Below are 72089 nucleotides of genomic sequence, written 5' to 3'. Positions count from 1 at the left end.
AACATGCATTTAATATGCTTTCATCAGTGAAAAGAGGTATTGGGATTGAGGGCATATGTATTCCTTCAACGACCAGTCTGTGCTGATCTATTTCACTGTCTGTTGTTTACTGATTTTCCAACAGAAATCTAGAGGAGGTTCTTAGATCAATAAGATGCTGAAAATCAGGTGAACAAGGTAGGCAGTGTGACCTCCTATTGTTTCCTATCTCTCTGTGCTGCTCTGACTGAGGTTTTGGACACATGCACCTGTAGTGTGAAACTGAGGGCCTGATCAAGAAGTCCCTGGGAGATCGTGCTCTGATTGCATTTTAATGACAGGAGGCCCAATGCCCAAGGGAGGTGGATAAGGACTACAATATGAGGATGCGACGCAGGCTGTGATTTATATATTGAACGAGAACCATGATGAGAACTGAATGATAAGAAAATACAAGAGAAGAACAGCTAAGCCAAATAAGTTTTGTATAATATAGACTAGAGAAAATCTCATATATAAAATACTCTATAAAACAGCTACACAAATGTAGCTTCATCACACATTTGATTTTCCAAAAAACAATAACCTATGAAAGATGACGGCTGGGCTTAGATCACAAGTTTGACCCAACTGCTAATCATAAAATTAGAAAGGACTGTGTTTAATGTGGTGGAAATGATCCATCGTTGGCTTTAATTTTTTTTTTTTTTTTTTAACTCGGTTGGAACACTTGGAATATTTTGGAGAAATTTGAACTTTGATAAATTGTTGAAGGGATACAGGTGTTGCTAAGGCAACAATAGCAGGCAGCAACAAGTAATTAAACATGTGTAGTCAATATCTTATTCAATATCACATAGACATACATACTATGCAGGCAGAATAACATGTATAAAAAAGGGTAATTTCAACACTAACCAACTATACATGAAAATATGTCTGATCATACACACAGTCACATATGGTATTTGAACAATCATTGCATTTTTTTACAATCATTATGGTATGTCCAGGACTTCAGTTCATTATTAAATTAATATTTTAAGTGTATATATATATATATATATATATATATATATATATATATATATATATATTATGAATTAATGTCATTAAACTAGAACATATTCATTAACTCTCAATTAGTTAATCTCTCTTCGGTTTAGGCTCTGCCTCTCCAAGGTACCAGGATCTCTTTCAAGACAGTTCTGTCAACATTGCTTCTCTGCTGAGATATAAATATGAGTTGCTTATTTGCAAGATATATAATCTAAAATATCCCAAAGCCTTGTTATCAGCCACAATGTTTATTTCACTTTTTTTCCAGGAGAGTACATTAAAGCATTATAAATAATTATATTGAACATTAATGTATGTGTGTATGTATAGACACATACACTCACCTAAAGGATTATTAGGTACACCTGTTCAATTTCTCATTAATGCAATTATCTAACCAACCAATCACATGGCAGTTGCTTCAATGCATTTAGGGGTGTGGTCCTGGTCAAGACAATCTCCTGAACTCCAAACTGAATGTCTGAATGGGAAAGAAAGGTGATTTAAGCAATTTTGAGCGTGGCATGGTTGTTGGTGCCAGACGGGCCGGTCTGAGTATTTCACAATCTGCTCAGTTACTGGGATTTTCATGCACAACCATTTCTAGGGTTTACAAAGAATGGTGTGAAAAGGGAAAAACATCCAGTATGCGGCAGTCCTGTGGGCGAAAATGCCTTGTTGATGCTAGAGGTCAGAGGAGAATGGGCCGACTGATTCAAGCTGATAGAAGAGCAACTTTGACTGAAATAACCACTCGTTACAACCCAGGTATGCAGCAAAGCATTTGTGAAGCCACAACACGTACAACCTTGAGGCGGATGGGCTACAACAGCAGAAGACCCCACCGGGTACCACTCATCTCCACTACAAATAGGAAAAAGAGGCTACAATTTGCACAAGCTCACCAAAATTGGACAGTTGAAGACTGGAAAAATTTTGCCTGGTCTGATGAGTCTGGATTTCTGTTGAGACATTCAGATGGTAGAGTCAGAATTTGGCGTAAACAGAATGAGAACATGGATCCATCAAGCCTTGTTACCACTGTGCAGGCTGGTGGTGGTGGTGTAATGGTGTGGGGGATGTTTTCTTGGCACACTTTAGGCCCCTTAGTGCCAATTGGGCATCGTTTAAATGCCACGGCCTACCTGAGCATTGTTTCTGACCATGTCCATCCCATTATGACCACCATGTACCCATCCTCTGATGGCTATTTCCAGCAGGATAATGCACCATGTCACAAAGGTCAAATCATTTCAAATTGGTTTCTTGAACATGACAATGAGTTCACTGTACTAAACTGGCCCCCACAGTCACCAGATCTCAACCCAATAGAGCATCTTTGGGATGTGGTGGAACGGGAGCTTCGTGCCCTGGATGTGCATCCCACAAATCTCCATCAACTGCAAGATGCTATCCTATCAATATGGGCCAATGTTTCTAAAGAATGCTTTCAGCACCTTGTTGAATCAATGCCACGTAGAATTAAGGCAGTTCTGAAGGCGAAAGGGGGTCAAACACAGTATTAGTATGGTGTTCCTAATAATCCTTTAGGTGAGTGTATACAGAGAGAAAGAGAGAGAGAGGTGAAGGTGGACTGAAGCACAGAAAGAAGCTAAAGAAGCTATATAATGGATGCCAAGAGATGGGTATATAAGAACAGAAGCTTATTGGCATATCCTTACAAATATTAGCAATTACTTCCATGCAATTCATACAATATATAGTCTGTACTAATATAAATGATTAATGTAGCAGTGTCTTATCATTGTTTTTTCTTCCTTTTCATTTTCATGGATTTCATGGATCTTTCAATAAAAAAAAAAAAAAAAAAAAGCATAAGTAGCATTGTCTGCTATTTGACATTCAATATAAGCTCCATAATGAATGCACTTATGGGTTCTAAACACGCATGTCACAATATGTGTAGGAGCATCGTGTTTCACTTACATTTCTTAAAGTCGTTTTCAGGCATATCTGCAAAAACGGGATCAGACTGGTTAAGCAGAGATTACTCGAATATAAGGATTAGAAAAATTAGTAATTGTAGTTTATTTACATCCACCAGAATGCACCTTAAATGCACAGGCTTATCAGACAGAAGTGTTATTTTAAATAAATTAATAGCACCATTTTCAAAATATGAGTTTTCTAATAGCAGAGCAGTAAATTAAAATATGACGGCTAAAATAGAATGCATCAAAAAGGAAGAGAGCGATTGACATTGCCATTCAGAAATAGATTATCAGGCCATTCATTTTCTGAGAGTGTTCATTAGCAGAGCTGCCTTCACTTTGTCTGGTTTGAAATGATAACAGCCAGAATATATTTTCATAAAACCATAAAGCAGACACAGTATTTGCCGTAATTGTTTCAAAAACTTAATCCTTCTTTCATATTTGCTATTATGGGAAGGTTATTTGGTAACTGCTTTATCATATATATTTTTGACTGTTTGTAGATCATATGATGTAATTCTAAAAGTTTGCTTTAGTTATTACTTCTATTGTGTAACTTTTACTTTTGACAAAGACCGTGTAAAAAAGTGGTTTTCTTTTGGCAGTCCTAGGTGGATGCTCAGCTATAAAACAAGGCTTCATATCTGCACATAACATATAGCTGAATTATGTCATTTGCTGTTGTTTATAAAAACAACAACACACTGCTTTATATCAAGGTTCTGCTGTTGCTATCTTTTTATTTTTAAACCAAACTGTAATTACAAAACTAAAAAAGTATATTTCTAAAATATTTCTCCACATTACCTTATACAGTTCTTCTCTACAGTCATTTCTTAATACAGAATTTGACATCTTGTATAGAATGACTCTAGGGAAGTTTTGAGAATTAGGGTTCATACAGCAAAATCACCTGCTCATTTGTGTCCCTCTAGGCATTGCTGACACATTATTAGTTAATGGTCAAGATGCTTACATGTTATGAAAATAATCACATGAGTTTTAATCTTTTAAAGTTATACTTCCTGTCAGGTTTCATGGTCAATTTTAAATAATGTATTTATTTATTTATTTTACCTGGGGCAAAATAGAATACAGCAGATCCACCATTATACCCCCTTGGTACACTTTTCTCACTCAGCAAACATTATGTTATGTTTAGATCCATATTCTTTACACTGTATTTTCATTCCAACTTCGAATTATTGCCTTCATTGTTTTCATGAAAACAATAGAGCACTGGACACATTGCTTTTCTACTCTTATCTTAAGATTATTGTATCGAATAATGTATAGTATTCTCAAGATAGCTTTGTGTAATGTTTTTTTTTTTTTTTTTTTTTTTAAACCTATACCCAATGGGTCATTTGGGTTAGAATGCATATCAAGAGGAAACTGACCTTTTGCCCTGAAAACAATAAATTTAAGTAATAATTTGCTTACATCTGACTTTTTAAAGTAACATAAAAAGTTGGTTCCTTAATAAAATAAGTTCCTTAAACAATTTGATACTGAACTTGAATCCCCCTTCTGTTTAAAATCATGAAAAGGCTTTGATTATTAAATTACTATATATATATATATATATATATATATATATATATATATATATATTAGTCAAAACAGCAGAGTCCTTGACCTCCTTCCAGAGATTAATCAAGACGCATCTTTTCAGATTCTACTTGTAATTTAGTAATTCATTCTCCTGTAAGATTGCACTTATACGATGTTTTATCATACTACTTGCCTATGCTCCCTTTCCCTTGGCACTTGACTGTTACCTAACATCTTGTCTGCACTCTGCTTTTACAATCCAGGATGTAAGACCCCATATAAATATTGTGTAAATTGGAATTTGTCAAATGTATTATGGTTTAAATTGCACTGTAATATGTACATTGGAATTTGTAATGTTTTATGCCTGCACTGTATTTTTGCACATTTTAGAGTTTAGTTGTGCAAAAACCATAGGCACTGGTCTACAGAGATGTGGAAAAAAGTGATAAGGTCAGATGAGTCATCCTTCACCATATTCTCAACAAGTAGGCGAGTGCATGTGTGGCGACACCAAGAGAACGGTACAGGCCTGACTGCTGGACCCCTACAGTGAGGGGGTCTGGAGGCTCTGTTATGCTGTGGGGGGCATTTTCCTGGCATGTTTTGGGTCCACTTGTCCTCTTAGAGGGAAGGGTCACTGCAAATCATTACAATGTTATTCTGTGATCACCTTTATCCTATGGTGAAACATTTCTATCCTGATGGGAGTGGTCTCTTCCAGGATGACAATGCCCCCATCCACTGGGCACAAGGGGTCACTGAATGGTTTGTTTAGAATGAAAATGATGTGAATCATATGCTATGCCCTTCGCAGTCACCAAATTACACAATTGAACACCTATGGGAGATTTTGAACCAACGTGTTAGACAGCGCTCTCCAACCCCATAATCATAACACCAAATGAGGGAATATCTTTTGGAAGAATGGTGTTCATCCCTCCAGTAGAGTCCAGAGACTCATAGAATCTGTGCCAAGAGCATTGAAGCTGTTCTGCCAGCTGGGTGGCCCAACACCTTACTTAGATACTTTATGTTGGTTTTTCCTTTAATTTGTCATCCATCTGTGTGTGTGTGTGTATATATATATATATATATATAATATTCATAATGAAGGTCATCTAACATGACTATCTTCCATAACCTTACATTACTCAAGACATTCAAGTAAGTGTATACGAGTGTATTGCAAAACAAACGTCTAATTAAATAATCCAAGGTTACATAGAAATAATAGGCATTTCACGGGACAGACATACACCCAGAGTTTTGCAAAAGGTGAAGAATCTTGTAATATTCCAGCTTGTGGGAGAAATGTCTTTAAAAAAACACAAAAAAAACTTTGTTCTAATAGTAAAAAAGCCAGATGGATGATGCTAATTGGGACAATTTGAAACAGATTAGGTTGTATAATCCCCATTGAAAGGCATTTGTTCATTTTATCTACCTATGCTGTGATTGTAATTCCAGTAGCATGTTTCAGCCTCTCCCAACAGATATCATTATTTCATGTTATTAAGTAGGTGCTTACACTTACTGCATACCCCAGGGGTAGTCAGAATCCAACCATTCCAATCCATTCCTATGCAGGCTTTTGGTATAACCACCTTTTAGTATTCAATTAATTATATAATTGAATTAATGATCTATTAATCAAAAAGTTAACAAAATGATTTGGTCAAAATCCTACACTGTAATGCATTGAACAGGCCATGTTTAGTAAGTGCTATGGACATGGTCCACTCACCACCATCCAAAAGGCTTGGATTCAGTTTGGATAAAAAGGGAAAATGTGTAAAGGCCATAATCAAATACAAATAGCTAGAAGGCACATCACAAAATAGGAAAAAGTCATGATAAAGAGGCTTTTCTTCATCCAAGGGTATTTCCAGTTCAGCTTCATTGTTCTCTTGACCTGCTGTAAGATTTGATCAGGAGAAAATGCTGCAGTTTTCCACATGGGAATTTACATCATTCACTGGATTATATCTTATATATAAACAGGTCAACAAGAAACCAGAAATCCATGTGACAGAATGCACAGAATATATTGTAGTTTTATGAAATCCAGTCATGCTACCTGGTAGGGGTAGGGAATATAACCAACTGTGATATAATCATACCACTGAGAATCTTATACATATTCCCTTATTTACATTCATATTTTCCATAGCTATACAGCAAATGTCAGTCCTGTTTGGTTTCTATTTAACATTCCAGATGCATTTGTTTGTGTGTGTGTATATGTGTGTGAAAATTAATAGATCCCTGTGATATGCCTTTCTCAACCACACAGAGCTCAATCCATGAAGGTGTCCTGAATTACAACCAATGAAGTACAGTGCAAAGTTTATGGAGATCAAAGGTCATGTATCTAACTGTATTCAAATCCCATACATTTTGCGGTTCCAATAGGTAAGGGGCTTATTAAAAGCATTCTGACACCAAATGCCTTTTCTGACCTGTATGAACTATCATAGTATTCACAGTGCATTGTGAAACTGAAAAATATAGCTGAATTGGTAAGCAAAATTGGCTTCAAAATTAAATTACATGAGGGAATTGGCATGCCTAATGTAATTTAGTATTCTGTTTTGTCAAGAAGAAATGGACTAATGCTGCAATGTTATAGTATTCAATGTACAATACATTACTTTATGTTCAACTGGAAATAATGGACAGAACTTCCAAAGGTTTTAATTAAAAGTTTTAACTCATTAGACACAATGGGCGACCATTCACAAGTTATTTGACTCATTTTCCATTAAGTTCTTCTAAAAGGTTATTTCCCAGCAATATGGTGCTGAAAATCGTCCTTAATTATGTTCATGGTTGTGTGCAATTTTGTTATTAAAAGGCAATTTTTCGCCTCTAGTGTTGATAGCAGCGTGATGCTCAATAAAGAGGGCTCATACTGGAGATGGTAAAATGGGCAAGACTCGTACGCATACTCTAACTATTGTGATATTTTATATGAAGCTTTGGATTTTTCTATCCTTAAGTTTCTAACCATTAACTGAATGTGAAAATAAATGTAATTTTGTTTTCCGCAATATCTCTACATTGATTCTGCTGAATGTAAAACATACAATGTAGTTTATATATTAAAATTGTGTCTGCAGACATTTCAGCAGCTATGTATACCTTTGCAATATTTTCCATAGCCCCACTTGTGTTTGTTACAATAACAATATTTGAAAAACTCAGCATATAAACCAATTCAGTTCCAATTTATTCTGTGTATCAAGTGCAATTATACACTCACCTAAAGGATTATTAGGAACACCATACTAATACTGTGTTTGACCCCCTTTCGCCTTCAGAACTGCCTTAATTCTACGTGGCATTGATTCAACAAGGTGCTGAAAGCATTCTTTTGAAATGTTGGCCCATATTGATAGGATAGCATCTTGCAGTTGATGGAGATTTGTGGGATGCACATCCAGGGCACGAAGCTCCCGTTCCACCACATCCCAAAGATGCTCTATTGGGTTGAGATCTGGTGACTGTGGGGGCCAGTTTAGTACAGTGAACTCATTGTCATGTTCAAGAAACCAATTTGAAATGATTCGACCTTTGTGACATGGTGCATTATCCTGCTGGAAGTAGCCATCAGAGGATGGGTACATGGTGGTCATAAAGGGATGGACATGGTCAGAAACAATGCTCAGGTAGGCCGTGGCATTTAAACGATGCCCAATTGGCACTAAGGGGCCTAAAGTGTGCCAAGAAAACATCCCCCACACCATTACACCACCACCACCAGCCTGCACAGTGGTAACAAGGCATGATGGATCCATGTTCTCATCCTGTTTACGCCAAATTCTGACTCTACCATCTGAATGTCTCAACAGAAATCGAGACTCATCAGACCAGGCAACATTTTTCCAGTCTTCAACTGTCCAATTTTGGTGAGCTTGTGCAAATTGTAGCCTCTTTTTCCTATTTGTAGTGGAGATGAGTGGTACCCGGTGGGGTCTTCTGCTGTTGTAGCCCATCCGCCTCAAGGTTGTACGTGTTGTGGCTTCACAAATGCTTTGCTGCATACCTCGGTTGTAACGAGTGGTTATTTCAGTCAAAGTTGCTCTTCTATCAGCTTGAATCAGTCGGCCCATTCTCCTCTGACCTCTAGCATCAACAAGGCATTTTCGCCCACAGGACTGCCGCATACTGGATGTTTTTCCCTTTTCACACCATTCTTTGTAAACCCTAGAACTGGTTGTGTGTGAAAATCCCAGTAACTGAGCAGATTGTGAAATACTCAGACCGGTCCGTCTGGCACCAACAACCATGCCACGCTCAAAATTGCTTAAATCACCTTTCTTTCCCATTCAGACATTCAGTTTGAGTTCAGGAGATTGTCTTGACCAGGACCACACCCCTAAATGCATTGAAGCAACTGCCATGTGATTGGTTGGTTAGATAATTGCATTAATGAGAAATTGAACAGGTGTTCCTAATAATCCTTTAGGTGAGTGTATATTGTTCATTGTTAATTTAATTTGAGAATGTCTGTTCAATTTAACTTACATTAAAACTGTATGGTCATGTAGCACATGAACTCAGATGCTGAATTTGAAGCATCTCACAGACCAGACATCAGGCACAGGGGTCTTCAAATACTTAGTCCCCTTAACCTCTACTACACCATAATCCTCGTTATAGTCATTCTTCCCCACAACAGGGAGTGCCAACTGATTGGAAAACTGCAAATATCATAACTATCCACAAAAAATCTGAGCCAGGAAATCACAGAACACTCAATCTCACCTGTTTTAGAGGAGCATCTTAATGAAAACCATATTCTTGGTGATAGTCTACATGGGTTTAGACGAGGCAGATCATGTTTTACTAATTTATTAGTTGTTGTTTTTTAACATGCAACTGCAACCGTAGATATAATATACAGTTAGGTCGATAAATATTTGGACAGTGACACAACTGTCATCATTTTGGCTCTGTACGCCAAATCAAGATGTGCTTTGAGTGTAGACTTTCATCTTTAATTTGAGGGTAGTTACATCTAAATTTGGTGAACGGTGTAGGAATTACACGCATTTTTATATGTGGTCCCCGCAATTTTAGGGGCTCAAAAATATTTGGACAAACTAACATAATCCTGAATTAAATTGTGAGTTTCAATACTTGTTTGCAAATCCGTTGCAGTCGATGACTGCCTGAAGTCTGGAACCCACAGACATCACCAGATGCTGGGTTTCTTCCCTGGTGATGCTCTGCCAGGCCTGTACTGCAGCTGTCTTTAGTTTTCAGAAAGCTTTTGACAAGGTTCCACACCAAAGACTGATCTTAAAATTGGAAGCTGTAGGTATTCAGGGTAATGTAAGTAGATGGATTATGAACTGGTTGATGTATAGGAAACAGTGGGTGTCAATAAGAGGAGTTGCTTCTAACTGGAGTGAGGTTGCTAGCGGAGTTTCAAAGACCTATGAGTTTATGTGAACTCATCACTTTCCCCATTCAAACAATGTGGGGAAGCAATAAAAAAGGCAAACAAAATTGCTAGGGTATATTGTCAAAAGTGTAGAAATTAAGACAAGAGAAATAATGTTAAGATTGTACAATGCACTAGTTAGACCTCATCTGGAACTGAATCTTTTCACCCTGGAACAGAGGAGACTACGTGAGGACTTGATTCAAGTCTTCAAAATCATGAAAGGCATCGACCACATCAAACCAGAGGAGCTTTCCAGATCAGCAGGGACACACGCACCCGGGGACACAAATTTAAATTGGGTTTCAATTATTCAAGACAGAAGACAGGAGACACTTCTTCACACAGAGTAGTTACAATCTGGAACAAACTACCCAGCGATGTGGTTGAAGCTGAAAATTTGGGAACATTTAAAGATAGACTGGATAGGATCCTTGGATCACTTAGGTATTAATGGAGACCAAACAAGCATGATGGGTTGAATGGCCTCCTCATTTGTAAACTTTCTTATGTTCTTCTTATGTTCTTCTTACTCTTTCTTGTATTTCAGTAAGATAATACCACATTGGTCCAGCTCAGTATGTCCTTTGTCCAGTGATTATCTGTTCTTCTTGCTACAGTATGGGTCTGTTTCTCTTCCAGATGCATGCCCTATCCATTACTCCGGGAGGGAGTCTCTTTTCATAATATGCGCGCACAGCGCACAAAACTTTGTATAACATTTTCTATCAGAGAGAGATGCTTTGTATTGTCCAAACACTGAAATATGTTAAAATATACGTATTAAAAGAATTCTTGAAACACATGTAACTAAATGTTTTATTGATTTTAAACCGATACCACATTTAATTTTGTTCTTTATTTGTCATCATACTTCAGAAAACATTAAAAGAATACGGCAGGGCAATATTCTGGTTTTGAGCTACAATGAAGGAGATCCCAATAACAGAATGATAATAGTGTGGGTGCTCTAGAGAAATTGCAGAACAATGAATTGCATTTAATCTGACTATTTTGTATTCACAGTTCCCATTGAAAGCTCAGGGGGGTTGAAGACATTGCAAGCATAGTAAAAAGCAACTATATGGATTACACTTTATAAACTCCAAACTTTGCCTAAGGCACAAATTCTGTTTTGTTTTAAAACTAAAGGTCTAGCTGTACCTTTGTGTTTTGATATATTGATTATGAACATTTAAATACATCAGTGTGAATCAAGCCTAAGCAAGAACATGTTACATCTTGCACATTAAAGAAGACAGGGTCTACACAGTAGCTGTTTTGCCCTTTTCATTTACAGACAACCATAATATTTACAAAAAAAAGTTAGAAGGAGAAAACAAACTCTGCTGAAGCATCTTGTTTTTCACTGAGCTCAACTTTTCTTTCTTAATAATATTTTTATTTTATTAATGTATAATTTATATTTTCATTGCATTTAGGATTTCTATTTTAAAAGGCATTCAACTTTGAAATCATATCAAAGAACTTAAGAACATTAACAACGTTCTTAGCCCCTCACTCAAGAACACAATATAAGTAAATAAAACAATATTTAAACAATAAATATGTGAATTATTATTCATTGCCAGAAACTCACTTTGTAACATACGATCAGCTAACCATGTTGGAATGCCAGGAGTGTACATTCCTCAGATGCGGCCATCCATCACTGCAGGACTCTGTGCTTATTCAGTAGATCTACAATTAAAAGTCACTAAAAATACAAGAAGAAAGAACAGTAATCCCCACATCTGTTCTCTTTTACAAAGGAGCCAAACAAACCATCCATCAAACAGCTGGAAACCCAGCAAGTTGTGTTTAGAATTAGTAATGTACACAACCAGAATACAAATTAGAGTAGGAAACATTTATTTATTTATTTATATAACATTAACTTTATTTAGTATTTCTTAACTACCCTTTAATAACAGAATATGCATTATACTGTATACAAGGACCACTTTAATAAACCACTTTGTATGCACTTAAAGCAGTGTACTCTGAAATTAAAGCATAGAACGAATAAACAATTGGAAATAAATCATGGAATCCTTTTGTTTAAAAGGGCACCAAATCCATGTGCTTCTCTTTAATCCCATGTGTATGTCACCAGTGGGACATTGAAATAATGCGTGTTAGCCTATTTTTATTTTTTTGCTTTGTATTTTTTTTTCGCTTATTCACTATAAATCTTTCTTATTATCACTATTATTATTATTATTATTATTATTATTATTATTATTATTATTATTAAAATCACGTTTGTTTACTTTGCTTTTTCTTCTTCAATTCACTGATATGCAGCAGTTTTATTCAATTGATTGGATTTAAATATGCACATGGCTAATCACGCATTCATGAGAGCACCCGTTTATTCGCCAGGTTAGAGGAGCGTCAATAATTGACAATGAGGAACACCTGAAAGTCGAGACGTAAAAAGCTCCCAGGTTTGGAGCTGGGGGAGGGAGATTGAGATTGAGATTGAGATTGAGATTGAGATTGAGATTGAGATTGAGATTGAGATTGAGATTGAGATTGAGATTGAGATGTCTAGAGACTACAGAGCGGGTTCCAGGGAGGGATTGCAGAGCGAAAGAAAGGGCTGAAAGAGACCCAGAGGAGAGCCGATACGACTGCTGTAACACTAACGAGAGTATCCAGAGAAAGGACAGCATTTTTTTTGAACGACTAGTGTTTTACCGGATACGAACCTGTGGACATTGCTGCTTTTACATTTTTATGTTTCCACTTGCATCCCTTGTTTTTGGTATTTTTTCAATTATTTTAGAGATCTTTTATTTTTCAATTTTACTTTTACCTTTTGTGGATCTATTTGGTGGACTTATTAGTATTTTTTTAGCCACAAATGGACTATTTAAAGTACAAGGCATTGGGTTTTTAGTTATGTTTTTAACAAGAGCTTTTTATTTCATTTTAATTTGGCCATTTTATTCTTGGGACTGTATATGGACATTGTGGTTTTGTTGGATCATCAACTCCGGATGAGAGCAGAAGCTGGATTTGTTTGTCCTCACCCCTCTTTTTACTTTGTTGGGAAACGTGGACTATTGCCTGCCCCATTCCAGCTCCTGGTGCTGCCTGAAGAGACCAACAGTCCCTGCAAGAACTTCAATTTTAATTTTTATTTGTGTTTTAGCTTAAAGACGTCTGCCTGATTTTGACACGGATATCTTTTTAATAAATGATTTAATGGTACTGTCCTGTGTGATCTGTGGTGTGTTCCTGGCTTGTGAACCCCCAATTTAAAGAACCCAAATCAAAGGGAGAAGTGCCCCCCCCCCCCATTTACACTCCCCCACATTCTGAAAAGGGGGTGGAGGGATACTTGGTCTAAGTAGGAATACAAAATTACATATTCTGGAACCAAACAGTCTACTAATCAAAACAAGACCATACACGTTTTGGTAGAAGCAACACATACCCATAGAGAGCTCAAAATGTCAAGATGGAAAACGGTTTACAGTTTTACGGTTTACATACCCTCCAAGGATATGCCTCCCCAGACCATCACTGACCCACCGCCAAACCAGTCATGCTGGATGATGTTGCAGCATAACGTTCACCACAGCGTCTCCAGACTCTTTCACGTCTGTCACATGTGCTCAGTGTGAACCTGCTCTCATCTGTGAAGAGAACGGGGCACCAATGGCGGACCTGCCAATTCTGGTGTTCTCTGGCGAATGCCAATCAAGCTGCATGGTGCTGGGCTGTGAGCACAGGTCCCATTAGAGGATGTCGGGCCCTCATGCCACCCTCATGGAGTCTGTTTCTGACAGTTTGGTCAGAAACATGCACACCAGTAGCCCGCTGGAGGTCATTTTGTAGGGCTCTGGCAGTGCTCCTCCTGTTCCTCCACGCACAAAGGAGCTGATACTGGCCCTGCTGCTGGGAGGAGCTGCACTACCTGTGCAACCTGAATGGGCTGCAGGTACCACCTCATGCTACCAGTAGTGAAAAGGACACTAGCAAAACGCAAAACTAGAGAAGAATCAGTCAGGAAGGATAAGGAGAAAGCAATTGTCTATGGCCACCACCTGCAAAACCATTCCCTTTTTTTTTTTTTTTTTTTGCTGTTGCCTCTCCAGTGCACCTGTTGTCACTTTCATTTGCACCAAAACAGGTGACATTGATTCACAATCACTTAGGCTTCCTAACTGGACAGATTGATATCCCTGAAGTTTAATTGACTTGGTGTTATACTGTGATGATTACGTGTTCCCTTAATCTTTTTGAGCAGTGTATATGTTTCAAAATATGCAAATTATTTGATTTGTTAAAACCTGATATTGTTGACATACAAAGCTTCCTAGAAACTTTAAATAAATATAGTATCTGTCTATTTGTAAATCTAGCTATTTATTTTAAGATAAGATTGATTCAGACTATGTCTTTACATACTGTATACTGTATAAATACAGTATAGTTTACAGTACATTGCAGAGTATAGTGTATGGCCCAGGGACAAGAGTTATGCACAGCCTTAAAGAAATGTTCTGCAAGTTTTTGATTGTTTAAAGCTTAAAGCAAGTACATAGATAGATGACCTTGTGTGATAGCTATTAAACCAATTATTTGATTAATAAGATCATTTAAATAGTTTTTCTGTTCTTAAACCATTGTAGATTTAGCTTAAAAAAATCCAATTAATCTAATGAATCTAATGACGAGTTTCAGTATTATTGTGTTTTCAATTAAGTAACTGTGAGCTCAGTTGTAAAATAAATCACCAAACAGATACGAGGGTGGAACAAACCCTTTCTGCCTTGGTGGATTCAACTCAAATGTTTAAAAACCAAAGGAAAATATGACATGTTCATATTTAAAAATCTGAAAATGACTTAAGGTGTACACTGAAATAATGACCTTGCTGAAGCTATGTTTATTGTGTTTTACATGAAGTGAATTCAAATGATTTTGATAGGTAGAACATTTTCATTAATAATCCTTAATTGGACTTTCATAAATTATGAATTCAGAGTTTGAACAACCGTAACTGGCATCATAAATTAAAAGGGATGGAATCTGCTTAGGCTCAAAGCATTTTTGTAGTTTTAATTAATAAGTTATCCTGTACCTGCCTTTCTTATCTGTTCTTCCACCAAGCATGATTCATGATGACAAATTTAATTTTGTATTCTACTGCTTCTATTTTTAAATAATACATTATGGATGGCTTTATTATGACTCAATTTACCAGCAGGTAATCTTATCTCCAATTTATTTGCAATCTGACATAAAATAACCCTTTGGTTAAAGGATTATAGGATTTGGTTAAAAAGCAAAGGAGGACACAATGTCAGAAGTGTTCAAGACTTTGGACTGGGAAGCGAAGCAAATCAAGTTAAACTGAGCTTATTTGAACTTACAATCTGCTGATGATATTGTCATATTTGCAAAAACCTGAAACCTGCAGCTTCAATTTCAAGAACTCTCAAATGCATACAAGAAAACAGGACTTAAAATGAACCTGAGTAAAACCAGTGTCATTTTTCACAGCTTTGTTAAATCTAAGAAAATTGAAGTAGATCAACAAAGATGGACAAAGGAACCTATCGAATGGATCCCAAGGGATGAGAACAGACCTAGAAAATGACCACATATAAAATGGGAAAATTACATTATAGACTTTGCAGGCATGACTAGGCGTTCAAAGCAAGTGGAAACATCTTCATCCAGCAGTGAATCAATATGGGCTGATTCTGATTGTGATGCTGTATATATATATATATATATATATATATATATATATATATTGTGTCCTCGTATGCATGATTGTGGTAGCTCTAAATGAGGATTCAATTGAAATTATTCTGCAATGAAAAGGAGACAGCTGAAACAGACCTGAAATAATTAAACATCTGAATTTAATTTGTTTGGAACTAATCAATTTAATCAATTTTGTCTCCATGTGTTGCATTTATATGAACACAGCATTTCTAGAAAATCTTAACCTCCTTATTGCACAGCTGCACTTGTTCAGTTGTTTCTTTGAAACATACATAAACCTGTTGGTATGTATGGTCTTTGAAAGTTGTAGAATATTTTGTATATATTTTGTATTCATTTAAATTAAAAATATTTACTAAACAAAAATTAATCACCAAATAAATGTGTCAAATTGAGGGTGATTTAACAATAGATCATTTCAAACTTGGAAACCTCTATGATTGCAAATCTTCAGGCTTGTAGCTGAATGTGACTGGGATAAGATTTTTAGCCTTTAAAAACAGAATTCAAATAATTCTTGATTTGTTTCTTTATGTAATTTGTTTGTATAATTATTTTTGTATATTTTTGTATAATTATTGTATAACAAAGATGTTAGTTATGTGCCAACCTTCAGCAGTTAATTAGGAATCAACATAAACAAAGACAGTTAACAATAGGATTCCCTGGTTTCTTGTTTAAGTTATTTCGTTTTGTAAAAGTCAATCTAATAGTTTTGGGACCAGAATTCCTATGAAATTGAACTTGAAGAAACTGCAGTGAACTTTTCAATTTTTCCCCCAAGCAAGTTTAAATGCAAGAAAAAAAAACTAAAATAACTAAAAAAACACTGTGTAAGTGGTCAAAAACATCATATTGTTTAAAACAAAAATTGAATTTGACACCTGAGTAATTTATTTAATTATTTGTTGTATATTATAATTTCAAACCTTATCTGTTCTGCATTCTACTATATATAAACACACATACATATATACGTATATATACACATACATTGATACTTATATTCAGTATGAAGTATGACATTTTACCAGTCGCCTATGTAGAGATGTACTGTGGCACTGAAGCAGCAGTAAGTTTCCTCTCTGGAGGAGATGACATGCTTGATTTGACTCAGTGCTGTCTGTATGCACAAGTCAAGCACATACGCAAACAGCAGTAAATCAAATAAGAGTATTTGCTGTTCTGGAGCAGAACTTTACTGTGTATAGAAAAAAAACTAAAAACTTCAGAGGACATACAGTATGCAGGATATATTTGCCTTAGATTTAAAAACAACATTTTTCATACAGCAGTGAGCAAAATAAATTGTGATTATTTCAAAAGGTGACATTGTTTTTCATGTATTATAGTATCCACCCATCCATTTTAAAAATTGCTAATCCTGGTGAGTGTCACAGGGAAGCCAGAGCTGATCCTGGCAGGCATAGGGCACAAGGCAGGAATACACCCAGGATGGGACACCAGTCCATTGCCAGGCAACACACACTGGGCAATTTTTAGAGAGACCAATCAACCTAACCCACATGTCTTTGGATAGTGGGAGGAAATTGGAGTGCCCAGAGAAAACCCACACAGGCACAGAAAGAACATGCAAACTCCATAGCTGCCCCCCCAAGCTGGGACTCAAACCTGGGACCCTAGAGCTGTGAGGCAGAGGCACTAAACACCATGCCACCATGCTGCCCTGTACTATAGTATCAGTATATATAGTAGTATATAATATCCCAGTGTTTCATGATTCAGCTGCAACATGGGCCATAAACATGCTTGATACTGAATAGCACTTTTATTGAACTTTTTCAACTTTTCATTTGCGACAAATTAAAAGAGAAAACTAATTATAAGCCACTAAGCCACCTCTGACATTCATTTCTGCTTTTTGTTTTTTGTTCTGCTTTACATGGAATTCAAGTTTGTTAATTCTGATAGATATTATTATATTAAAAAAAGGTTAAAAGTCATGAAAATTACTACAACATGATCATTGCTGACCTCATGAACAATTGCAGATGTTTGCAGCGATTGGTTCTATTTTAAACCACTGAGAAAAATGTCCAATGGAAATGTCATACCAATGTCAAATTTCCTGTTGTGAAAAGACTTATTATCTGAAGGGTAACCAAAAATAGAAAGAGCAAAAAAAAAAAGATTATTGCTTGAAAAACATTTCTTTGACACGTTATCTGTTCACACTGAAATAAATGCTCTGTTTTTCCCTCTACTGTGTTCCCTATAGATTCCATTATCACCGTAGATAGGGTGAATTTGCTGAATAAAAACATATGTCAATATACATGGGAAATACAACCATGTTAATGACTGTGTTCGTCCTATTTGACAGCACACACAAACACTCTGCATTGCTGACCAGCAGAAAGCTGCTTGCAGGAGCAGTTTACCAAGGTGATAATTTGCTGAAATCTCAAATTTGCCTTCAGCATGTGTTACTGTAACCCATATAAATATTTATGTTTATTGCATGTTGCAAATAGGTAATTAATTGTAACCCTGTTTGTTCAGATGAGGTGCATCCAAACATAACTCAGATTTGAACTGGCATCACAAGAACACCTTAAATTGGGTGACAGATGCAGGAAGCCAAACGACCATTCCTCTGATGTAAATCTGGGGGACTAATGTCACGGTAACAGGCTCAAGCACACAATGATCCCTTTGACACAGACGCCAGCACAGTGTTTTGTCTGATTAACTAATTAGGCCCAGCGGGGCTCACCTGGAGCTGTAATTGCTTGTGGAACTGGAAGAACAAGGGAAATGTTTACATAGAAAGAAGAGTGCTGTCTTGTTTGGAAGCGAGAATGTTTTTCTTAGTTTTCATTTTTTAAATTTTTTTAAAAATATATATTTAAGATAGATGCATGAAATGAATATGTGGGTTAAAACAACTGTGTAATAATACAAAAGAAACAGGTGTTTTAGAATGTGTGTGTGTTTGTATTTTAGCAAAAATAAATAGTAGAGATATACAGAAGTTTTGAAAGGTCTTACACAACTAAGCTGTTATGAAAATAATTATTGAGTTTGTTTTAAATTATTTTTCTGTTACTGGAATGCAATAATTTTACTTTCTATGATTCTACACACAAATAGACAACCACCTTCCATAGGGTTCTAAGGGAAATCAAGGGGAAATGAGTAAAGCTATGTGCTTGACATTTTTACATTAAATAAGGCACAGCATGAAAGTTATTGATCAACCCAGCGCCTGAGTCTCTGGGGTTTAGTTTCAGAAGGTTCTGTTATTTCATTTTTAAAATGTTCTATATTATTATTAATTAAGGTGTATCTAGAGTATTTATTGTGCTTTTTCAGGTTAATGACACCTACATTTATCATGTCTGATTTCTGCTATGTATCTGAGGATGATTTTCATCTCTGAGTGATGAGCTCATGAATTTTTTCACACTGATGACATCAAGGATCCTACAGATACTAAGCTATATGAAGAGAAAGACAGAGGAAAAATAGCTTCGGGAGAAGAAAGTCCAATGCTTACATGTTAAACAGTACCTTAAACACAAGAGGTACCTGCAAATCACACAAAGACACACAGACACTGATGTAACTAAATTACATTGTGTTTAAGACTTTTGCTACAATCTTAATTGCTTTAAAGAACATTGATACGTGCCTAGATACACAGTCTCTCGCCAAGGGATTCTCTTGTACAAAGGTCAATCTGCTATCCCATCAATAGTCTGTGTAGGCCATGTTAATAATGGAGAATGCTCGGGAATGTAGTTGACCTGTATGTCAATCTGAATGTGTATACTGAGTTCTGTTTCATTACTTTTGTCAAATGATGGGTCATAAATATATCAGTCCAGATATATTTATGTATTTATTTATCATCATTCAGGCTTTGTTGAAAAAGCTGCAAGGAATGGACAAATAACAAATATATATATATTTACACATTGAGCTCATAATTTGCCAGATACATTTGCCTACTTTTATACATTCATATCTCATTAAGGTTTAATTATTTATGAAACATACCCAGCTGAAATCTGAAACAGTTAAATATAATAGCCTGGTTTATATAACAAGACTTTTAATATTACTTTTTTTCAAGAAGGAATTACTATGACACAAAGGGTCTTGTACACAAAAACACAAATATGAATTGTCAAAGAATCTAAAAGTCTGCTTTATGAAAAGTTTAACGTAGCAGCTTGAGAAAGAGGAACCCAGGTGCGGAGTTAAGGGAGTCCGGGGACAGGTGAGGGTCAATACTGGCAAACAACAATGTCCAGGGGGATCCGAAGGCAAGGTCAAGCAAGAGTCAACGATGAGGCGGACAGGCTGGTAGGGGGAATCTGGGAATCGATGGTCGGGGTACACAATGAGGTTGAAAACAGGCAATCAATAATCAAAGGGAATACCTAGAATAGTGACTCAAAAGAAGACTAGACGTGGGAATGGGAGTCACAGAGGGGTTTATATGTGTAGCAGAGGGGAGCAGAGGGCAGTGAAGGAGAGACGATATCCTCCGGTATCCCATCAACACGAAAGACCTGGTTGTAAAGGTCTTGGGAAAGTCGGTAACGAATTCAATGGCAATATGGGACCAGGGTCGCTGTGGTGCTGGAAGAGGCTCCAGTAGACCTGCTGGTAGTGGCCGGGGTGTGTTAGATTGTGCACACGTCTGACACGCTGCCACAAACTGAGCCACCTCCTGTGACAGTGCTGGCCACCAGAACTTCCTCTGAATTAGGGATATGGTCCTATGAACCCCAGGGTGTCCAGAGGCGGGAGAATAATGGAGCCAGTGCATCAGTTGGGACTGCACCGAGGCGGGGACATAGGTCCGACGTGAGGGGCAGTTGGGAAGCGCTGGGTCAGTGGACAGCGCCTGCTGGATTTGGGTCATGATGTCCCATCTAATAGGTGCCATAACACACAAAGGGGAAAGTATCGTGTCTGTGGAAATACGAACAGTGTCAGCATCATACAACCTGGATAACACATTCCGCCTTGGAGTTCTTGGAGCCCGGAGAGTAGGTAAGGGTGAAATCAAAACGTGTGAAGAAGAATGCCTAGCGTGCCTGTTGGGGGTTGAGTCATTTTGCAGAGTGTATGTACTCAAGTTTGCGGTGATCTGCAAGTACCAGAAAAAAATGATGAGTGCCTTCTAGTCAGTGGCGCCACTCCTCAAATGCCAGTTTGACTGCCAACAGTTCCCAGTTCCCGATGTCAGTTTCTTTCTGTGGAGGAGAGTTTCCTAGAAAATAAAGCACAAGGAAAGAGTTTTTGTGGTTGTCTGTGACGTTGCGATAGGACAGCCCCAACCCCAGACTCTGAGGCGTCCACTTCCACAAGAAAGTGAATCGAGGGATCTGGATGCTTCAGGATGGAAGCTGTAGTGAAGAGGGTCTTGAGCTATGCAAAAGCAGTAGAAGCAGTGGTGGTACAAGCCAGACTGCGGGCAGAACCGGAACCCTTGAGAAGAGAGGTTAATGGAGCAGCAACAGAACTGAAGTTCCTTATGAAACGCCAATAGAAGTTGGCAAATCCCAGGAATCTTTGCAGCTCCTTGATAATTCGGGGCTGAGGCCAGTCCGTAACTGCTTTCACCTTGTGGAGGTCCATATGCACTCCCTCGGCATCGATGACATAGCCCAAGAAGCCAACCCGCTCATGGAGGAACTCGTATTTTACAGCCTTCACGTACAGTCTGTTTTCAAGGAGGCTGCGCAGAACCTGGCAAACATGAGAGACATGAGAGGACAAGGTAGATAAGAAGATAAGAATATCATTAATGTAGACAATCACAAAGGGTTCAAGTAACTTCTCAGGACATTATTGACAAATGCTTGGAAATATGATGGGGCATTGGCCAAACCAAAAGGCATGACAAGATATTTGTAATGTCTACTGCTGCTCAGGAAAGCAGTCTTCCACTCATCCCCCTTCCGTAGTCTGATCAGGTTGTAAGCACTGCGCAAGTCCAACTTTGTAAAAAGCAATCTCCATGGACTTGTTCCAGAGCAGCAGCAGGTGATGTAGACGGCCAAATGATCCCAAGTTCCAATGCCTCCTATATATAGCTCCCGGTCGGTTCGGAGGCAGTCAAGATGCTTCGGCTTTATTGAACAACGCTGCCAGGTCGCAGTAGTCAGAGGTGGGAGGCGTGGACAGAAAGGGAATAGTGGGATTGTGGTGAGTTAACCATGGGAGTCCCAAAATGACCTCAGCACCAAGGGAATTGATAATGAGGAGGGACATTGCTTCTTGATGGAGGATGCCCATCTGCATGGTTAGGGTTTTGGTTCGATGAGAAACATGGCTGGAACCTATGGGTTGATTGTTGATTGAGTGGAGGTATACAGAGGATGAGAGGAATACCCAGTTGATTTACAGTCATTTGGTGAATGAAATTGCCGGCAGACCCCGAGTCCAGTAAAGCAGATACCGACACAATGTTAGTGCCCCAAGTGAGCTTGATACGGATCTCACTCTGTGCCATGGTAAAAACTGGACACTGTCCTGTACTCTCTGAGGGTGTGGAAGTTGGGCTGGGATGAACAGGGCAAGTGTCGCGGAAATGTCCCTAATGGCCACAATACAAGCACAGATGTAGGTTAACTCTCCTCTGTCGTTCCGTGGATGTCAGACGAGTGCACCCCAGCTTCATCGACTCGACGTGGTCTGGGCTGGACTGGGACGGTGGCGGGAACCTGGTGGACTAAGGAGGAAAGGTGGTAGTTGGACATCTCCGTCTAGTCCGGATGAGATGAGCCAGACGAACAGCCATTTGTATTATTTCCTTCAAACCAAGGTCTTCATCCCTGCATATCTGCATACAGTTCCCTTCTGAATGCAACCAGCAGGACACTCTCATTCCACCCACTGCCTGCAGCCAGGGTACGAAATTGGAGGGCATAATCAGCCACCGAGGAGGTGCTCTGTCTGAAGGAAAACAGTTGTTCACCCGCACCCCTTCCCTCTGCTGGGTGCTTAAACACCTCCTTGAAATGGGACAGGAAGACCCTCAGGGAGCGCGTAACGTCGCTGTGCTGATTCCACACTGCAGACGTGCATTGTAAGGCTTTCCCGGTCAGGAGGGTGATGGTGAAGGCTATAGCAACATAGCAGCTTGGGAAAGAGGAACCCAGGTGCGGAGTTAAGGGAGTCCAGGGACTGGTGAGGGTCAATACCGGCAAACAACAATGTCCAGGGGGATCCGAAGGCGAGGTTGATAAGGCAAGCAAGGGTCAACGATGAGGCGAACAGGCTGGTATCCGTGAATCGATGGCCGGGGTACACAATGAGGTCGAAAACAGGCAATCAATAATCAAAGGGAATACATAGAATAGCGACTAGACTTAGCATTGAATGGGAGTCACAGAGGGGTTTATATGTGTAGCAGAGGGGAGCAGAGGGCAGTGAAGGAGAGTGCTGGGACAATGGGAGAGCAAGTGCACATGGTGCCAAGTAATGTAAAGTGGTGGATTGCTGGGGAGTGTGAGGGCTTAGTATTCGGGTGATGATAATGGTGGTGAGTGATCTGGTGAGCTTGTGAATTGCGGGATGTGTGGGATGAAACAGTGACAGCAAGTTATTGAAGATTCCTCACTAAAATAGATCTCTAAACGTTGGCAGAGCTGCTACAGGGACTAACAGGAATAATTTTACTGCCTACTTAACCTGCACCACAGCACCACCTGTAGAGTGTCAGCAGCTGGATTCAAACTGCTACTCCTGCCCACCTCCAGAAGCACAGGCAACTCCGCCCAAGTGGGTGTCAGACCCACCAACAGCCCAGCCCCTGAGGGCAAAGGATTTGAATAGCCAGGTAAATTATATTATATAAGCAGTAGTAGTACAATTATCTGCAAAAGAACAATTCAGGAAAACATTACAACCCAAGGACTAGTGAAAATGTCCTTTGTAAAGCATTTCACCCGCTTTTCCAAACTTCAGTCTGCAGCAAGTTCAAGAAGGTGCACTGTCAGTCATATGTTCATATATACTTTATGAAGGAAATCCCTGACATTCCACTCCTCCATTTGACTGGAATGATAAGCCACTTGAACATATTTCGTGTTGGAGAATGTAATGCCCCTTTGACTTAGCTAGGAATATAAATTGCACTTTAGGAGATTGAAGTTTCTGAGCTGTTGCCTCAGATCATGAGGTGTTAATGCTTTACTGGTAATGTCACTGAAGACGCTCAAAAAAAGCCACATTCCCATATTTTTCTTCATTTTGAAAGTTTTGCTAGAACAACTTATCTTAAAAGGAGATGAGAAACTTCAAAAAGCACGCTGTGTCCCTACTAATAAAATATTGTGAGCTTCACTGCCAAGCTTGTTTTCCAAAAATGTCAAACTGCCGTGAAACAATAGCGCACTCTGCTTAAAAAAGGGACGGACATATCTTTCCCAAAAAGTTAAAAAAAAAAAAAGAATCGCTCTAACACTACAGTACCAAATATATAATTACAATGTTTTTTCTGGAACATGGATATTAAGGGCATAATATTGTTCAGAAAACTTTTTTTAAAGTATACATACATTACTTTATTTTCAGGTAGTGCTACAAATTTTATTTGCTTAAAAGCTTTAATACTCACAATGACACTTGCAAAGAAAAAGGTACCTATGCATGTAAATGAGAAGGTTCACAGCCACCTTGAATACCCTTACCCACTTAAAAAAACAACCCAGTTCAGCTACAAACTATGAGCCATCCGGTTCACAGTCACAGTCTGCTATGGCATAGGACAGATATTTGTCTTTTTACTCATGATGATTTGCAGTGAAGAGTAGAATTCATTTGAATGGCAGTATCATGTTGTTTATTCAACAAGTTTGCTTTTTGCTCAATAACACCTTATGTGCTGCCATCTTTTACGAAGCACAGGATTCACACAAGGCCATCATTGGACAAAATGGTTGGCAGGGGGAGTTCTCCCCTTCACTAATAACTGGTATTGATTAATTTAGCACCCTTTCTGTCTTATCCATTCCCTACACCTATGCTTATACACTCACCTAAAGGATTATTAGGAACACCTGTTCAATTTCTCATTAATGCAATTTTCTAATCAACCAATCACATGGCAGTTGCTTCAATGCATTTAGGGGTGTGGTCCTGGTCAAGACAATCTCCTGAACTCCAAACTGAATGTCTGAATGGGAAAGAAAGGTGATTTAAGCAATTTTGAGCGTGGCATGGTTGTTGGTGCCAGACGGGCCGGTCTGAGTATTTCACAATCTGCTCAGTTACTGGGATTTTCACGCACAACCAGTTCTAGGGTTTACAAAGAATGGTGTGAAAAGGGAAAAACATCCAGTATGTGGCAGTCCTGTGGGCAAAAATGCCTTGTTGATGCTAGAGGTCAGAGGAGAATGGGCCGACTGATTCAAGCTGATAGAAGAGCAACTTTGACTGAAATAACCACTCGTTACAACCGAGGTATGCAGCAAAGCATTTGTGAAGCCACAACACGTACAACCTTGAGGCGGATGGGCTACAACAGCAGAAGACCCCACCGGGTACCTCTCATCTCCACTACAAATAGGAAAAAGAGGCTACAATTTGCACAAGCTCACCAACATTGGACAGTTGAAGACTGGAAAAATGTTGCCTGGTCTGATGAGTCTCGATTTCTGTTGAGACATTCAGATGGTAGAGTCAGAATTTGGCGTAAACAGAATGAGAACATGGATCCATCATGCCTTGTTACCACTGTGCAGGCTGGTGGTGGTGGTGTAATGGTGTGGGGGATGTTTTCTTGGCACACTTTAGGCCCCTTAGTGCCAATTGGGCATCGTTTAAATGCCACGGCCTACCTGAGCATTGTTTCTGACCATGTCCATCCCTTTATGACCACCATGTACCCATCCTCTGATCGCTACTTCCAGCAGGATAATGCACCATGTCACAAAGGTCGAATCATTTCAAATTGGTTTCTTGAACATGACAATGAGTTCACTGTACTAAACTGGCCCCCACAGTCACCAGATCTCAACCCAATAGAGCATTTTTGGGATGTGGTGGAACGGGAGCTTCGTGCCCTGGATGTGCATCCCACAAATCTCCATCAAATGCAAGATGCTATCCTATCAATATGGGCCAACATTTCTAAAGAATGCTTTCAGCACCTTGTTGAATCAATGCCACATAGAATTAAGGCAGTTCTGAAGGCGAAAGGGGGTCAAACACAGTATTAGTATGGTGTTCCTAATAATCCTTTAGGTGAGTGTATATCCCATTAATGTATTTTTAATTGAGGAATCTATTTTTCTTTCTGTGTAATCTGTATCCCTTCATCTTGGCCCAATTTGACTGACTTTGTGAAGCACTTTGCAATGCTGCTCACTGTCGTAATATAGGCTACTCAATAAAATCTAAATTGATTGAATTGATTGATTGATTTAGTACCATGGAAGACTTTCCTTGCACAATACGGATTGTGAAGTTCCATATGTTTCTCAAGCATTGCACACACATTCAGCTTCAAAGATACATTTTCTTCATTTTCTTATAAATGTCACCTGTTGACCTTCCAACGTTAAAAGAATAAATTATCTATTATTATTTCAATGGTGGACCCCAAGACTGACATGTTTATAATTGAATGAATGAGCCCATTTAAGAAGAAAAGAAACAGAATTATCCACAACAATCCAAACGTCAACTCAACCCTGTGACAGCAAACATTGATTTTAAATAAAGACTATTAATGTAGCTTTGAATATGAAAACCTCTATGCAATGAGCAACAGATTAAGGTATTGATTTATTTACCCTAATATAAATATTTTTATAAAGAGAGATATAGGTATAGCTATAGATATAGGTTTTTCAAAATCTCTATTAAATGGAATAAAAGGTCCTAGCTTTCTTATTTACTATATTGATTATTTTAGGACCCATTTGCTGAAATACTGGAGTCATTAGTAAACATAGGATATTGTTATGAATAATGGGTTTCTGCCATTAAAGCAGCTATTCTCTCAATTATTTTCTATATTCAATTTTGGGGAAGTATTAAGCATGCTTATAAAACCCCTGGCAACAATGCACAACTAACATAAAAGCACAATAGGCATGCAAAATTGCACAGACACATATGGCATTTACTGTGCTTAATGGCTCATGCAAGGTGCCTATTTTCTAAAATGAAACTTGGCTGTTTCATTACCATGCACTGCTATTAAACTCATCAAATATGACCACAGAAACAGCTTCCACAAAGATGTTTTATGAGGTTGAAAAAAGAAAGGAAAAATAAAGCAGTTCTATGTTGTTTTTCCCCCCTTAAACTTCTTTCACATGTTGTGGTATCAGTTCAAGCATTTAAATTAGGATTTATTCCCCATTTATCTACACACCATACTTCACACTGTTAAGTGGGAGGAAATTTTGATTGTAAAAAAACACCTTCCACTTCTTAATAATCATCTTGACCGTGCTCCAAGTGATTTTCAAGGGTCTCTGATATTTGTTCATACCAATCCCCTGATCTGTGCCCTTCAACAGCCCTGTCCCAGAGATGGTTTGAAAGCTCCTTGGTGCTCATAGTCGAGTCTTTACTTTGAAATACACTACCCAGCAGAGGGAACCTACAGGGACTGCTGAATTTATCCTGAAATCGTGTAAATCACTACAATTGCACACAGGTGGAGGCTACTTAACTTGGTGTGTAAAATTGAAAGTGATTGCTTATACCTGAGATCATTTAGGATTGCTATTACAAGGGGGATCCAACTTCAGTTTTTCTACTTCATCTTTTATTTTTAATACATTTTCTACACATTTCTAGAATATTTTTTTTTACTTGGACGTTTTGGGGTAGGTTGGGTAGATGGGAAAACATACATTTTTACTGTAATTTATTTCCAGGCTAAAAGGCAAAAGCTGAAGATGTTGGAAGTGGGTGTAGACATTCTATTGGCACTGTATATTCCTGTATTATATTTAATTACAAATAGGATATATAGCATGATACATAAGTAAGAGTGTTTGACATTAACAGTTGGGAAACCATGATAATGTATGGGCTACTCTTACTGACTTGCTTCAGTCTAAACTTTTTTAGCCAGAAGCTATGATCCTAGATTATATCAAAGGAAAAGCTAGCTTAAAAAGTATGTTCAAATGAGCTTTGTGCTACAATTGGAAAAAAATATCTTTGCTTCAGATCCTGTGCTTAATGTGTTTCATTCTACAGCGGTAGGTAAGAAGTTGACGAGCAGTACTAATCCAAGAGATGTGTGCACCAGCCATGGCCTGACTGTGCTCCCAATCCTATAAAACTCTAATGGTAGCTAAGCTTTATCTCTAGAAAACCAGATGTGTTCTTTAAGGTTCTATAATATATATTTTCTAGGTCTAGTCATGCTCCAAAATTTATGTTTACAAATCTTTCCACAAAATTGTGCATTATATGTGCCTCGACTGGTTGAAGCAAATTTATTGGTGAATGATACAGCTCTAAACCAAATCAAAACTTTAACCTACCCATGTATCAAAAACAACAAACTTATACCCATTTGAAGTTTATTTTCAGTGTCTGAAGCCACTTTCCTCTGCTTAAAAATGAAAACGTAATTAGGTACACCTTTGTCATTTATAATCCACAGGAATGTCTGAGGTTTGATTTGGTCCAGGCCACAGTTTGTCTTGTTTTACCTTAGGGTGCAACTTGTGTAGCAGTTGTTACTTATTTTCGAAGGTCATTTCCCCCTATGATTTTAATTTTCTCTGAAGATTGTTCATCCTATTGTTAGACTGCCAAATCTGGGATGTTCTTTATTTTATAATATATCCTGCATATCTTATTTCTCATCTAATTTTTTGATGTGTTATTCATTTTGAGCCCTGCAGATTTACTAGTCTTCACTATTAAATTTTTCTAAAGGGTCACGAAAAGGATAAATAAATTCAATTGTACATTGTATTTCTTCACTTCCTTGTGCATTCTTTTATTGATTTAATCTCATTCCACAAAGAAGCCAAGCAGAGAAAAATCAATGGAAAAACCTTAGACAATATGACCCCATGTTATGGTTAACTTTTCCTTTATAAAATTGTAATTATTCTCATTGAATGAACACTTGCTAGCCAGTGTTGGTCTTTATCATCTTATTATCATTTTATTCACCATAAGCAGTTCACCCATAAGCAGGAAAAGAAAAACAAAACAGAAGACAAAATGGTATGATCAGTCAAAACTACAGAACAGATATTGTCTTTTTCTCACCTTGATTTCATGATTTCATTGAGGCTGTTATTTTTGACATTTACCTTGATGGTCTGTGATATATCCACACAATATTGTAAACAGAAGTGTTTACATAAATAATAAATAAAAAAAAAATAAAAAAAAACAATAATAGTATTTTTAAGCTGAACAAATTAAATACTGAATTGTGGACCCTAAGGGTTTATTGACCCTTCTGCTCCTAGAGATCCAATTGGTTCCAATGTCTGAAACAATATACAAATATGAATATGATTTAAGTTTACAACAGTTTCTAGAAGTTAAATCCTAAATTGAGTATCCAGTTCAATATGTATTTAAAGCTTTTAACATATACAAATAAAAACGTATTAAACTACAATCACATTTTAAAAGATGTATTACATGTATAGTTTATCTTGTCATTAACATACATATACCAATGAAGCCTAATTCTGTTGTTACAATTTTGTCCATATTGAGAAATAAGACTGTTTTGGATATGTTTTGCCTTTACTAACTTATATTCAAAAAGCCAAACAAGAAGTTACAGATGGCATTAAATAAAACCGTTGATAATAACAACACAGTGCCACATCACAGCAAGATTGTTGACAGAAGCTGCTACAAAGTACACATAAATGTTCCACAGACTTGATGTGTGCACTTGCCAAGGGTTAACTGCAATCCATTATTTAGTATCTGTAAACGATCATGGATCAAACACCTCTTTAATACTGAAAGTATTCTTATGTACTTAATTTATTTGAACCGGGGGCTCCATTACCATTACAAAAAATACACTTCAGAGAAATGATATCCATAACTAATATTCTCTTTGAAAATGCAATAATGCTCAAGAGACTAAACAGGCTGCAGCCGTTTATCTTACTAATGTTGAAATCAATATGCCCTTGACAGGTCTGTATTGTTATGCAGATCTATATATAGACATAAGATGGCATATATAGCTGAATGCACAAGGTTACTTAAAGAAGAGTTTAGCTAAAGAAAATCAAGAGAAGTATACAGTACTGTGCGAAGGTTTTAGGCAGGTGTGAAAAAATGCTGTAAAGTAAGAATGCTTTCAAAAATAGACGTTAATAGATTATATTTATCAATTAACTAAATGCAAAGTGAGTGAACAGAAGAAAAATCTACATTAAATCCATATTTGGTGTGTCCATCCTTTGCCTTCAAAACAGCATCAATTCTTCTAAGTACACTTGCAAAAGTCAGGGATTTTGTAGGCATATAGTCAGGTGTATGATTAAACAATTATACCAAACAGGTGCTAATGATCATCAATTCAATATGTAGGTTGAAACACAATCATTAACTGAAACAGAAACAGGAGGAATAATGTAGGAGGAATAAAACTGGGTGAGGAACAGCCAAACTCAGCTAACAAGGTGAGGTTCCTGAAGACAGTTTACTGTCAAAAGTCATACACCATGGCAAGACTGAGCACAGCAACAAGACACAAGGTAGTTATACTGCATCAGCAAGGTCTCTCCCAGGCAGAAAAAGCCATACCTCCGACGTGGCAATAAGGCCAAGTGACTCAACTATACACGGAAACACAGGAACTGGGGTGCAGAAAAATGGCAGCAGGTGCTCTGGACTGATAAGTCAAAATCTGAAATATCTGGCTGTAGCAGAAGGCAGTTTGGTCACCGAAGGGCTGGAGAGCGGTACACTGATGAGTGTCTGCAGGCAACAGTGAAGCATGGTGGAGGTTCCTTGCAAGTTTGGGGCTGCATTTCTGCAAATAGAGTTGGGGATTTGGTCAGAATCAATGGTCTCCTCAATGCTGAGAAGTACAGGCAGATACTTATCCATCATGCAATACCTCCAGGGAGGCATCTGATTGTCCCCAAATGTATTCTGCAGCATGACAAAAACCACAAATATACAGCAACAGTCATTATGAACTATCTTCAGCATAAAGAAGAACAAGGAGTCCTGGAAGTGATGGTATGGCCCCCACAGAGCCCTGATCTCAACATCATCGAGTCTGTCTGGGATTACATGAAGAGAGAGAAGCAACTGAGGCTGCCTAAATCCACAGATGCACTGTGGTTAGTTCTCCAAGATGTTTGGGCCAACCTACCTGCCGAGTTCCTTCAAAAACTGTGTGCAAGTGAACCTAGAAGAATTGATGCTGTTTTGAAGGCAAAGGGTGGTCACACCAAATATGGATTTGATGTAGATTTTTCTTCTGTTCACTCACTTTGCATTTTGTTAATTGATGAATATAATCTATTAACATGTCTATTTTTGAAAGCATTCTTACTTTACAGCATTTTTTCACACCTGCCTAAAACTTTTGCACAGTACTGCACGTCCTACACAAGTGTCTTTTTATCGGGGGTGCTAGCTGGCACACACTAGTTTAAATTCGGACAAATTGTGAATTACAGTTTCAAATAGTGTGCATGTCAGCATTTTTAAGACACTTTTATAAATGTTTTGAAAGACATTCAACCACCCTGATGAAGTGTAAACAGATCAACTATTTCAATCACAACCTAAAATATTGCAAAACACAATTAAGGCAACATGTCTTAACGTTTGTCAGAGAGTTAAAATCCTGATTATGCCGGTTATGTTGCAGAGATTTTCTCTTTGACTAAAATTAAACAAACTGTGCATACCCATATATCATTGGACAACTGAGTCTATCTCATATCTACTTAATTAACTCCTTAATTGCACTTATAATGCTTTTCGTCATTTTCTCTGTAACTGTTTTAAGCACTTAAAACAGCTGGAGATTTAGAGCAACCTATAAAACATCTGAATGACTGTATACAATTTAACAAACCATTCAAAACAGGTATTATTGGGAAAATTAATCATGTCCAGAATCAGACTAAGGGGTCCCGAAATGAACCACTATTATATTCCATTTATAATCCATTTTATGTAAGTAGTTCTACAAACCCTCACCATAAAATCCCATCAATGCTGAAATTGGACATTCACTTACCAATGCTGCTTAAAGGTAATCTGCGGATGTGACGTCTGCTCTTTTCACATCTTTTTCCAAGATACAAGACAGTCATGCAGACTGATTTTCTAATGCCTAACAAAGATATCTTGTGTATTTATAACATGTATTTAATGTTAAAGAAAGCAAGCGTACTGTGAATAAAGATCTCACAAGTCACGCAATTAATGTTTCAGGCACCGATGACATTTTACTAAAGGTAACGCACCAGAACATCGCTTATAATTCATCCTCCATAAGAAAAAACCCCAATGCTAATCTGAAACAGTGCTGGTTCTCTCTCTTAGGCAGCGATAAGCTTCCGAAATGGTTAAAACCATTTTCTCTGCATCTCTGTGGGTTGTAACTATCTCTACAGGATGCTGTCTTCCATCCATCAAGCTACATTGATTATTCAAAATTGCTATATTTCAATGTGACCTGGATGGCAGATTACTCACAAATGGCCATAGCCTGAGCACTTCATCATGGGCAACATTGTGTTTGTCAAGCTGTTAATGAGAAGTGCTGGAAAATGAAGCCTGGAAATATTTAAAACAATAAATAATGGTATTGCGTCCCTGCTTTGATGTGTTGGTGTGTTTTTTTTTCTATGCTCATGTTAACATACAAGTGTTATGAAACGTAATAAAATACATACAAAATATGTGCTCGTTTAAAAAAAACATAAAAAAAGACATAACACATGACAACCAAATGCAGGTCGATTCCCGAGTGACAATGGGAGACAGATAATGGCCAAGTTCATGGAAATGAAGAATACTGTATCTCGTGTGAAAACAGACCTCAAAAATGACTACCAATTTAATTATGTTTCAATTAAATATATTTTGTATGGATTTTGGGGCCTAAAAATAAAGTCTCAGGACATTAAACTGTAGTATGAGAAAGTGACACCTATTTTCCAGTCCAACTAGGCTCTTTATTACTGATGAGATGAGATTGTAAGGTGGTTTGACAATAAGCCTACAAATACACACACCCTGATTTTCAAAAGGCGCAAAATAGGAAGTTAGTTGTAAGCAATTTCAAAAACCTCATTTTGGTCACTCAAACTCCTTTCAAATGGGATATATATTACAAGTCACAAATGAGAAACCGATGTTTCGGGACACAATGCAAGTGGTGCTAGTTTCACAGGATATACATGTTTTTAATTGTTTCCTTACATTTAACCAGCATTAAAACACAGCACAGATCTACTGTAAGTCAATTAAATTTAATGAAAACACATGCTTTTTTGCCACTGTAAAGGTATTGTGTGCCTAATCCTTGTTTGAGTGATAAGTTGATAGGTTGTGTGAAGGGTGTCTTTTATTCAGGGACATGCAGAGACACTGTCTGGAGGTTTGGTTGGTTGGTGGGGGTTGTGTCAGGTGTACAGATAAATCTTCCTGTTGGGCTGCATTCTCTGGCAGGAATAATATCATGTAAAGTGCAATAGTATTGTGGTTATTATTCTTATTCTAATTCTTAATTGCAATCATTATTTTTATCTCTCATTTTGGAATGCCACAGACAGACTTTTACATTTCTGCAAGTGTACTGCCTTGGAATTTATAATACTTGTATGGAACAGTTACTGCAATAACAATTACATTTTTCTAGGGCTGCTGAAACCACCTCTTCTTCCTCTCAGAGTCTGTCACCCTCTCACCTGGAGCTGCCTTATGTTGACTCTGAATACCAAATGCCGCTGTCTCCTTCCCTTCACGTCTCTCTGTAGGCTCTCCCTCTCTCTCTGGGTCTGAATTGGAACCTCTCTCAGGATGGTCTTGAGGTTTTGGCTGATCATCTTGAAAGGAATTAGTAGAATATTTAACTTGTGTATAATAATTATTATGGGAAGGGGCATACAGATGTTGCACAGCTAACTGAACACAATAATTCACCTGCTGTCCTGATCCACTTGCATAAAGAGGCACTTCCTTTGGCTTCTTCCCTCAACCCTCTCTCTCTGCCTCATTCTCCTCTGTCTATCGGGCATTGGTGCTGTGCAATGTGCAACAGCCAAGAAATAGACTATGAGGAACAATACGAGTCATTCAATTGATTTGATATGTGGTGAATGCAATTTTAATTTATCTAGCCTCAAACTTCTTAAGTATTTGTGGGGCATTACAGAAAATACGCACCATTGCAAACATTTCTAATGGCTCCTAGCTAGCTTTATTGCTATCAGACTAAGGCTGGGATTAAATCAAAATGTTGACTCACCTTCAATAGAAAACTACACAACTGTACTCAGTTGCGGCTTCATTTTTAGTTAGATGCCACTTTCTCCTAATCAGAAATGTAACCGCTATGATATACGGGTTTTTAGTTTGCTATTAGCAGGTCGGTCAAAGTTTTGATTTAATCCGGCCCTAAGTGTTGCTTTAGTAAACATGTAATAATAACCTAGAAACAACTCAGAGAAACACGCTGAATAAATTGCTAGCCATCAAGCTATTGCATCTGTGTCTCGTTCATGTTAACCCTTTGGAGCGTGTGTTAAATGCCGTGGGTATTTTTAACTCCATGGGTATTTTAGCTTACTTTTGGGGAATATACAAAAGGAAAAAAAACATCCAGGAGGGCAGGGCTCTGCGGTACTGATGGAAAGTTTGACTCTTTTTACTGAGTCGGATCTTTTTGAGTCGTTCAGTAAAAATAACTAATCTTTTGAGTCATTTAGTTCATTTCAGTCAGCAATGCCACGAACCCAATTGAACAAAGAGACTCAGTCATTCATGAGTCTGTTTTACTCAAGCAAACGCTCGGTGTATGATTTCATCTGTGTTTATCATGACAATCAATTCTCAACTTCTACATGAATTATTGTACCATGCGTCCAATTATCAGAGCACATATTGGGGAGAGCACATATATAAATCCTGATTTATAGAATATGGTTGGACTTATCTCGTAATGATATTATATAGTCTGTATCTATACCATGTTTATGGAGTGAATATAAACAAAAGTAATCCAGAGTACTGTGAAGAAAATCAGCAATGGGCACTTTATCATGGTACATTACATCACCTATGACATACTACTTTATTATTACTGTTATTACATGATCATACATATTACAGCACCTTAAAACACATTTTTATTTCTTATAAATAAGATCAGCGTTAGTTTTGCTCATTTCAATCATGGATTTAAGTAAGGTTGTGTAGGTGGCATGAGTCAAAACTATATTATGATGTGGCATGTGATTCCATAGAGAGAGAACAGCACAATATCGTTAGCAAACTTCAGCAGCACAGCAGTACCTAGCCGTTTATGGCAAGCCGTTGTGACATTTAATCCATAATTGCTGATATCAAGAATTCAATTTCTGACATCCAAAATACAATTTCTGATATCAAGAATACAATTTCTGATATCAAAAATACAATTTCTGATATCAAAAATACAATTGTTGATATCAAAAATACCAGATCATTCTTGATATCAGAAATTGTATTCTTCATATCAGCAATTATGGAATAAATGTCACAACGGCTTGCCATAGCCCTTCAAATGAACGATACAATGAGCCAGTTGTTCACGAGTCCTTTTTAACTTAAGCAAAAGCTCGCTGTATAGCGTATGTTTTGATCTATTATCGTGACAATGAATAATAAAATAACTACATTTATTATCGCACAACGCATCCAATTATCAGTCACAAACATGTCTTTATAAGGTTGCAGGCTTGATCTATTTTTCTTTGTGAACGTAAAACTAACAAAGCGCCACCTCTGCCACCGTCTTCACATCCCTGCTCTTATTGTATAGACGTTGTTTCTCAGCTTTGCTTCCGGGTCCTCTCGGCCAAACTGCACATGCCATCTCTTATAATAAGAGACCCCTTGATAAGACCTATTATCTTAGAAAAGTGTATCGTGGATAATTTGATTACATAAAACGAGCACGATGGGTCGACTGGCCTCCTCTCGTTTGTAAACTTTCTTATGTTTCTTATTTTTCTAAAGCAATCTTTAAATATTACTTGGCTACCAATATCCTACCTTCTCAATTTTGAAGAAAAAAACCCGTAATGCTGTTAATGGATAAGGTAGTTGTTTTTTTATTTTTACTGTACCTTTCTATATTACATTTTTCATATGTTTCATGTTAAAAAAAACATACAATGTAATGAATACATGTTCCACTGTTGGTTGCTTTTCCAGGTTCAAACAATGCCACTGAAGCTTAATATAAAAATATGATCTCAGCGTGCTTGGAATAATCTATATTATATTTATTTTCTTTTGTTTATGTTTGCAAGATCTAGAAATTTCAAGTCAGATCCAAAGTAGTGGGTGAGGTCGGATGAGCTACTGAGACAGCTAGAGATACTGAATTGTGTGATACATTATTCATAGTTATTTTAAATTAAATTACAGGGCAATTGACTACAAGTGACACTAGATCACAGAATATTGGTTAGGGAATCAGTTACCCTTACATACATTAAAATGAAATAATATTCAACAGCAGCAAAATAATGTAGGACTTTTAGTCTGATATACTATCTTTGGTTGGGATTGGGTAGGAATACTCCATATATCCCAGACATAATTCTGAAAGTAAAATTGTCAAATACTGAGGAGGCTAACACACAAATATATGCATGTAGGGTAGAAAGAATGTGCTGAAAGTTGGTATTGCCTACAGATATTAGCATTTATTTTGTTTTATGTCTACAATTGCAAGCAGTACTCTATTAAATATAAACTCTGGAAAGCTCTAGGTATTTTATGATATTTTTTATGATGCTCTGTGAACACATTCATAGCATAATGGGTCTCTATCAACTTTAAAAACGGTGGTGCATGGCAGCAGACAATATGCAACCATAGCAGCACCTCTTTCCAACTTTATTTTCTCTTTATTTTGCAAGGATGTGGAGAGATTGCTTCTGAGGAGATCGTGCTGTTCAATTTCAGGGTGAGCATTTAAAGCTTTGTGAACTTATGCTTATAAATTCAACATCATAATGCAGTGGCATTTGGAAAGCCACTCTTAGCACACAGCAAGAAAAGAAAGGATAACACTTAGCTTTATGTTAAATTAAGTATTCTGTCACTCTTCTGAAATGTCAAAATTAAATTTGTTCAATATGAATTTGTATTCTTGCTGCCTGTTTTCAAAAGTTGTTTTATCTACTGCAAAACCCATGCATTATGGCAAGTGTTATTTTTAAATAACACTTTTCCAAATAAGGTACACATTGAAATTAAAAAGGCATTTTAATATTTGTCTTTATTGTCACCTGACTGACAATACAACAACCATTTATAAGTACAAAGCGATAAGCTTTGTGGCGTTGTTGTTTCTGTCTGTGCTGATTTCTCAGTTGAAAAGCATTTACCAGAATCAGACACATTTCAGAGCAAGGACACTATATTTGTTGTGGTCCTGATATAGTAAACTCTCATATTCAAAACTGACTATAGTGTAGTATAACCTCCACTTTAAATAATGATGAACTACTTGATCTGGCCTTGCAATGTCACACATCTGTGTTTTTGTTTTGTCAGTGCAAACAAGTGAAATGTTGAACCAGGATATAAAAAAGTGCACAAATATCAGTCCCCAGGCTGAAACAGGAACTGGAAAATGGTAATACACAAAAACAGTCTCTATCTTATTCAAAATCATGCAGGCCCAGGCTTAACAGGCATATGTATTAGGATTTAGTGGAATTGGAACCTTCACATGGAGATCCCTGCTTTATTTTTATGCCTTGTTGTTTTTGTGAAATAAAAAATGCAATGTAAAGACTTATTTGTGATGCTTATGGGCGGTTTAAAAAGTATTAAAATATGCACGCATGGCTTGAATGGAGAGTAACAGGTCTGCATCCAGGATTTGCCCCTTGAAGACTATCTAGCCCAGCAGAGGGGCCAAAGTATGTGGCCCTTCATGAGGGCTGGAAGGCTATGGGTGAGGCTTATAATACACATCAACAATTAATCATATTTTAACTGGGGTCACTTCAGAGTAATGAGGTATCTCTGTGTTTCTTTTAATTATAATGTACACTTCTCTGTTGCAGTTCTATATTTCCCCTGCAAACATAAACAGTTTTATGGCACAGGTCTGTGAATGTCTATCTTACGCTCTCATAGGTTATCATTTTTGTGCTGTGGGTAGTCAGGTTGGATAGTAATTGAGGTATAAAAAGGGTTGGAAATAACTGATTCTATAGAAGCATGCAAATGTATTTGAACACTTCATTGCTTCTGAAGTTTTGATTTATTGTGCATATGAAATCAAACCAATATAACTGAATACCCTGGGAAATGATCCAAAAACACGAAAGGTACTTGATTGTCTAATTTTAATGATTAATTTAATATGACAGTCATGCTCATGCAATTAATTTAAAATATCAGGCCAAGAAAAGCAGTGAATATTCACAAACTATAAAATGCATGTGCCTGTTAGAAATGTGCTGTTAGTAATCTTCACAAAATCAATGCAATCATGGATTAGCTAAAGGATTACTGTACTTTAGCCCATCATGCTATTACATCTGGGAAGAAGCTTATTGGGCAGAATATCATATGTCAAGCAGGTCATGCAATATGTGGATATTAAATATTTTGCAATCCTAGATCTATTGAGAGACTGCATGAAGATGCCTACAATTAGAAGACCTTCCCTGACTGTGATTCTGAGGAGAAACTACTTTCAAAGAGTATTGTAGGGATGAGAAGGAATGAAATAAACACAGAAAATAAAGTATAAAAAAATAACAGGACTGAAATATTGAGTTTCTGTAAGTAAACATTCTTCAGTGGGTGTTTGTACTTCATTTGTACTTAAGTACATATAAGGGTATACAAATTTTCTTGGTGGGAGGGAGGGGGAAGCAGGTCAAGGAAACATTATTTTGATACTTAGAAGCAGGAGGGCATTTTGAGAATTTCTGATGGAACTCAAGGCATGCTTTAAACACTGTTTTGTGAGGTTTTAGGGATTAAAGCAAGGTGTGGGAACTGGCAATGCAGAGTGAATGTTATTCTCAAAGACTCAGCATGTGGCTTTCACCAGTCAAGGCAAAAAGATTAAGTACATCTTAACAATTGCTCACAAGAGGTGATAGAAAACTCTGCATAATCAATACTAGATACAGTGATTTAATTCCAATGTAATGAATACTTTGAAACACTCCTTTTAGTTTAGTGTTTTATATTTTCTTGCAAAATATATGTATGCGTTTATATTTAAATATAAAACAAAATAACAGCTTAATATTCATATACAATATGAGTAAAAATGTATTTGTTACATATTTGTTATACTTCTTTCTGTTAAATGTGCTGTATATTTCCCTAACAAAAAACAAACACACACACACACACAAACACATAAATAAATAACAGGGATGTCTCACCAAACAGCATGTTTTTCATGTACAAAGTAATGACAGCTTCAAACTTGTGTTGGTGCCCCAGAGTTGCAAATTAAATTTCACAGCTGTGGACTCTTAAGGGCAATATGTGGAAAAGTGAAGACAGCAGAGTGATTAATTGTTTAATCAGCAACTTTACAGCTTCCAAAGAGAGCATTCACCAAAACCCTGGAAATTGAACGTTTGTGTTTGAATTTGAAAACCGTGGTCAGACCCCATAACTGTCCTTTATGTTTTCTTGGTAATGAACTTCACAGTTCTGTGTGTCACACCAAACTAAGAAATAAAAAATGTATATTTAGCAGTATTGCCTTTTGTTCTTCTATTATCAAGATTCCTGTATTTGATGGTTTGCACATCTATATTCAGACCTTAGGAAGGAAGCCCTCAAAAACATTCTGTTTCTTAAAAAAATATGATTGATTTAATTAACAACCTTCAGAATTCAGGATCTTGTCAAGGTCATGATTTAAGGAGAAGATTGTTTGAATCTGATAGTGGGCATCTTTCTGGGAAAACGGTGAGTCAATGGGCTTGTCTGCCATTTAAGTCCAGCCTTGAATATCAGATTAATTTGTTTTATAAACTCTGATGCTGTGCGTTTGAGGATTCTGTTCCTTTTAAACCTCTCTTTGTAGTTCTAAAGACTGCCCTGATTCCTCAATAAGACAGACGAGTTTGTGACCTTCAGTGAAAATAAAAGAAAGGTCTCTTAAGAGAGTGACTTTTGCATGTCTTGCCAACCCCTTTCAAATGTGTTTACCATGTTACTGCTTTTCCATACTCTACAGCACATAACAGTATTTCTGTCAACAGATTCGATCTGGAATCATGAATATTCATGAAGCCATAACTGTGTATTCCCTGAGAAATCCATTTTGCTTACTTACAGTCACTGATGCATTTGACACATCAGTCTGTGCCTGCACCAGTGTCAGCGCCAGCCACCATGTTGACAAATCATCTGATTTCATACAGGTTCTGTCTGTGCCCGCAGCAGTAATCCTTGTTTTTGACAAATCAGCCTGAGCTGCAGTTCATGTGTATATCCTTTTTTGTTTATGGCATGTGGCCTTCCATGCATCTGATGATGTAATATCATCCGTTCTCAGGTTACCTATATCATTACAGTTCCAGTGAACATCAATTGGCTGCTACACAGAACAAGTTGAACCATGCATTATACTGACATTAGCCTGTTAAACTCTGGAAAGGTAGACATTTACAAATAATAATGCGACTACAACAGCTGTCTACTTACGTCTCAGAATATTCATATTAACAATGTGTAGGGCTCACACAGGGACAGGAGGTCAATGTGTATGGTCAATTAATGATTTCTTAAAAACTGCTTTAATGTACCATCTAGTCAACTCTCCTTACTATAAATATGCAGATGATGCAGATGATATTAGCCTTGGATCCTAAAGTTGTGCATTCACTGAGGTAGAGAGCATGCTGAACAAATACATTGAGATGATGCAGGAGTACTTCACCAGATGGCAGCTCCAGCCAAGTGCAACTAAAACAGTATCCAGCGTCTTCCATCCGCACAACGTAAAAGCCAAGCAGGAACTGAACAACTACCTCAATGGTCAGCGAATCAAACATGACCCAACTCTGGTGTATTTGGGTGTGACCTTGGATAGGTCACTGACATATCATGAGCATTTGAAGAGTGCAACAAAAGTCAGCACTCAGAAAAATCTACTTAGTAAATTAGTGGATACAAGGTGGGGCGCAAGTGCCCAGACACTCAAGACAACTGCACTTGCACATGCTGCTCAACAGCAGAGTACTGTGCTCCAGTCTGGTCCAGATCGTCCCATACCAAGCTAGGTGATGTGCAACTCAACACGTCCATGCACACCATTAGTGGAACGCAGTGCTCTACTCCACTACTACTCATGTTTTACTAATTTATTTGAGTTTTTTGAACATGCAACTGCAGCTGTAGATCACATGAAAGCATATGATATGATATACTTAGATTTTCACAAAGCTTTTGATAAGGCTCCACACCAAAGACTTATCCTAAATTTTGATGCTGTAGGTATTCAGGGTAATGTAAGTAGATGGATTATGAACTGGTTGATGTATAGGAAACAGAGGGTGTCGATTAGAGGAGTCGCTTCTAACTGGAGTGAGGTTGCTAGTGGAGTTCCACAGGGATCAGTATTAGGGCCTTTGCTTTTTCTAATCTATATTAATGATCTGGACTCTGGGATAGTTAGCAAACTTGTCAATTTGCAGATGATACTATAATAGGTGGCTCAGCAGATACAATCTCAGCAGCACAGGTTATTCAAAGGGACTTAGGTAATATTCAATTGTTAGAGGACATGAATTCAAATTCAGCATGGAGTGCCGACTATGTCGCATATTGTGAACGATTGTCCACTGACATCTTTCAACATTTGTCAATTGGCTTCGCACTTCGCAGAAGAGAACGCTGTTCATTGGCTCGGCACGCAGTGCTAATGCTAAGAAGAAGACTATCAATATCTGTGACTTACTAAAGTAACTAGTTGCAAGTTAAGCAATTAAAATGTCAAATCCACAAAGGCTATGAACCTTATCAGGCTGAATTGTATAAATACAAATATTAACAGTAACACATCTGCTTCTGATGCAAATATACACCAGACAAGTTTCCTTCCTCACACTTACAGATATCATAAATTCCCTTTATAGTGTGACCCAAAGCAAAAAACAACAAAAATATTGAAAATATGAATGCTTCTATAAGTTATGAATCTGTTATCCAATATTGATCCCAGTGTTTTATATACTCCAATACAGGCTGAGCCAAAACTGAAAACTAGATGTTAAATCATAAAGCACTTGAACTTGTTAATTTCTATTAGGAAATCATACTCAACAGCTACCTAAAGATTAAATATATATTTTTAAATGTGGTCACATTTGTAGGTGATCAAATGAAATCCACTACAATTTCAAAATAAATAAAAGTGTTTACAATCTTCATTACAGAGGTGTGCTCAACAACACAGAACAAGCTGTTGATGGTGATGGTGAGAGGTGGGGTGGATTTCCAAGGGAAACTGGACTCTGAGTTACAGCTATTCTCTCCCTTTGACCTTCATGCTGATTCACTGCTCAAATGCAGGGTGAAGCTTGAAAAACCTCTTTGAAGCTTCATTTACGAATCTGTTATTTTACACCACAGTTCATAACAAGTGGATTTATAAAGCTCATGTTTATATTAAACAGAATGTGTTAAATTCTCCCCCTATCTGTCTCCTATTACTTTACTATTTTTCTCTCGTATAAAATGACCTTCTTTTGTTCACTGAAATGTGTGTCCGATTTATTTTTTCATAACCCCTTGTAATGCATATTTTATGTTAGTTTAATTATAATTAAGTCATACATAAAAAAACAACAACTGACATTTGTTGATGAAAAGGCAAAGCTAATATTAAGAATGCTAATATTATGTGACATCCACTATATTAATGTTGGTAACCTGTGACTTGACACTGGTAATTCATATTTTTGAGGAGTACTGCAATGCAAGTAGGCTCTACTGTGTAGTGTTCGGTTTGCTTCATTAAAACCAGTGCAGGTACAACACTGGCTGATTGCTTAATGTGGTGTATGTATAATATTTGGTTTAAAACACCTCCAAGACTCCCTAGCTACATATTTTAGTGAAATGTCCAGCGACATATATTTTGTCAGCCCATGCAGTGTATATTAGCTTTTAAACGACTATCTTACTTATATAACTCCTTTTGAGAATATGTTAATTGCCCATTTCGTGAACACACCACTTTACAGATAAGAGAGCAAGTTATTTGTCTCATTTTCTCAGATATTGGCAGTCCACATATGAAATATGAGCATGAAGTTTGGCTTTAGAGTGCTTACCTAATGACATGTTTTTTATATGCATCTCTCCCTGCAAGATGGCAGATGTGATTGCTGAAGGGTACTGGATTTAGAATTGTTTACAAAATGGAACCAAAAAATGTTATTACTATCTGCATAAATATATGTAATGTGCATTGTACTGTATATTATTATTTGTATGTATTTATTTTGCCATTGAGACATTTCCTGTGACATTGTGCAGCATAATTATTAACTTTAATTAGTGGTCTCCTGTAGCAGGGATTTGAGTTACGAACGGGTTGTGTTTCAATAGCTTGTTCGCAAGTTTGGTGTTTGGTACTCAAACTGCAATTTTCCCATAGATAAAATAATATGAACAGAATAAGAATTCACTTATTAACATTTTTAATACAAGACTTTTAAAGACAATCCTGTTGTTTGGCAGTTTATAACTGCAGTATGCAAATCCAGTTCAATTCAAAGGCAGAGCATACCCATTTAACAGGAGACAATAGCTGTTATTCTAATGGATGAAGATTGCATCAATACTGGTGTCAAGAGAATAATTAAAATTAAAAAGCTGTAAAAGATGAGAAAGTAGAATACTGTTTTTTCCAGTTTAGTTTTTGAGCCATTATGGTATTGAAGGCTGAAAGGATTAGCTCATAGATAAGAACATTTTTAGAAATGTATAAATCTTACCCACTACTAAACTTTGGATCAGGATTATTGAAGGGAGGAATTAACTAGATAAAATGAATCCCCAGACAGGGAGCACTTGGAGTGTTGCATACTTGATGGTAATGCATAGGTGGTTTAATTTAATGCAGAATAAATTGGATTTGTGTTTCTCTATAATTTGATGGCAGTCCAAGGAAACACCAAGAACTACTCATAATTTATATATCCTCAAATATCATACACAATACACTGTACATGGCCATAATCATGTAATAATAATAATGATGGTGATGATAATAATAATAATAATAATTATTATTATTATAATTATTATTATTATTATTATTATTATTATTATTATTATTAGTAGTAGTAGTAGTATTATAATAATCATCATCATCATCACACCAGGCAAATTATCATTTAGAGATATCTAAATAAGGTGATTTTTAAAGATATCACTAAATGATTTGAATATATCTTTAAATGATTTAGAGATATCTGCAAATCATTTCAAGACATCTTCAAATGACTTCCTGTATTTTGGCTGAGATCATCACTTCCTGTTTCCTTATTCAGTTACATAGAAATTAATTAACAAGTTAACAGGAAGTGATTTGAAGATATCTCAAAATGATTTATAGATACACCGATCATCCATAACATTATGACCATTGACAGGTGAAGTGAATAACACTGATAATCTGCACCTGTCAGTGGGTGGGATATATTAGGCAGCAAGTGAAAATTTTGTCCTCAAAGTTGATGTGTTAGAAGCAGGAAAAATGGGCAAGCGTAAGGATCTGAGCGACTTTGACAAAGGCCAAACTGATGGCTAGACGACTGAGTCAGAGTATCTGCAAAACTGCATCTCTTGTGGGGTGTTCCCGGTCTGCAGTGGTCAGTACCTATCAAAAGTGGTCCAAGGAAGGAACCGGCGACAGGGTCATGGGCGGCCAAGGCTCATTGATGCACGTGGGGAGCGAGGGCTGGCCCGTGTGGTCCGATCCAACAGATGAGCTACTGTAGCTCAAATTGCTGAAAAAGTTAATGCTGGTGCTGATAGAAAGGTGTCAGAACACACAGTGCATCGCAGTTTGTTGCGTATGGGGCTGCGTAGCCGCAGACCAGTCAGGGTGCCCATGGTGACCCCTGTCCACTGCCGAAAGCGCCTACAATGGGCACGTGAGCATCAGAACTGGACCACGGAGCAATGGAAGAAGGTGGCCTGGTCTGATGAATCACAAGTTCAAGGTGTTGACTTGGCCTCCAAATTCCCCAGATCTCAATCCAATCGAGCATCTGTGGGACGTGCTAGACAAACAAGTCCGGGCCATGGAGGCCCCACCTCGCAACTTACAGGACTTAAAGTATCTGCTGCTAACGTCTTGGTGCCAGATACCACAGCACACCTTCAGAGGTCTAGTGGAGTCCATGCCTCAATGGGTCAGGGTTGTTTTGGCGGCAAAAGGGGGACCTACACAAAATTAGGCAGGTGGTCATAATGTTATGGCTGATCGGTGTATTTCTAAATGAACAGGAAGTAATTTGCAGATGTCTCAAAATGATTTAAAGATATCTCAAAATGATTTCAAGATATCTCTAAATCATTTAAACATATCTTTAAATGATTTGCAGATATCTCTAATTGATTGGGAGATATATTTAAATGATTTAGAGATATCTTGAAATATTGTACGTTATCTGGAATTATTTGAAGATATCTTGAAATATTTGCAGATATCTTTAAATCATTTCGAGAAATCTCAAAATTTGGCAGGGTTTATTCATAAGTTTAAGCTCCATTACTGTCATTCATTCATATTCATATTACATTCATAATATGCACTAATGACATATATATTGTGAGTTATATAAATGTACGTTGGAAAAAACAAGTTTAATCTAATTCACAAAAGCCCAAATAAGTCAATATCAGTGGGGATTATAACCGAGGCCTACACCTTGGGTGCTTCCTAGGTGATTGTGACACTGCAGCATAACTTCAAACCTACATATATAGGTATGGTTGTGTGTACAAACTGACTCTTTAAAAGCCAACCATTGTGGATGATAGCTTTAAACAAGTATATATTTAGTAATGCTTAAGATCTTAATACCTCTTCCTGAATGTAAACAAATCAAACTGATAGTGGTGTCAGGAAGGGGAATAAAGGTAGCATGTTGTTATAGTCTCTGTTGAATTATTCTCAACAGATTATAAATTTTTTACTCGAGTATGCATAAGTATTCTTCCAAGCTCCTTGACAACAGTTTAATTAAAATGTAAAACTGTATTTAATTCTCAGAATACCTCTCACAACATCCCAATTAAAATTCCTACAGCATTGATAACAAACACTTTTAAAAGCATGTGCTAGAACCACCAAATCTGGAGCATTTATCTCAATTGATAAAACCTATATTGCAGCATTGGAAATAGTCAAAAGAATAACAAAATAATTGTGTACTGTCAATTAAATGTATCTAATTTAGGCAATGGGTAGAGCAAAATGAAATAATCAATTCAGTCATGAAAATGGAAAACTTTGAGGTTTGATTTAGTTGTCAAAAATGTCAGCATAAAATCAAACCTTTTCTTGTAACTTAGGCATCTGAAAGACTGACAGCTTTGATTATACTTTGGAACTTTATTTTTTGGTAGATTGTAGTTATAAATTTCCCGACCCCAATTTACAAGTAAAATATATTGTTCTTAAGATAGGTTACTTCTTTAGGTAAGGTAGACAGATGTGCTGTTTATGAAATGTGTTTAATTTCAGTGTCTCTTTACTTAACATAATAATTCATATTTCATTCATTCACTATTCTCTAAACATTAAAGGGAGAAAATAATTATCCAAAATATAATGTGGGGGAAAATAACTCTCACTATGATATGCAATATGTCACATTGTTTTACTAGCACTGATTGTATCCCAGTAAGACTACATTCCTTTGATCAGGAAGGGGAGGACATAACATTGAAAGGGAACATTGTATCATATTTCTTAACATTCATTATTTAATCAAATCAGATATGTTAGTGGTTGACAACATTCTACACAGTTTTTGTGGAATTAAACATGAATGTTGTCTTTATAATCAAAATAAACAAAAAACTAAACAAACTACATGTATGGAATTAGTAGGCAGGTCTTATATTTTCTGATGTGCCACCTCTTCCCACATAAATAACTACACATGGCAACTCCACCAGTAACATCTCAACATATCTGATAGAAAATCAATCAAAGCAGCAGTGAGGCACTTTCATGAAATTGACCCCTTTCCAAAAAACAAACAAAACCATAATGTGATGTATTTTAGTGTGATGTATATTAAGATAATTAGGACAATTATTATCTGTAATCTTTGACTGCACAGTAACATGTAGTGCGTAATTAAATATCCATTAACTTCTCTCAGATGCATCTATGTATAGTGTAAGAGATGTTTTTCACAGCCCATTATGTAAAGTCCTGACAATCTCAGAGATAGCAAGCCAGTTGGAGATTTAGCTATCCAATCTCTTCTAGTTAGAATTCTGCAATGGCCATGAGAAAACAATACAAGTAGATTGGCAGCTCACATGTGTCAGAATTAGTGAATTGTGGTTCCCCACAGCCATTTTATGACTGCCAGTTTCAAATCAGTTGAATAACTCAAATAAATATATAGCATATATAACAAAGCATAGCATAACATAAGCATAACATAACATACTGCATACTACTGAAGTGGTTGATCAGTTTCCATTGCTTATGGTTTTCTGCAAATGTAACTTAGCCATGTAACCTGAGGCAAAACACATTTTGTGCTGGACTAGAATGAAATAAACTATTGCCTAGGTATCGATTTTTTAAATCAGGAGACTATGGTTCTTCCCATTTTAATATCATGCCGTCCTTCACAGTCTAATATGCTGGCTGGGCATAGCTTTGAGCCATCTAGAAACCGATGTGACCCCAACAAAACTGATTTGAATAGAGGAACAGTCACCTTTTTTCTATAAAAGAGTGTATTAAACTACTTTCCTAAAAAGAATAAACCTGTCATATTCAAGACCTCCATTAAGTGAAATCTGCAGTTTAAATAAAGTTTCACAATGTGTTTTATTTGCAAAGAAAAGCTGCCAGCACTATTATCATTTTGATTGAATGAACTAGCTCTGTAATTGCCAATTTGTTGCAACAGACAGAAAGGAAATAGGTAAAGGAAATTCAGCTGAACTGATGATCAATCATTAAATGTAATCATCCTTGGTGTATTAACTTGTTATGATAGACAGGTCTGCCATTTCACACTTTCACTAATATTCCAATCATGCTGACTGCCATTTTTGAGAACTGCATTTTAAACAGATGTGTTATAAATGCTGCAATGTGAGTTTCTTTTGTGAACTGTTATACCACTGGGCAATGGGAAAATGCCCTCCTGCCTCTCACCACCGTTGTCAACCACATCTTTGCCAGGTTTGCGCTCAAAGCCATATCTATTGCTTTTACATTTTAGTTCCTTATACGCCATAGGTGCGAACATGGTCACGATCGTGAAATAACTACGAGTAGCACTTGCTTCCATTCCACACGCATGCACTGCATTTCCATGGATACCCCCTGCAAAAGTAATATATATAATATCCATCACCTTTACATATTTCAACACACTCATATTTCATGTAGAAACACGTTTGAAGTTGTGTTGTAACCCAGGGCAAACACTTATCATGATCATTGTGGATTTTATTTTATTTTTACCATAAGATGGAAGAGTCGTTGTCATCAAATACATCAGTTCAATCAGATCTTGCAAAATGCCCTCCAAAGTCCCAAAAAGCAAATGAACTAACAAGCACAAATTTGAAGTATGTCATAGCATATACAACAATAATGTAACATTGTTCGCTTGTATTTATTTTTACTATTTTACTTTATTTGTAGGCCTTTGAAGTGACTGATGACAATTTAAGAGTCCAGTCCTATGTGGGCGGTAGATCATGTGTCTGTTTGTTGTTTTGATTAGTGCTATGGCGGTGTCAGGGTGAGAGAGATCGCCAAGCAAGCTCTCCCTCTGCTGAATAAATGTCATTTTCAGTAAACATAGTACTCAAAAGACTCATCATGAAGGCACTGCACAGCTAGGATATATTGATCAATGAGGAGAAGGTCATATTCATAAAAAAAGACCCATCTAACCCCAAAGGAGTCAATAGAATGGGGCAAATACACCTGAACTGCCATCATTGATCACACAGATTTTTAAGACAAACATTGGTCTAACTGCCCTTTTTTGTTGAAGTGTACATTTGAATTGTGTTTTATTTCATTTTCACTACAGCTCAAACATTCTTTGATCTACATTGCTCTGAAGAATTTCCAGTCACATGTTTTCTGTTATTTCTTTAATACAACCAATAAAAGTATAGGGTTCTTCTGTTTTAGTAAGAGGAACAATCTTTTGTGTATTGTTTTTACCTATTACATGAACGGAGTTTGCATAGTCTGGTAATGCCACTGAAGCCTAACACATGGACACTCCAACAACTGTTGAATGGCATGGCTCTGAACAAATGACGTTTTCACATCTATAAATAACATAGCAATATACCACTAGATGCTGAACTTTGAAGAGATTATTGATTCCATTCATAATTGGTCTGTTACACTAGAAATGAATCAAACTATGGATTACTGTTCACAGTGCTCTTGGTAGGGCTTGTGTCTTCAATCTAACCTGCAAATCCTCTTGCAAAGGAGTTTTTCTCAATAAGCTTAGAGAGCTATGACAGGAAAGTTAGTATGTTTTGACTTTGCATGAAATGCTTGTTGACAAACTCTGATATAACCACATTTTTTCATTGACACTGAAAGAAATATTATCAATACAGCCTGGAGCCATTACTACATATACAATCTGCTGGTCACACATGAACCATTCCCTGAGTACAGCACAGGAGGAATAACACTGTGTGTGTGGCTTTTGAATTGCAGATTCCTTTTTCCCATTTCGCCATGTGTCAGAAATGAACTATTTGCCGCTGAATATGTGTTAAGAAAGGAAACGAGAATGTCAGTCGGTCTTCTTTAAATACCACTGATGTAGAATTGAAAGTTATAGCTACAAATATTACTTTACTTTGACCTTCTAACATTGAGCATTTTAGTTTCTTTGCTGCATGAAATCTAACACATTAGATGCACACATTTGTTGGTAATAGCCACACATTCACTGTGTTTGATCAGTTTTAGTTGATTATATTCACCTTGAATGTGGACATCACTCAGGCTTAACTGCACATATTAGAGCAAAGAAGACATCAAGGTGACAAACTTGACAGGTCACGTGTTTCCCCATTGACCTTCAGGATAGATGCCATTTAAAGTGATAAAGTGAAGGGTACCACTATTATCTAGGCATATTTTCAATCAGAAGAGAAATTGTCCTCTCACTCTTGCCCTGTGTTTAACGAATTGTGATTTATTGCATCCAAATGTAAATTTTATTGCAGTAGCACTATAATTAACAATGGGGTAACAATAAATCACGATTCCCAGAGCACAGAATAAGTGTGCAAGTGACATTTCTCTTTTTCTGCTTCTATATGTTTTTTTTCCTACTATTATTACATATTGAACTAATGTCTTGCTTTTATTTTCTATAATAATACAAAAACAAACTGGGAACTGTACTGTGTGCTCAAATCACATCACAGGAAACAAAACTTATAAACAAGTACATAAACATCAAAGATTATACTCCTTTAATAATAATACAAAAAAATATATATGTATTTACTTCTATCTCATGCTTATCTGTACAAAAGTTTTACCTGTGTGAAAATGTAAATTTGACTTACCATACACTGCTATGTTTAAATATGTTTGCACTTGTAGAGCTGTGATACATTCATTGATGAAATGACAATCTGTTAGACACAAGGATTGCAAGCCCTGGAGATATTGAGTCAGGCATTTTTTTGTGTTGCTGCCTACTGCCTTACCTAAACACAGTTAAGGTTTGCAATACAAATAACCAAGCTCATCAAACCTTGTAGGACTCAAAAGCTCCTAATTGTATATGTATTTGTAAACTGAGTTGTGACATAAGAACAATTTATGGAATACCAGAATGCAGAAGTGATTTCATGAATGAAAATCTGCTTGATTTTCAGATGTATAGATTGTATTGCCTCTGTTCAGCATGACTGCTCTGAAATAGAACAGCTCATTGCACTATATTCAACAGTATTCCCATAAGTCATAATTTGTAATGGATGTTTCAACATGCCTTATGTCTACACCCTCAATCAGATCAAATTGATCACGACTACAAATAAATGCTGGGTGTTAAGTCAGAATTGATAAAGTTATGTTAACTCTGACACACAATATACACTCACCTAAAGGATTATTAGGAACACCTGTTCAATTTCTCATTAATGCAATTATCTAACCAACCAATCACATGGCAGTTGCTTCAATGCATTTAGGGGTGTGGTCCTGGTCAAGACAATCTCCTGAACTCCAAACTGAATGTCTGAATGGGAAAGAAAGGTGATTTAAGCAATTTTGAGCGTGGCATGGTTGTTGGTGCCAGACAGGCCGGTCTGAGTATTTCACAATCTGCTCAGTTACTGGGATTTTCACGCTCAACCATTTCTAGGGTTTACAAAGAATGGTGTGAAAAGAGAAAAACATCCAGTATGCGGCAGTCCTGTGGGCGAAAATGCCTTGATGATGCTAGAGATCAGAGGGGAATGGGCCGACTGATTCAAGCTGATAGAAGAGCAACTTTGACTGAAATAACCACTCGTTACAACCGAGGTATGCAGCAAAGCATTTGTGAAGCCACAACACGTACAACCTTGAGGCGGATGGGCTACAACAGCAGAAGACCTCACCGGGTACCACTCATCTCCACTACAAATAGGAAAAAGACGCTACAATTTGCACAAGCTCACCAAAATTGGACAGTTGAAGACTGGAAAAATGTTGCCTGGTCTGATGAGTCTCGATTTCGAGTCAGAATTTGGCGTAAACAGAATGAGAACATGGATCCATCATGCCTTGTTACCACTGTGCAGGCTGGTGGTGGTGGTGTAATGGTGTGGGGGATGTTTTCTTGGCACACTTTAGGCCCCTTAGTGCCAATTGGGCATCGTTTAATTGCCACGGCCTACCTGAGCATTGTTTCTGACCATGTCCATCCCTTTATGACCACCATGTACCCATCCTGTGTGGCTACTTCCAGCAGGATAATGCACCATGTCACAAAGGTCGAATCATTTCAAATTGGTTTCTTGAACATGACAATGAGTTCACTGTACTAAACTGGCCCCCACAGTCACCAGATCTCAACCCAATAGAGCATCTTTGGGATGTGGTGGAACGGGAGCTTCGTGCCCTGGATGTGCATCCCACAAATCTCCATCAACTGCAAGATGCTATCCTATCAATATGGGCCAACATTTCTAAAGAATGCTTTCAGCACCTTGTTGAATCAATGCCACGTAGAATTAAGGCAGTTCTGAAGGTGAAAGGGGGTCAAACACAGTATTAGTATGGTGTTCCTAATAATCCTTTAGGTGAGTGTATAATGTCTGACTACTTTAAAATAAGCAACTAAACTGTTGTATTTATCCAAAATATTTTACTCAATTGCTTGTCATTAATGATTGCATTTCACACAATTTGCCAAAATAAAAATAAAAATACATCTACATCCTTAGAGTTTACCACCAATCACAAAACGTGAAAAAAGTTGTGCTTCAAAAGGCATCAGTTAAAAAAAATAAAAGCTACATCTATACAATTGTGATAGTAAGGATATTGCAAGCCCCTTTCCTGAAACCTCTGTGAATGCAGAGAAACTCACACCTCATCATCTGTCAAACAAACATACCTGCTGTATGCTACAGTCTGTAGTGCACAACACACAGAGATACACTGAGGTACCGGAAACAAATAGGGTTTGTGCTGCAGGGCGTCTCAGTAAAGAAGTGATTAAAAGTGCCCTTAGCTGTATATTCACGACAGTAAGTGGGATCTGAACTGGAATCATCCCTAGTCCCATGACAGACCTCCAAAGTCATCCAAAGCTCTGCTAGCCATGTGACAGGCAAGGTGATAAATTACTCAGCTACTAGGAAGTCCATTAAAACCCCAAGCCAAGGTCCTTCTATAGTGTTGGACATCATACTGGGGAAGACTGCTGGGCACACAACTCATGCTTCTGTCAGTTAAGTCTCTCGCTTCACTGGAAGCCTAAACCTCTGGGGTGGCTGGGTGTTGGGTAAACACTCTCTTCTCTCCTGTGCACAAATTGCAAAGCACAGCACCTTTGCAAATAAAGGTCCTGTTCTGCCCTAGACCGTATCACTTTTATTTCTAAAACCTTCAAATCCCTATTGTTTGTATTCAGCAGGAAACGTTATGGATGACGAACTATTGTAGGGCTTTCTTGCAAATATACTCCGGTGCAGAACTTTATCTTTAACCTTTCATTTTTAACACAACGTGACTAATATAGTCTCAGTCTAACTCAAGCAACTTAATTATTCCTAGCCAATGAAATAATGAAACAGCAATTGAATATGTTTATACATTTTAAATGTAACATTGTGCCTACCAAAATGTCCACACTTCTACTTGCAGGTCTTTTGAGTCATGTTACAACTGTTGAAAGGTTATTCGGCTTTACTTGCATTTTATGTGTGAAGCCCCGAGAAATAATGTCTTGGAAGTAATTTTAAATATACATCAATTTCTCAGTTGGTGAGGAGAATGATTCAACCACATTTGTTGCTGCTCTTACTTACATTTTTACTATTTGAAAGCAAGAAAAGTAGACCCCCTGCAGTTGCCAGGTGATGTTCAAAATCTTTGAAAGCTTAGAAATTGGACCCTCTCCAGTGTTACATCCCTTCCCCCGAATTATTAACTTCCTTTTTAGGTGTTTCTTAATCAACAGAGATAGACCTATCTTTGATGCAAGTTAGAGGAATCATAAAGGTAAAGTAAGCAGTGTAAAATAAAACAAAAAGGATGACTTGAACTTGATTAATATGAGCATTCCTATAAACATGTATAGTTTAAAGTTGAAGTCACTTGTATTTCCCATTTATTTGTGAACATACGCCTTTTGAAAGATTGCCTATATTGTAGATTGTGATTTTCCACTGTTCTAGCAAAAAGCTGATATGGGAAGAATGAAAAGAAAGGATGTACATCAGTTTAAGTTTAATGAGCCCTCCATATTCCTCAGTCTTTTGCATGATACCTGTATTTTTATATTAATAATTAAGGTCTGTGAAACAAGCTGTAAGAACTGTTTGCATGTATAACATTCCCAACTTGAACTAACCACAATATTAATTATTAAAGTAATTTTTACAATCATAACTGTCAGGTGACGTTTTTTTCTTTTCTTTTCACAGAACAATGCCTTAAGTGTAACAAATCTTACTGCAGTACATTGTTCTATTTCAAGTTCCATTATTCTGGTAACCTGAAAGAACATACATCTTTAGGTATGGAGAGGTAAGGCCTAACTAAAATAAACCAAAGAGTTAGTGAACAAATCTGCATGCAGCACTTGGAAACACTACAGTAAGGAATAATACAGGTTAATATCAAATACAACAAGGGTGCAAGACATCTGATAATCATTGAAATACATCTATAAATTGTCCATTACAAACTTAATTTCTCTAAAGCACCAGGTAAACTGATGAAGGGATTTCTTTTGGAAATTCACTTAACTTATGCCAGTTACACTGATATTTACTTAGTGCCAAAACCATGTTTGAGTTCCTTTGGTCATGTATTCTTATGACAGTTAACTTGCAGTAGCAGAGTATAACCTCTTACTGAACTGATCTCTGACAGTCTTGTTATACAGTACAATTATACCAAGACAAATAATACATTATTACAATACATTTTGCTGACAGCCTTCTCGCTGTTGTATAATTTTTTCAATAGCATCTCAGTGTCAATTGAAAGATTCATATTCTATAAAATTTGCAGTTACAGAAAATATCTCACTGTAGGCATTATTCTTCTGAAAAACAAATCACAGATTTGTTTAATTCAATTACAATAAATATGCAATAAAAGTGATATTTGAAAATGTACAAAAGGTGGCCAATAAGATACAATTAGTACATGTATAAGACACTTTCATTAAAATAAAGTTCTATTAACAAAATTTATTGGCATGGAAATATAAATCATCACTTTCTCCAGAAATAAATTAATTTGTTAATGCATTACCCTGTGTGACATAGTAGAGGAAATTAACTAGAATAGTTATCTCTGTGTTTGTATTTCATTCTTGACTCAGTATAATAATAGTAGTACATATGAATCCCAAAAGGCAGCATTCTGAACATTAGACTTATGTTTAACTAAATATCCAGTGCAACAGTGCCATTCACAGTCAGTATATGTATACAGTATGTGGGAAACAATGCACATGAGGTTGTTAGTGGAGTTCCACAGGGATCAGGCCATTTCAGGGATTTGTTTTTTCTAATCTATATTAATGATCTGGTCTCTGGGATAGTTATCAAACTTGTCAAATTTGCAGATGATACTAATAGGTGGCTCAGCAGATACAATCTCGGCAGCACAGATTATTCAAAGGAACTTAGATAACATTCAGTTGTGGGCCGACGCCAGGCAGATGAAATTCAATGTGGACAAGCGCAAGGTAATACATGCAGGTAACAAAAATGTCCACTATAATTACACTATGGGAGGAACAGAACTAGATGAAGTAACACATGAGAAAGATCTAGGAGTCTATGTGGACTCCTCACTTTCTCCATCCATGCAATGTGGGGAAGCAATAAAAAAGGCAAACAGGATGTTAGGGTATATTGTCAAAAGTGTAGAATTGAGAACAAGAGCAGTAATGTTCAGACTGTACTATGCACTAGTTAGAGCTCATCTGGATACTGTGTACAGTTCTGGGCTCCACACTTCAAGAAAGATATCGCTGCTCTAGAGGCAGTTCAGAGGAGAGCAACCAGACTTATTCCAGGTCTGAAGGGAATGTCCTACTGAGAGACTGAGGACCTGAACCTTTTCACCTTGAACAGAGAATACTACATGGGGACTTTAATGGACACCAAACGAGCACAATGGGTCAAATGGCCTCCTCTCATTAGTAAACTTTCTTATGTTTCTTATGTTTTATAAGATGAAGTACAATTACTACTACTACTACTACTACTACTACTACTACTACTACTACTACTACTGATAATAACAATAATAATGCTTCATAAATATGATTTAGCAGAAGTTGGTTCCCCCACATGAAAATACCTTAAATGAGGTAATTACATTTGTCGTACAAAATATTACAAAATTCACCAAGGTATTAATTGTCAAAATTCAGTCAAAACAGAGTAGCCAATAGTTGGAGGTGCCGTAGAAGAGGCACCAGCTAGTTAGCAAGAAGGCATCCTACCCATACTGAGATTTAGTTGATGTACAAGCACAAGAGTCCCCCAATGAATTTGACTATTGGTTATTTCTTTGTGTAAAGAATGGGCATCAATTATAAATATCCTGAGTGCTTAAGTGGATTACAGAAGTGTAGAGAATGACACAATGGATTATGTGAGTGAATTATGTCAATAAAGAATTAGAACCAATGCATAAACTCATAAATAATTAAGAAATCATAGTTACTCTGACATATAAACACATGCTGGCTATCTATGTGTCTTCAACTTGAGGTGTCATGTACAGATTCCTAGAGAAATCACAGTTGTTAAACCACTTTGTTGTTAAACCTGTCCGAATACATATTGAATAATATGTAATAATTATTAAATAATTAGTCATTAATAATTATTATTAATAATACAATATTTTGGGTCATCACAAGATATTGATTATTTCAGTCTGCAGTTTTAAGGCTTAATACCTGCCATTGGTAAAATAAGCTAATATATATTGAGAGGAGGCACATATTGCATGTTAAATTTAATCAGTCTTTTATACATCTGTAGATTGCTGTATATACTACCATTAACAGCTCCTTAAAAAATATGGCATAGAAAGAATGCAAGAAATAGACATTTTAAACGTCTTTCAGGAAATTCTGATGTTTGATGCAGTTTTGTCCCTCTGGTCTAAATGAAAGTTGAGTTGTGCCATGTTCAACTTGGCAGACATATATTGGAAATCAATGTTTGTTTTAAATCCATGCCGATAATTTATATTATGGTTATACATATTGCATCTGAGAGTAAATATTATTTTTCAGATTTACTCTGAACACTGTGTTCTATGACTATAAAATAAATTACTGTAGTTCCAGTATGTGTATTTTAGCTTCCAAATGAAAATCTCTTGAAGATGAGAAAGCTGTCTGCTATCTTTGCAGTTGCACATTTTTTTCTAAATCCCATCTGTAATGTATGTTATTATTATCCCAAAACCACTGCCAAAACAATACTCATTATTCAAAGATTATTTATTTTCCCCAAAGACTTCCAACTTCAGGTGGTACAGAATTGTGCTTGTGAATTTCAGATATGATTTTTAAAAACACTATTATTGTTGTCATATGTATATATATATATATATATATATATATATATATATATATATATATATATATATATATATATATAGATAGATATAGATATAGATATATAGATATCTATATCTATATATATGTAACAATAATAATAATAAAATAGGAAATCCTCTGATATACATACACTCACCTAAAGGATTATTAGGAACACCATACTAATACTGTGTTTGACCCCCTTTCGCCTTCAGAACTGCCTTTATTCTACGTGGCATTGATTCAACAAGGTGCTGAAAGCATTCTTTAGAAATGTTGGCCCATATTGATAGGATAGCATCTTGCAGTTGATGGAGATTTGTGGGATGCACATCCAGGGCACGAAGCTCCCGTTCCACCACATCCCAAAGATGCTCTATTGGGTTGAGATCTGGTGACTGTGGGGGCCAGTTTAGTACAGTGAACTCATTGTCATGTTCAAGAAACCAATTTGAAATGATTCGACCTTTGTGACATGGTGCATTATCCTGCTGGAAGTAGCCATCAGAGGATGGGTACATGGTGGTCATAAAGGGATGGACATGGTCAGAAACAATGCTCAGGTAGGCCGTGGCATTTAAACGATGCCCAATTGGCACTAAGGGGCCTAAAGTGTGCCAAGAAAACATCCCCCACACCATTACACCACCACCAGCCTGCACAGTGGTAACAAGGCATGATGGATCCATGTTCTCATTCTGTTTACGCCAAATTCTGACTCGAAATCGAGACTCATCAGACCAGGCAACATTTTTCCAGTCTTCAACTGTCCAATTTTGGTGAGCTTGTGCAAATTGTAGCCTCTTTTTCCTATTTGTAGTGGAGATGAGTGGTACCCGGTGGGGTCTTCTGCTGTTGTTGCCCATCTGCCTCAAGGTTGTACGTGTTGTGGCTTCACAAATGCTTTGCTGCATACCTCGGTTGTAACGAGTGGTTATTTCAGTCAAAGTTGCTCTTCTATCAGCTTGAATCAGTCGGCCCATTCCCCTCTGACCTCTAGCATCAACAAGGCATTTTCGCCCACAGGACTGCCGCATACTGGATGTTTTTCCCTTTTCACACCATTCTTTGTAAACCCTAGAAATGGTTGAGCGTGAAAATCCCAGTAACTGAGCAGATTGTGAAATACTCAGACCGGCCCGTCTGGCACCAACAACCATGCCACGCTTAAAATTGCTTAAATCACCTTTCTTTCCCATTCAGACATTCAGTTTGGAGTTCAGGAGATTGTCTTGACCAGGACCACACCCCTAAATGCATTGAAGCAACTGCCATGTGATTGGTTGGTTAGATAATTGCATTAATGAGAAATTGAACAGGTGTTCCTAATAATCCTTTAGGTGAGTGTATATATGGTTCCACAGTGATCAATATTAGGGCCTTTGCATTTTCCCATCTATGTTAATGATCTGGTCTCTGGGATAGTTATCAAACTTGTCAAATTTGCAGATGATACTAATAGGTGGCTCAGCAGATACAATCTCGGCAGCACAGATTATTCAAAGGAACTTAGATAACATTCAGTTGTGGGCCGACGCCAGGCAGATGAAATTCAATGTGGACAAGCGCAAGGTAATACATGCAGGTAACAAAAATGTCCACTATAATTACACTATGGGAGGAACAGAACTAGATGAAGTAATGCATAAGAAAGATCTAGGAGTCTATGTGGATTCCTCACTTTCTTCATCCAAACAATGTGTGGAAGCAATTAAAAAGGCAAACAGAATGCTAGGGTATATTGTCAAAAGTGTCGAATTTAAAACAAGGGCAGTAATGTTCAGACTGTACAATGCGCTAGTTAGAGCTCATCTGGATACTGTGTACAGTTCTGGGCTCCACACTTCAAGAAAGATATCGCTGCTCTAGAGGTAGTTCAGAGGAGAGCAACCAGACTTATTCCAGGTCTGAAGGGAATGTCCTACTGAGAGACTGAGGAACTGAACCTTTTCACCCTGGAACAGAGGAGACTACGTGGAAACTTGATTCAAGTCTTCAAAATCATGAAAGGCAACGGGCCAGCCTTTCCTCTCCCCACGTGCCACATCCTCAATGAGCCTTGGCCGCCCATGACACTGTCGCCGGTTCACCGCTTTTCCTTCCTTGGACCACTTTTGATAGGTACTGACCACTGCAGACCGGGAACACCCCACAAGAGCTGCAGGTTTGGAGATGCTCTGACCCAGTTGTCTAGTCATCACAATTTGGCCCTTGTCAAAGTCGCCCAGATCCTTATGCTTGCCCATTTTTCCTGCTTCTAACACATCAACTTTAAGGTCAAAATGTTCACTTGCTGCCTAATATATCCCACCCACTGACAGGTGCCTTGATAACGAGATTATTAGTGTTATTTACTTCACCTGTCAGTGGAAATAAAGTTATGGGTGATCAGTGTATCTATATATATATATATATATATATATATATATATATATATCATCATCATCAGCCGCATCCTATATCAATCCACAGTTGGATGTTTCCCCTTGTCTCAATCTATAGTTTCCCTTTTTCATGTCACACGTGTAAAGTTTTTATTTCAGTTTCCCATATTTTATCTGGTCTTCTTCAAGGTCTTTTGTCATCTCTTGGGATCCATTCAATAACTTTCTTTGTTCCATTGCCATTTAAGCATTTTCACTTTCACTGACATCACATATTTAGTTTTGTTCTCTGATCCTTTCATTTATTTTTTTATTTCTTCTTGTTATTCCAAGCATACATCTTTCCATGCTTCATTGTGGCATCTGCAGTGACCAGGTTTCAGAGCCATAAGTGAGCACTGTGTGTTCTGCATGCTGTTTGGTTAGCTGGGGCCCTATATAAAGTGGAGAGAGGAGGGGAGAATTAGTTGGAGTAGAGCAAGCTTCATATGCTCTATTTTTGTTGTCTAATAAAGTTTTCAGTGTATTGTTTTACTGCCAATTCTGTGGAGCTCATTTATTTTAAACAATTAGCCTGAGTTTCTACAGTTATGGGCTTTGAGCAATTTTATTTTTTATTCAGAGACAGAATATATACAGTGAGGGAAAAAAGTATTTGATCCCCTGCTGATTTTGTACGTTTGCCCACTGACAAAGAAATGATCAGTCTATAATTTTAATGGTAGGTGTATTTTAACAGTGAGAGACAGAATAACAACAAAAAAATCCAGAACAATGCATTTCAAAAAAGTTATAAATTGATTTGCATGTTAATGAGTGAAATAAGTATTTGATCCCTTATCAATCAGCAAGATTTCTGGCTCCCAGGTGTCTTTTATACAGGTAACGAGCTGAGATTAGGAGCACTCTTTTAAAGGGAGTGCTCCTAATCTCAGCTCGTTACCTGTATAAAAGACACCTGTCCACAGAAGCAATCAATCAATCAGATTCCAAACTCTCCACCATGGCCAAATCCAAAGAGCTGTCCAAGGATGTCAGGGACAAGATTGTAGACCTACACAAGGCTGGAATGGGCTACAAGACCATCGCCAAGCAGCTTGGTGAGAAGGTGACAACAGTTGGTGCGATTATTCGCAAATGGAAGAAACACAAAATAACAGTCAGTCTCCCTCGGTCTGGGGCTCCATGCAAGATCTCACCTCGTGGAGTTTCAATGATCATGAGAACGGTGAGGAATCAGCCCGGAACTACACGGGAGGATCTTGTTAATGATCTCAAGGCAGCTGGGACCATAGTCACCAAGAAAACAATTGGTAACACACTACGCCGTGAAGGACTGAAATCCTGCAGCGCCCGCAAGGTCCCCCTGCTCAAGAAAGCACATGTACAGGCCCGTCTGAAGTTTGCCAATGAACATCTGAATGATTCAGAGGAGAACTGGGTGAAAGTGTTGTGGTCAGATGAGACCAAAATCGAGCTCTTTGGCATCAACTCAACTCGCCGTGTTTGGAGGAGGAGGAATGACCCCAAGAACACCATCCCCACCGTCAAACATGGAGGTGGAAACATTATGCTTTGGGGGTGTTTTTCTGCTAAGGGAACAAGACAACTGCACCGCATCAAAAGGACGATGGACGGGGCCATGTACCATCAAATCTTGGGTGAGAACCTTCTTCCCTCAGCCAGGGCATTGATAATGGGTTGTGGATGGGTATTCCAGCATGACAATGACCCAAAACACACAGCCAAGGCAACAAAGGAGTGGCTCAAGAAGAAGCACATTAAGGTCCTGGAGTGGCCTAGCCAGTTTCCAGACCTTAATCCCATAGAAAATCTGTGGAGGGAGCTGAAGGTTCGAGTTGCCAAACGTCAGCCTCGAAACCTTAGTGACTTGGAGAGGATCTGCAAAGAGGAGTGGGACAGAATCCCTCCTGAGATGTGTGCAAACCTGGTGGCCAACTACAAGAAACGTCTGACCTCTGTGATTGCCAACAAGGGTTTTGCCACCAAGTACTAAGTCGAAGGGGTCAAATACTTATTTCACTCATTAACAAGCAAATCAATTTATAACTTTTTTGAAATGCGTTTTTCTGGATTTTTTTTTTGTTATTCTGTCTCTCACTGTTAAAATACACCTACCATTAAAATTATAGACTGATCATTTCTTTGTCAGTGGGCAAACGTACAAAATCAGCAGGGGATCAAATACTTTTTTCCCTCACTGTAACCTAGAAAGCTGTAAATGGTTACCTCCATTTCACTTCAGTTTGTAAATCACCACTCTCCAAATCACTTGCGGAGGGCTCAGGATATCAGGCTAAAGAGCTATTCTACAACTGTCAAGCTCAGGATTTTGTTTTAAATGTGCCAAAGCTGATGATAGAACGTGAAAATGATGTTGTCTAATGGTATGTGTCATTAAAATACTGGATCAAAGATAATATTGTCAATGACCTTAAGAAGGAAACATGAACTTGTTTTGTTGTCTTTGTGTGTGTGTGTGCGTGTGCGTGTGCGTGTGCGTGTGCGTGTGTTTATAAAGAAATTACCTCCATGGTAAAAGACCATGCAATTACCTTGTGTAAAGTTATGGTATTTGCCTCATTGTTGCTTATTAAAAAAGTCAATTTTGTAATGTCCAAGGTATATGAAAGCATTTTCACTTTTTCACCCCTGCTTTCTGTGTAGTAGATTGTACTTTATTCTTGAATATTTACAGTGAGATGAATGAACACTCTCTAACCTCAACTCAAAAAAAGAACCCTACTACTGACTGTGAGTCTTATCACCACCACTGTATAGCACATGTAACTTTTCACTCCTTGAGTTTCAAATCATGTTTTGCTTCACTTCTTCAGCTCCACGATTCACTTGTTATCAGTATTCTTACCCCACACCTTCTTCATAATTATGTTTTCAAGGCTGCTATTTCTGTCTCCCCTTTGGTCAGGTTTTCCCCACCTGCAGAATACTCCAACTGTGGAGTTTTTTTAAACCATCCACTAGCAACGCACTCCAGTTTTCTTATAATAAATCAATAGATACAAATATTTAACACTAGTTGATAAAAATACCATCTGCTTCATTTACTGACAATTGCATTTCTGGCTGAGAATTGTTGCTACAGCTACTGTTTCTTATAATCAACAATCAGTACAATATAAATTATTTTTGATAAGGTAAATATTGTCATTTTACTTTGTGAAATATACCACAAAGCAGTAATTTAGTAAACATGGAAATGTATGTGTGCATGTGGTGTATACACGTTCCCAAATATATACATTAAACTACGATTTCAGAGACAGTATTAGAAAACACCACATGAACAGATTAGCAATTTATTTCCAATTAGTACTTACAGTAATTATCAGTAATTATAATGTTGGTAAATGCAAATAAACAACACATGCGCCCCTTTTTAACAGACAGGACATCTATTAACGAAGACATCGGTCTAAATACATACATTTTGTTGTTGTTTTCTTTTTGAATCCAAAGTAGGAAACACTTTATAATACAGTACCTTTACTACAGTTTACTTACACTATAATTACACAGTAACAAAGAGAGCACTGATCATGTATTTATGTATAGTTAAAGATTAAATACCAGTAACAATTATAACACTTAACAACAGGTAGTATTGCTTAGTTGCATGTAGTGTGAGTTAGTTAACTATACATATTAATGTAAAATGGTGCAAAGCTTCAGACGTTTCTGATAACCTTAAACTCATCTCTTGCTACAGTGTAACAACGTGGTGATCAGCACTTCCCTCTTACATGTTTAGTTTCTTCGGATTTCTATTTGTTGGCTCAAAATATGTTTATTATAAATGAGATATTTTAAAAAATGCAAAACGTATAGCTTACGTTATATAAAAACATAAAAAAATATATGATGAGCACAGACAGCTCAGTCAGTCAAAACTCACTGTTTTCCTAAACACTAAGTCAGTCTGTTAGTGTCAAGCTGAACGTAAGATCACAGACTATTAGCCTCAGCAAAGTGGACTGGAAATTCATTTTAGGCATTAATAATTCTCTGTGTTAAAAGCACTCTTTTTGTATGGGTCCATTATGTATTCTTTGCACATTTCCACTTATGCTCTACTTAGGATAGTCTTCCCTTAGCTGTCTTTTACTGAAATTGAAGAGATTTATATTGTCTCCAAAATTCTTCAGCTAGTTTTCCAAACAATCCAAAACAAAAATATATGAATTCACTTAGGGGTGCGCAATCTTCCCAAAAAATCAAATCATGATCTTATAACACATAATCCGATCCACGATCTGAATCATGGTCTTCACAATTTTGATATATAGAGAATATCCAGACTGGATATTTAAAACACAACATTGAATTAAATAATCAGTTGTCAAAATGGTCATTAAATGGCCTGAGTTTAACTTTATTTTAAATATTAAAGTTGTAATCAGCAGTCAATAGATAATCATTAAATAACACAAGATCTTAAAGTACTCAGAAATTGCAGTAATAAAATATAAACACAAATTCTGAAAAATAAACATTCTGTTTCAACTTCAAGTGGCAATCAGCAGCCAATAGATAATATTATACAAAATAAATTGCAAAAAATTCTACATGCTTTATTTCTGCAGCGCTCCTCTGTCGGCATTCACTATACATACAGGGAATGGCGGTATTAGAAAAATATTTGCGACTTGGCAAATCATACCGTGCATCTAAAGTGTGGATCAGTCTTTTAAATCCCATGTTTTCCACAGATTTGAATAGCACCATATCCTTATCTAAGTAGAATGTGACCGCCTCCGTCACCTCTTTCCATTGTTTGCTGCTTTTGTCGTGCATAGCCAAACCATTGCCACACAACTAATGTTGAGTCTTTTTTCGGCACCAGCTCCTCATCCGCCATGCTGCTGGTTCATGTTGATTTTTTTTTCCTATATGTCACCATGCATGAAAGACACATGATAGAGACACGTGGTATAATTTGGCCATCTAGCACAGCCATCTAGTAGGCAGTTTTAACATTATTATGAGGACATAAAAGATCGCGATCTCTACGATTCGCTTGAAAAGTAGATCATGGACGTCTTCAAGATCGATCACGATATAAAATCGTGAGATCGCCCACCCCTAAATTCACTGTATCTTATCCCTACCTCGGTATTCTCTTATTAGTACTTAAACTATTACAGTTACTTTCTAGACAAGAAAACAAACACAAAAATGAATTAAAATTGCTACGCTTTACAGAGTGGTAAACAATCAACAAATGTACAGCAAAATAAAATAATACATTAATAATACAATACAGTAAATAAAAGTATACCTTTAACAGTTTAAGTGATCTAAAATAAAGTAAATGAACATTTAAATAAATAAACCATTTTAGACACGGAGAAGAGAAAAACTAAAAACTCCTTTGGAATGGATGGCATGTAGGAGAAAATACATCTCTGGGGGTCCACGGCTTAAGGCCTAGGACTAATGGTTGCCTCCCCTTTAGGCAGTATAGTTGTTACAGCAGCAAGGAGATCAGAAAGTTCTTAAACTGTGCTGTTGGCTGTGGTCTTCCCTTTGGTGGGGGCCTGTCACTGGCCCTTAGGGGGGTGGTTGGACCATCAACAGCCCTTGGGTGACAATGGCTTGTCAGACCTTGGGGTGTGGGTGCCCCATTAGCCCTCCGTGGTGGGGTGCCTCTGGGATGGGTTATGCCTCATTGGGCATCCACGGTAGTGGAAGAGGTGCCTCATCGGACCCTTAGAGGGGGCTATTGCTGGAAGACAAAAAGACAACTGTGCTCAGATACTGGTCATGCAATGCAGGACATCTTCAAAAACAATTGTCCATTACATGTCCATATCACAGTGGTGGCACTACTGGCTAGAAGAACAGAGACTAAACAGATGTGTCTTCAGCCATGATTTAAAGGCTAAGACAGAGGGGGCATCTCTTACGTTAGCTGGAAGATTGTTCCACAGTTTCAGGGCCCTATAACTAAATGCTCTACCACCTGCAGTTTTCTTGTGTGTTTTAGGGACCACTAAGTAACCGGCTTCCTGGGATCTCAATCGCCGACCTGGAGTGCAATCAATAAGGAGATATTTTATGTAGGGAGGTACCAGTCCCTTTAGAGCTTTAAATGCTAGTAAGAGAACTTTAAAATCTATCCTGTAGCACACAGGCAACCAGTGAAGAGAAGCCAATACTGACAGAATGGAACTACTACTACTACTACTACTACTACTACTACTACTACTACTACTACTAATAATAATAATAATAATAATAATAATAATAATAATAATAATAATAATACAAGTAATATGTGGCTTGTCTAAATTTACTAAGTCGAAAAAATACCAAGTTATCCTAGAAATGAAATAAAGTAACAGCAGGAATAGCCCCAATATATCCACAATATATAAATGTGTGTTTTCTGTTGTAAAGAAAGCTGGTGTCCAGAGGAAGAAAGTGGCCAGGGGCAAGTTGCACAAAACACCTTAAGTATTGAATAATTTAAGTATTGAGAACAACTGCTTCCCTCCCTCCAATATATATAGTTGCTTTGTACAACACACTTTAATTGAAGGGAATAAGGGGAACTTCACCTGGTCCTAGAGATCTGAAACCCTGTGGTTTTGTATCTATGTCTACAATTTGAAGCTAAGAATCACCCTAATTATAATTGTAAATAGGGTCTATAAGTAAATTAATCTACTATTAACTCCAATTAAATTTAGATTTGAGATTAAATTTTAATAGATTATATCACTCATAATCTTATGTGATCCTAGTTTATGTGTATTTATTGAGTTAATAAAATTACGAATATTGAATGTTCGATGCTTATGAATTTACCCTTGTCCCCATTTCTGCATTAGGATGATTCAAGCTGTGGTTTGATTTCATTGGGCTCTTTCTTGGCAGGTACAGAGTGCAGTGCATGGAGAATAAGTGAAGCTGTGGTTTGAGGGAGAGCAAATTCATCAATCTTCTCATGTCTTCAGCTGTCCTGAGCCTGCTCGGTCTTTGTACTGTTGAATCTGTGAACCTGCCGAGCTATGTAGGAGCCGTGATTCAAAGTTATACATCATTTTTTAAGAGAAGTTAGTATGAGTATTGATTGGCTTACTCCCGGTTGTGGGCCGTGGCCTGAGCCCTCATTGTTGGGTTCTACATGGAGTTGACTCACCATTGGTTGCTCAGCTGTGGTCAGGGGATATATGACATCTGCCTGCGTACACTTGAGGAATGTATGGGGGAGCTTGACAACTTCCAGACAAGACCGAAACTTTCATAAGTTGCGCTGAAGCAGTGGAGGCTGTCTATGAAATGATAGATATTTAGCAGGCTTTCTGACTGTGGGCTTTAAAGTAATAAAGAATATCTCAACGTGTTGTATTGCCTATTAGCCATGGCCTGTCTCTGGAGGGTGAGAGAAATGGATAGAGATAATTCACCACATTGTATAATTTCTTGTTAATTAAATAGCCAACACTATGGTGGTCACTACAAAATCATGCCCAATTAAGTCAATACTTAATTAAGTTATGCCATGTAGTCGAGCTCAGATGGAATGAAAATTGACAGACCCTTTAGCTCTCTAGTGCCTCGGTGAGAGACCCCTCTGATAATGTAATAATTGCTTAATAATGCTATGTAATAACATTGTTATGACTGATTTTATCAGACCCAGGCCCTAGAGACAGAACAAGTCTTGCAATCTACTTTAAAAAACATTATTTACTTTTTAATAGATATTTCAGTACCAATTCTCTGTTCCCCATTAACATTTAGGAAAAAGATACACTTCCAGCTTGTGTTCAAATACTTTCTAGTGTACAACTCTCCTTGACAGATGTTGGATTGGGGGAAAGACAGATGCTTCTCAATTAGAAAGACTAAAAAATAATGTCACCAAGAAACACACTTAACCAAGAAGTATAAATCCATAAGGAAAACTTTCCCTCTTTTGACTGGAAATCAGAAAGTGTCATTTTTATGGCAACTACTGTTTTCTGGATTAAATAATTGTCTTTTTTCATTTATGTTTGCAATATTATGAGTTTTGTCCTCTATCACAACTGGAGGTAACTTGCAAGTTAAATCATATTTCAAGCCAAACTGAAGGATTGTTCTTATCTTAAAAAGAAGGCTCCAATCTGTCAGTAATGACACCTGCTGCAAATAGAGATCTGATACCCAAGCTTATGTTTTTATAGTTTTCCTGTTCTCATAAATCACTGCAGCACAGTACAGACAAACTGACAATAACTGTGCATAGATTTGTGCTGACACAGATTAGACCATGAGTCTGATTTATGTTTTTTTTTACTTTCTGTTGAAATTGCTTCAAGCACTCTGAAGCACAGCTGCATGATTAACACAGAGGCTGCTGAAGTTTCCTTCCACTGCTGGAGGGTTTTAGATTTTCATTAAATTCAACTCTGCAGCCTGCACTATTATTCCAGGGGCTGATTTTGTTTGTTTGTTTGTTTTTGTTCTTTTGACAGTGTACCAATCAATATTGTTTTACCCTGAATCAAACTGTCCCAACCCAACCCAATGCATCAGTTGTATTTTTAATTGGCAATTTATTGTTTTTATTGTTTTGGCTCATGGTGTAACAGAGACCCCTCCTGGCCAGAAAGGCCTATGGCAGTTGTGCTTATGTATAAAGATACTCAATCCAGTAATGATTTAGTAAGGAACATCTTATCTACAGCAGCATGTCTCATAATCAAAGAGGAATCCCAGAAGGTAATGGAAATATTCAAAAATTAAAGCTGGCCCCTTCATCGCAGCTCATCACACCTTTGATATATAGGCAGGTGGGAGCTACTGTAGTATGTAACTATGGAAGAGGCCTAGCATAATACAGGTCCACTCCCAACTAACCAAGGACAGAGCCAATTCCTGCAGGGTATCTTGTACAGCTCGTGGTCATGTTCTGTCTTAACAGGGGATTTACACACCAGAGACCCCTGCTGGCTGTAATGGCCTACGGCATGTGTTCCAGCACAGTCCAGATATCTGCTAACAAAGAACACGATTTTTAACCGAAACAAAGCATGTCTGACTTACTAACTGGAAGTTGTGAAATCAGATCCTGACAGCTACAGAAAGTATCGGAAGTCCTCTGAACAGCTTTGTTGTTCTGAACCTTTAGGCTGCCCCAAATGCAAGCCATGAATACCATTACTGAAGGATATGCATGTTAGGGCCATCACCTTCCCCCTAGATGAGGCACGCTGCAAGGTGGTGAGAGGGGAGCAGACAGGGAGGACGTTGTGAGAGGAATATGGCAGTGTTATTCAAGTGATTTTGTTGACTGTATATTTGTTTGATAGCTAGATTATCTTTTGGGAATACAACATTTCTTGTCAAATAATCCACCTAATTAAAAATAAACTTCCACATTTCTGGCTTCTACCAAGCACACAGATTTTAATTGTTAATAATAAGCATTAATCATCTGTTTTTTGTAGGTATTATAAATGTAAGAAAACAACACAAAACGAATATTACAAATTGACCCGAAGGTAATTATCATGTAAACTTGAACAAAAATCCCATACAGATGGCTAAATAAAGGCACTGATGAAACGTGCATTTTTAGACATATTGTTTAATGTATAATTTAAGCATAATCATGATTAAGATGTTAATGGATGACCATATATGACATCTGCCCTGAGTCTTTCTAATTGTATTCCAGCTTCTGTCGGGATAACTTATTTTATATTCTCTCCACATCCTGGGGTGAGACACAAGCTGATATGACACTATGGAGCGTGAGAGAGCTGACGCAGTGGATTCTGTGTCAATTAAAGCCTTCTTTTGGCCATGGGAGACTCTACCTGGCCTTAGGAGAGCACTTCAAATCATCTTGCAGTTTTCACCGTTGCGTTTTCTGAGAATGTATTTCAATTCCTGGTAGTCATTCTTTTAATAAACATATAAGGGAATGTTTGAAAGAGGGACTGACAGTACAATGCATTGGTCACTCTCTCTCCCACACACACCTATGAGTGTTGTTTATGGCTCAGTGAGGGGTTGGGGGGTGGTGTAATACAAAATGTAATACAAAATGTCCTGGGTTCTTTGGCAGATTACATGACAGATTTACAAAAAGAGGATCATCTGGATTTGTTTTTGTTCTGTAGTAAATTGTAACAGGCAATATTTATAGGATGTTTTGACATCCTCTGTTTCTTTGCCCTTGGATGTTTTAGTGCTTGACGGCTATTGCCTCAAGCTCAGCCTGGTTGTCAAAATTCTGGAGGTGCCATTTGATTCGGGGCTGAGCTTTGGGACGCATGTTTGATCACTTACAAAGGTGTAATTTTTTTCACCCGAGGATCATGACTTGCATTCAGTGCTTTTTAAATATGGTATCTGTAATCTCTCAGACAGCTTTGTTCCCTCATAGTTTAAGGTACTGCAGACTTTTTATAAACAGACTCCTCTAACAAGGCTTGAGTGAGTTTAATATTTACCTATCCTCCCCCCCACCCCCCCCCACCCCCCCAAACACACACAACTAGCTACTTTGTTTATTATCATTTCCTAAATGTGTGACCATCACAGGGAAGTTGGCAGTACAGTGGATTACTGTGAACTGTAATGAAACTTGTTATTAAAATTCCATGATCAGGATTCTAGAATGTAAAATGGTTAGTCATACAAAAAACTCCATATGATGGTCACTGCAGGATAAACACATGACTTTTCACAGCAAAAGAGTCAGTGGGGTCATAGGGACTGGTCCATTTTTCTTGCCATTCAGATAGTATTGAACGTAATGGAAGATCTGCATTGTGTTTTTATCTCCCTCTCCATGATCCACAAATCTGGATGGAACCCAGTGAGGGAAAAAATAATGATATCTGGCTGCAACAGGACTATGTTTGCCAACGACAGAGACACTGTGTTGGTTTGGAATCCACTGTTTTGTTTCATTAAGTGAAAATGTAACCCTACATTGCCAATGCCAGTAAGATTCTGTATTGTGTAGCGTAAGGTACACTTATAAATTTCAATTAAAGAAGTGAATTTATAGTATCACCTTATCACGAATCCTGGAATCTTGTAGAACTCAATTTCTGTAATAATTGGACGCAGACACCAATTCCAAAGATATAAATTGTCAAATTTATTCAAAACAAAGACTAAATGTAGCACTACACTAATTATACAAAAGGGAAAAACTAATTAAAATTCAACTCTAGATCAACAAATCGAAGACAAATCACTTCCGTGACCAAATCAAAGACCATGGGATCGCATATGATAACACACAAATCGTTAAACAAAAAAGGTTATAAACACATTGACTACAATACCGGTTAGTAAGACAAAGGTGAGTCTCTCATTAGTATTGTTAGTCAGACATTAAATAACTACGCAGGTTAGTATTTAATGTTAGGTATCTTCTCGTTATATATATATCAGTCTCATTTACGTTTAGGTGCCGAGAAAGATCCTAACATTACTTGTTACCACAATTTCCCTTAACTGATTATTATTCAATGATTAAGGATAGGCAGGGCCACCAATAATCTAATGTCTATTAACTTGTGTCAATTTCAGACTAAACAGTTAAACAGGAATGAGAAGATATTTCTCGGCGTTGACAGATTTTATTTCTAAAATTATCAACAAAACAGTTTAATGCAACACACATTTATATTTAAGAAAACTAAATGATATTACACATTCTAGAGTTATGAATCACAGATTAACATTACTAATTGATTTCTCAAATGTCATGAATCATGAACTCCAAACTGTTAAACTTATCTGAACTTCGTCGCAGAGAGGCCTCTCTGGCTTCGGGCTCAGATAACAGCACACGGCACGAGGTCCGTGTGGTTTGGAACAAAGGCAGTCCGGTTCGGCTTTGTCCAAGAACTTCCACTCAGTCGATGCACCTGGAAGTTGGGGTTTCGCGAAAGTAGAGTCGTTTCCAAACAGATTTTCCACTGGTTTGAAGGCTCCAAGGTTGTGCACAAAATCTTCTTGGCAAGCAGGGTCTCTCACCGTACTTATTTGAAGACAAAGTCTTTGAGGAAAGCAGGGCCCTGTTCGTTCCAAGGGTCAAGTTTCTTAAGACTCAAATAGCTATTTAAATGACTGACACTTTCGTATACAGTCGACTTAGTCAATTGTCCAGCTGTAAAACTCCACTGATCAGGTG

The sequence above is a fragment of the Amia ocellicauda genome, chromosome 1, assembly GCF_036373705.1.
Source record: "Amia ocellicauda isolate fAmiCal2 chromosome 1, fAmiCal2.hap1, whole genome shotgun sequence".
Classification (NCBI taxonomy): Eukaryota; Metazoa; Chordata; class Actinopteri; order Amiiformes; family Amiidae; genus Amia; species Amia ocellicauda.
This window is presented reverse-complemented; position numbering follows the sequence as displayed.